General features: G+C 49.4%; 2 protein-coding genes across 3 annotated transcripts; one reads left to right on the top strand and one right to left on the bottom strand.

The window, feature by feature from the left end:
* The first annotated feature begins 6,856 nt into the window (after positions 1-6,856).
* OTUB2 (OTU deubiquitinase, ubiquitin aldehyde binding 2) lies at positions 6,857-30,032 on the top strand. Its single transcript, XM_087855935.1, has 6 exons — positions 6,857-6,936; positions 17,753-17,873; positions 19,508-19,626; positions 23,725-23,809; positions 24,403-24,597; positions 25,623-30,032. Exons 1-6 carry the CDS (start codon positions 6,857-6,859, stop codon positions 25,827-25,829), a joined length of 807 nt encoding a protein of 268 aa, XP_087712061.1. The 3' UTR covers positions 25,830-30,032.
* A 147-nt stretch (positions 30,033-30,179) lies between these two features.
* DDX24 (DEAD-box helicase 24) lies at positions 30,180-50,633 on the bottom strand. Of its 2 annotated transcripts, XM_045815769.2 has the most exons (10): positions 50,532-50,633; positions 48,638-49,354; positions 41,074-41,586; positions 39,852-40,005; positions 39,065-39,580; positions 36,639-36,714; positions 34,143-34,331; positions 32,209-32,338; positions 30,444-30,729; positions 30,180-30,325 (listed from the first exon to the last, which is right to left on the bottom strand). In XM_045815769.2, exons 2-9 carry the CDS (start codon positions 49,347-49,349, stop codon positions 30,455-30,457), a joined length of 2,565 nt encoding a protein of 854 aa, XP_045671725.2. In that variant the 5' UTR covers positions 49,350-49,354; positions 50,532-50,633; the 3' UTR covers positions 30,180-30,325; positions 30,444-30,454. The 2 variants fall into 2 exon arrangements, with proteins under 2 accessions (XP_045671725.2, XP_045671724.2); XM_045815768.2 differs by having other exon boundaries at positions 30,180-30,729.
* Positions 50,634-69,756: the final 19,123 nt, after the last annotated feature.

Genomic DNA, 69,756 nt, shown 5'->3' on the forward strand with positions numbered 1-69,756 from the left:
GGGCCCACCACCTCCCCGGGGGAGCCCTCATAAACCAGCCAGGAGCTCAGGAGCTCTCCAGGGGAACTCTGCAGGCAAGAGAGCCCTCTCCCCACTCTCCACAGCATCACAAGTCACCCTGAGATGCTACCAAGGAAGGAGGGGGAAGGGGACCTTGGGGCAGCCAGCACCCCACCCAGGCCAGGGATGGCACCCATCTCTAGGGAGCCAGCAGAACCTCGCTCTTGTTCAAGCTTCTCGGGCCTTACGGCTCTAAACACATGGAATCGGGATGGATGGGTTGGAAAGGAATAGAAAAATGGGATGGGCCCCGTATGTGTGTGTGTACTTAAATTAAATATTTACATTTCTGTCCATTACTAATGTATTCACAAATGGCTGGGGAGATTATCTGCAGGATGGGTTTGGGAAGATTTGACTAAAAATAAGATCTCGCACTATCTAGAAAATTGGCTGATGGAGGTCGGGGGCTCTCAAATCATCTTTTTTTTCCTTCACATAAGAATAGCACATCATTTAAAAAGGTTTCAAAAAGGTGATCTAAGACCTTTATACGATTCGAATGTTACTATCAAGTCGTGCACAGGATACAGTAGGGCCGAGGGGGAGTGCCCAAATTCCTGTCATGGTTGGATTTCACCTTTTTCCTGTGATCTCATGTAAGAAATTATTCTGGGCAAAATGCGGCCACCTAGAAGATGAACAAATTTTAATTCTCCTTCAGCAAGTGGTGAGAAGGTGAGAATCACCAGTCGGAAAGCCAGTCTGAGAGGAACATGAGCTCAAAGTCCCTCTGGGAGGGACAGGGTTTTTCTAAGACAACCGAAACGGATACTTCAACTCAGAGAGGTGCAGTGACTCGCTCCAGGTCACACAGCACACAGGTGGCAGAACCCAAGTCTGGCTGACCTCAGAGCTAGGGCACTTTTCCTGATTAAAGTTTCTAGAACTTTCCCCCAAATGCCTCTAATGGCAGAGGAGCATGCACCCAGACTTTTTGGGAGCCTGGTGCTCAGGCTTGAGGGGAACTGAATATCTTTGCATGTTTGTGTTTCATCGGAAAATTTTATACGAGCTAATTCGCATTATGTTTCATAATATGTTATTCTTGTACCAAAAAAAAATCATGTTTTCTCCCTGCAAAATATCTTTGAGGACAGCAGATGACCCTGAAGCTGCTCCGCGTCTTTGCTGCACTGCAAGTTCTGCCTGGCGGAGCTTGGGGGGGATGGGCCCGGGCGGAGGAACCAGCACTTACCCCACACAACCTCCGTTATCTGTAAACACTCGCTCTCCCGGAGCCTAGAGAGCTTCCAGGGATCACAGAGCCCTGAACTTTTCCATTTCTCACGACCCGGGAGATGGGATTCACGGGATTCACTCGGGCGCTGATGCCCGTCTCTGGCCCGATGACCGCAGCAGCACCTACTATGTGCCCCTGGCTCCATGTGCTGTGCTCACCTAGTCCCTGCCCTCTGGGACCTCACCCGAGGCAGGCGCATAGCAGTAGTCATGCCCTGCGATGACAAAGTGCTGAGAAAGAGACTAGCGCTGGGGGCAGGGAAGAGAAGGACACCTCATCCAACATAACCTTTAGACTTCAGCTCAAAACTCACCTCCTCTGAGAAGCCTTCCCTCCCCTCCAGACGAGGCCAGGGCCCTCAGTTACCTGCTCCCACCACACCCAGTCCTCTTTCTTCCCAGCACTTGCCAGAGTTTGCAATTAGACATTATCTTGTGTGACTAAAGCAGTAGTGAGGACGGTGGGGTGGAACCCGCACTGTGCCTCCAGGGGGAGCCTGAGGAAGTGACGGCGGGGGTGGGGGTCACCCCCACTGGTACCCAGAGACACAAGTATCATTAATCCCGTTTCACAGAGGAGCAGACTATGGCTGAGAGCAAAAGCAGCTGTATTAGTCATCCGAGGCTGCGTAACAAATCACCCCAAAACTTCACTGGAAATAATGAACACGTATTACCTCCTTACTATTCCTGGGGTCAGGCATCGGGGCAGGGCTGGGCAGGCATCTGGCTCTGGGTGTCTCCACGGGGCTTCAGTCCAGCGGTCGGCCGGGCCTGTGGTTTCAGCGGAGGCCTCACCAGAGAGCCAGCTTCCAGACTCACACACTTGGCTGTTGGCCGAGGAAGTTCCTCACAAGCTCTGGGACCGGGGGCCTCTGTGCTCCGATGGCTGGTGGCTCTTGGGTCTCTCCACAGGAGAGCTCACCAGGTGGTAAATGACAGAGAGTGGGGTGCAAACAAGACAGAAGCCACGGTCTTTGGGTAACCTCTGCTCAGAGGTGACAGTTGGTCACATCTTCATCACAAGCCTGTGGTCACTAAGTCCAGCCCACACTCGAGGGGAGAGGGTCACACAGGGTGTGAACACAGGAGGCAGGTTGCTGGGGGCCGTTAGAGGCTGCCTCTCACAGAGGTCAGGGTCCTGCCGCCGGTCTCATAACTAGGACACACTCAGGAGCTGGGCTCTCTGCCCCACCTCAGGATGGTGACGCGCGGGCTGGGACCGGCAGCTGCCACCAAGTCCAGGACCCCCCTCCCTGCACGGGCCTCAGCTTCCCGTAAACGACCCCCCTGCTTTCTCCTCCCGTGGAAGCCAGCCCCGGAGGCTCCTGGGGTCCCACACTTGCTCTCCGAGCTGAAGACATGTTAGGTCTCAAACCCCAGGTCTGGGGGCGCGCACAGCTGGGCAGTGGGCTGGACAACTGGCCCATCTAGCACTCTCCTGGGGCTGTGGGTCCTGTTTCATCTGAGAAGTGACCAGACACGTGGGGTAACCTAGCCTTATAAAATTACTTCCCTTCCAGATTGCCTTGTCTCACACTGGGAAAGCCTGTGCGGCCGTCATGGGACAGGCCCCCTGGAGCCCTCCCTGAGGGTACGAGAAAGACCGTCCGTTTTTCCCACAGTAAAGTTAACTCGCGCTGTGTGTCCTCTCTCCCTGGGCTGGTGGAAAATCAAATCTCAAACGTTTGGGGGGGCGCTCCCTCCCCATCCTCCGCCAATCCTTTTGGGGTTCTGGGCAACAGGTCGAGAAGGGAGGCTGAGTGAGGGCAGCGGTTTTCATCCGTTTTGTGCACAAATGTGCGTCGTCCGTGCGGGTCACGCCTCTGCCTGTCAGACACGCAGGAAATCTTTGCTGAGTGTTGAATGAATGGTCTTTGGTCCTGTTGCTGAGCCCCTTGACCTAATACTCACAGTGCCTTGAAGGGAGGGACAGAGGGACCTTCGCCAGCTAGGTCGGGATCCTGTGTTCCCTTGGGCCAGACCAGCAGGTGACGCGAGAGTGAGGAGTGCCCCTGCTCTGGGACACCTGCTTCCACCCCTTCCCCCATTCCAGCATGTTCTCCCTATTCAGCCTGGCCTGCCTCCCCATTCTCAAATCTCCCAACTTCCATTGTTTTTTCTGGACATATAAAAGCTCTTCCTCCACCCTGCCCTCCGGGGGCGGGGGGGGGGGGTTGCGGGGAGCCAGGGCAGCCCACCCCTCCAGGGCTGGCCCGCAGCTCTCAGGGGCCGGCGTGGGGGAAGGGAGGGGGGCTCACTCCCGCTCTGATCCTTCCAGATTTTCCGCAGCAGGGAAACAGCACACAGGTTTGTATCTCAACCAGCTTTCCAGCTCAGAGTTACAGCTCTGCCTGAGGGGCTGGAGGGCAGCCAGGAGGAGGGCGTCCACGCCTGCACAGAGATGAAGCACTTTACCGCCCAGGGTCCTGGTCCTCCGTGGACTGTTCTCACCTTGCCCCCTTCAGGCTTAGCCACACAAAGATAAACAAGACTCAGGTCCCTGTAGCGACCATGCAAAGCCCACATATATTGGGCACTTACTGGATACCAAGCACAGCGTCAAGATCTTTTCAGGGCCATCTCATTTAGTCTTCACAAGTGACCTTTGAGATACGTAAACTGACCCCACTTTACAGACAAGGAAACTGAGGCACAGGGAGGTGTGGCTCGCCCAAGAGCTGTTACATGAGAATCACGACACGAATATCCTCGATGCCACTGCCCATGCCCACAGCTGTAATTATGTTGTCCCACTGCCCCGGCCAAGTCACGGCCACAACGGATCCGCACCATAGAAGGACAGGGACAGTGTGGAGGAAATTCAGAGGAATTCATGCCCAGCCCAGCAGTCTGAGAGGGCGTCACATGGAGCCTGGGAAACAGGCCTCTGGGAGGAGCAATGGCTGAGAGGTGGGGAAGCACGGGTAAGGTTCTGGGCACTTGAAGCCATCCTCTTAAGTTCATTCCTTGAGGAACCGGGGAAGTGAGGGAGCGAGGGGATGAGAAAGGTGTGCTGGGGCCATGCTGTATGTAGTCATGTGGGGGGCCAGCCTGGGAAAGGTCAAACTGTGAGTCATGGGGGCCACAGAGCCCAGCCCCAAACCCTGCTCTCCAAAGCTGTGGCCTGGTGGTAGCCTCTCTCCTGACCCCTCCACCCGGACAGCGGGCCACCAGGTCAAAGCAGTGCAGGGAGAGGAGAGCCCATTCCAAACAGATTCTGTTTATTTGCACCCAGCCCTGGGGCAGGCCCTGTGAAAATGTTCACGTTTTCAACTCAGACCCAGCCTGAAAACCAGCTGGACTCTTCTCTTCCAAACAGCTTTGGGAGCTCAGGAAGAAGCCTGATTAGTTAGGACCAAAGAGATTACAGTTTTTCCTACTCATTCCAGCTACAGTTAACGAAAGAGTCCATTACACATATACTGAGATTCTGGGCAAGATTTTTTTGTTTAAAAGGCTCACTTACTAAGTGAGCACGGGGACCTTTTTTTTTTTAATTGCTCAGATTGTCCAACTCTCTCCATAAGGGAGGAATCAGAGGCCCAGAGAGGGCCCGGAAGTCATCTGAGGCCACCCAGCAGCGAGTGGCAGAGTCTAGAGCCTGTCCGGGGCGCAGTGTCCCTTGTGAACTCCAGCCCCGTGCTCCTTTCAAACACGGATGCCAGCTTGGTTTGGAGCTGCCATGGGCCTGGGGAGAGGGGAGGAAAGTGGGCCAAGGGTTCAGGGCTTAGTATAGCTCAGCACAAGGGCTTCTGGAAGCCTCAGCTCACTCAGGGTCCTCCTCCTTGAGGCCCTAAATGCCTCAGATATGAGCTTGATCAGGGCTAAGCCTGAGACAGGGCCCTAGACCCTGCCCCACAGGCCCTTCCCTCCCTTCCTCAGCAAAGACTCCTCACCTGCTCCGCATGGACGCACACCTGGCTCAGGCACTCCTCCTGAGTGAAGCCTAGCGCAGCTTGGAGCGAGCACTGGACGAGGAGTCAAAAGCCTGGGGATCCAGCGTGGCCCGGCCACTTTGTAGCCGAGCAGCACTGGGCGGCTTCTCTTACCTCTCTGAGTCCCTTGGCTATCAAAACCAAAGAGCAGAACTCTCCAAAAGCAGATAGGGGCGTGGTAGTCACATTCCCACGATCACATGCATGGTTCCTCAGCAGAATGAATTCAAAACCAGCTCCAGAGTCAGGCTGCATGGGACTGAATCCCCCCGAGTGCTGGGCGAATTTGGGCAAGTACCTTAGTGTCCCTGTGCCTCAGTTTCCTCATCTGTAAAACAGGGATAATAGGGATGATAATAATAGGACCTATCCCCGTAAATTAGTTGTGAGAACATTAAGTAGGATAATATAGGTTGAGAGTTGAGAACAGTGCCCAGTACACAGTGAATGCTTAGTAAAAATCAGTCTTTGTTGTTCTTGCTCCTTGAACCATGATTAAACCCCAAATTCCCCACCTAGTAAATGATACGCAGTTGGAAGACACAGATGTTTGTCTGTCCAAGAGTCAAGCCTGGTGCCTGGGGCAGGACAGTGAGCGTGGGAATGGGCAATTGCTTAATACATGTAACTGGAAGTATGAACACCTGTAAAATGGGCACACGCGATGCCCTGGAGCCCCCTTCCCCAGAAACCCTCCCTCCCCCACCCAAATCATCTCCTCCAGGGGTGGAGGGCTGGTGAATGAATCTTTGAATGATACATATTCCTGTGTTTGATGTTCAGTAATAATGAGCTTGTATGCAGGCTGAGTCACCAAACCTGATTCACGTCTGTGCCGTTCATACAAAGCCATACAATTCCAGAGGCACAGCATCAACGATCCTGGAAATTCATTCATTCAACAACCATTAATTGGGTGCCTGGTAACCTCCTGATTCATGAGTCGGAAGTGGGTAAAACATTATTTAGAAGCTGCACAAGGGCAGGCAGATAACTTAATGTTATTGGGCACGTGTTCCTTAAGCACCTGTCCTCTGATCTTGAACAAACTATACTTACGTGGCCTTGTTTAGGAATTAATGAGAGCCAACTAATCTTTCAGAAGACCTCAATTTGCACTTTTGGTCAAAAGCCCATCAGCCTTTACAAATGAAGACCTGTCTTTCTGGGTTGGGCTAACTACTTTGCTAGTTAAGAGCTTTCTGTGTCTTTAAAAGTGGGCGGCACCCTGTCAAATGAACCCTAAAGCATAGGCTGAAGGCGCGTGAAGTCCCACCCACTTTCTGTGACGTCCTGTGCCCCGGCTTCTGATTGCCCGCCTCAGACGTCAATCGCGGGGCGTGTGTCTTGCTGGGACACAGTGGAGGTCTAGCCTGTGGTTTGCGGAGCGGTCGGGTGTATTCTCCGCTCGCCCCCACGCCCTCGAGGCCCCCGCCGCCCGACCCAACGGCGGAGCCAGCCAGTGGCTTCCGCGACGCCCTCCCGCACCGGATCGCTCCTCGCTGGGGCGGGACCTGGCCCGACGGCTCCGGTCACTATGGTCAGTGGTCGTGGGGGGAAGCGGGGGAGGAGGAGCTGGAAGGGGAGCGCGGTAGGCGGGCTCCCTGCCGGGGCGCATGTGCGCTCGTGGGACGGGGGACGAGCGTCAGGCTCAGTCCCCAGAGCGGGTCCCGCGGCGTTCGGACCCCTGGGAAGAGTGAGTCGGGACGGATGCTGGGGGCCCCCGCCCTTCCCGGGAAGGCCCTGCAAGGCCCCGCCATCCCCCGTGGACGCCCAGCGAAGGGGACCCAGCCCGGCCTCTAGGACTCCCGTCCCTGGCGCTCTAGTCCCTGGTGTCTAGTCCGAGGGTGCAGACCCGACGGCGCAAGGTAAGCGCCCTCGAGGGGAATGGGAACTGGAAGGCTCCAGGGCTAAGGGTCGGCCTCTTTGTTAAGTAGTCCCCCACTGGGCAGCTCACGGCGCCACCCACCCAGGGGCTTGGCCATCGGAGACGGCTCCCTCCAAGCCCCACAAGTGACCTGGGAGGTGCAGGAGTGGCCCGGTCGCGGGACCTCCTCACCATCCCGAAGATAAACAGATGGCATGTGCCTTAGGACGCACGTGGAGAGGCTGCCTCAAGTTGTGAGGGACGTGAATTAGGGGTCCAGGCAAAGCGAAGACTAGAGGGAACCCTGATTCAGAGTACTGCTGGAGCAGAAATGGCCCCAGAGACCCTCTGAACCAGGCCACACCAGGAAGGTGGGGAAACTGAGGCCCAGGTAAGGAAGGGGCTGGGACTGACTGTGGTAGACCTGGGACTTGAACCCAAGCCTCTGGACTCCCCAGTCCAGTGCTCCTTGTGTTGCATCAGTCCACCTTCCAGGTTGTGGGGGGAGGGGTCAGGCACTCTGCAAGGGACTGGGTGTGAGGACGGCCTAAAACCCTTTAATTCTGAGCCCCCTGCTCCAGGGAGCTGGTAGAGTGTAAGAGCTGGTGGCCCCCATGGCGGCTTGGGGTCACACAGCTCTGAGTTCAGATGCCGCCTCCACCCCTTGGAAAGCCAAGAGGCTTTGGTTGGTCTCCCCCCACCCCCACTCTCCGCACCCCAGCACTATTTTGCGCATCTGTACAACGGGCGCTGTGAGAACCAGGTGAGGTGATGCACGTGGGGCTCTCGACCCAGGTAACTAGCCGCGGCTGGTCCTGTGACAACAGAGTGGCTGTTGTCACAGGTGTCTGGTTCTTCTTGGCCTCCTCCCTCCCATGTCCGCGCAGGGAGATGGTCAGCCCTTCAGGACGCTCTGGGCTGGGGCACGGGCCAGCGCCTCGTCACGGACTGGCACATGCAGCAGGTCCTCCAAGTCGGGGGCGTCCTGGACAAAGCAGCCGGCTGCTGGGGGCATCTAGAAGCATCAGCTTCCTGCTTCGCCCCAGTGCCCGAGCATTTCCCTGGCTCTGCTGCTCCAGGAGGAAGGGGGCCCCGGTGTTTCTGCATCCGTCACCCACTAGGGAGTGGCTGGGGCTGGGGTCATAATGGGTTTCAAAGGCCACCCCAGAGCTGGAGGCTGGCATGCCTTCTAGAAGGCCACCATTGGGCAGCTGAGGACAGGGCAGGGACGGTGGGGGGCGAGGACCTGAACTTTTGGTCTCTGTGCTGCACAGCCAGGCCTCCGACCCCAGCTTCCCACGGCCCTGGACTCTGAAGACCGGAAGGTAGAGGGCAGATGGGGTCAGAGGCACCAAGGCCTCACCGTGGCGGGAAGGCTTGGGGGCCTGGAGAGGGGTGAAGTGGCTAACCCACCGAACCGGACGTCTGTCTGGGAATCACGGCCTGGGGGAGGGCTGTGCGGTGTCTGTCCTTGTGTACTCGGCATCCATTGTGCACCTACTGTAGTGACTGTTGTTTCTGCGTGGTGTGACTGGTGCTGTTGGTGCTGCTGGGGGGGCGGGGAGGGGGTGGAATGTCCTTGGGAAATCCAGCATCTTCTTTCCTCTCCCATTTCAAAGTCACGGGCTAAGCTGGAGGAAGGGTCCCATGTAGAAGACACAGAGCCCCTTAGGAAGGCAGGGGCCGGGATGAGGTGCAGGCCTGGGGCGGCCACTGACTGGGGCCATAGGTAACAAGTGCTCACTCAAAAGGCATTTACCATTTGGTGAGTCAATGAGTGTGAGAGGTGAACAGTAAAACCACAGGGCCCTTCTGCGCTTTGTTTTTATTTGTCAAACAAGCCCCTAGGAGGCAGGCACCCTAGTCAGGCCCCATGATGGGCAGTGATGAGAAAGACCAGGGGTGTGACCTCTCTTAGGAGCTCGCTGCCTGTTGGTCAAGACAGAGCTGGACACAAGCCATTCCTGAGCTACTGATCACGGCCTGGGAGGCCTGACCACGGGCTTTGCGAGCACAGCGGAGAGCTGGTACGCTCTGAGGGTGCAAGGAGTGTCAGGAAGGCCTCACAAGGGAGTCTTTTGAATGGGGTTTTGAAGCATATATAGGAGTATTCAGGAAGGATTTGAGGAATGGTACATTCCAGGCAGGATGGGACGGCGCTTAAAGGCCTGGAAACATGGGTAAGGTTGCGATATTCTGGGAAAGGTCTGTGTGGATGCATGGCGCTCTGAGGAGGGAGGAGAGAAAAGGAGGGAGGGTCAGGATGTGCTGAGAAGGGCTTCACATGCTGTGCTGTGGGCTTTCAGTTTTATTCTGCCGCTGGGGAAGGGGTGAGAACCATAACCTACTTCGGACAAGTAAGAGGTGGCTGACGTGGATGATCTCTCTGGCAGTGCGGTGGACGCAGGGTTGGAGGTGGCCAGGTGGGTGAGACCGGCTCACGCATCTGTTTGCCCACCCACTCAGTACGCATTTTTGGAGCATTACTGTGTGCCAGGCACTGGGGATCTTGACAGGCACGCAAAGTCCCTGCCTTCATGTTGTTGACATTCTAGTGCCGGGACAGACAGATTGCAAGGAAATGAGTGAACCTACATGGCAGCCAATGTGCTGAAGAAATGAAGCAAGTCAAGGTGGGGGGTGGGGGAGGGGCGACCTTACACAGGGCGCTCAGGGAGGTCCCCTCTGAGGAGGTGATGCTGCCTGAGTCTTAAGAAGAGGAGCATCAGGCAGCAGGAATAGCATGTGCAAAGGTCCTGAGGTAGAAATGGGCATGTATTGTTGGAGGAACAAAAAGAGGGCCATTGAGGCTGGAGCTCTGGGAGCATAAGGTAAGCAAGGCCAGCTGTTGTAGGACCCGGCAGGTTGTCCTCAAAAGGCTGAGTCTTTTCCTAAGTGAGGGGAGCCCTGGGAGGGAACTGAGGAAAGCTGTGCCCTCTTCTGGCTTCCATGTGAAGCAGCCTGCCCCAGCTGCTGTGGAGGATGGTGGTTGGGGGGTGGGGGGGCAGGAGCGGAAGCCGATGCTGTTGCAGCCTCCCTGAGGGCAGATGGTGGCGACTCTGGCCTGACCCAGGAGCGGAGCTGATGGGGAAGAGAGGAGTGCAAGAGGGGTCCTGGGTTTGGCGTGAGCTCTGGCTGGATGGAGGGGCCTTTTGGGGAGCTGGAAACCCCTGGAGGGGAAGCAGGTGTGTAGCAAGAGACCAGTTGGGGCACAGTAACTGGGGGTTGCTGGTCAGACATCCTGGTGGCTGCTGGCTGTTTGAAGCCAGAGCTTCAGGGAGAGGTCAGGGCCAGAGATGAAAATCGGAGGGTCCTTTACATGTTGTGTGAGTCCAGGCGTCAAAGGAGAGGTGGCTGGGGTCTGAGTTCAGGGTCTCTGCAAGGCTAGTCAATAACTGTGACCCAGGAGGGGTGGGAGCCCAGAGGCAGGGGCTTCCCTGTTTCCTTAGTGGAACAGCACAGAAGAGGCATGGGGGGGGCAGGCTGAGTAATAGCCCCCGAGGATGTCCACACCTAATCCCCAGAACCTGTGAATCAGGTCCCTCACATGGCAACAAGGGCCTCACAGGTGGGGTGACGTGAAGGGTATTGAGATGGGAGAGGGCCCTAGATCACCCAGGTGGGCCCAATGATGGAATCACAAAAGTCCTTATAATAGGGGCGGGCGGGCAGAGGCAGAAGGGTTAAAGTGAGGAGTTGCGACAGTGGAAGGAGGGCGATCATGGAAAGTGAAAAAGGTAAGGAAATGGGTTTTCCCCTGGAGCCCCCAGAAATGCAAGATAGCAAATCTGAGTTGATTTTAAGTCACGGAGTTTGTGCTAACCTGTTATAGCAGCAATAGGAGACCGGTTCAGGGCACTGGGTCATCCCTGTATCTTTTGCCTCCAAACATTGTAATCACTCATCAATTCCAAAATGGATCATTCTATATATTCCTGTATTATACATGCTGTCCTAATGTTGACAGTTCAAAGGGTGTTTCCCTCCAGCTCCAGCGGCAGCCCACTGTGGGTACCCCAGCCCCAGGCAGACAAGACCAGGGGTGGGGCCCCGGGGAGGCTTGGGAAGGGACAGGGACCTTCGGAGAGGAGAGGGGAGGTTGGCCGGGTTCTGAGGCCTGTCCGGGTGACCCCTGGAAGCCCTGGCCTCTGCTGTGAAGGAGCCGGTAGCTTGAGGTCAGGCCACGCGGTGAGTCGTGGCTTCTGCGGTACTGGGCCTGGTTAACGAGGCTGACTCAGCCTGTGGTCAGCCATGCCCGTGGAGCAGCCTCAGAGGGCGGTCGGGCTGGCCGCGGGCTGGCATTGCCCACTGGGGCCCAGGGTGGGCCTGTGAGAGGCCCACCAGCCCCTCAGAGCCAGAGTTCGGGGATGTGCATAGATGCAGGAAAGGGTACGTTGATGGGGGGCTCTGTAGGCAGAAGTGTGAGCCCAAGGCCTGACTATTGAGGAGCCGGCAGGAAGTGACAAGGGGGCACGTGTGAAGGCCAAGTGGGTTCTGTTCCTGGAGGATGAGAAGGTGCAGAAAGGCACCCAGGTCTGTGAATACTTTTATTTTTTTTTTGAAGTCTGCTCCAAGCCCAGCGCGGAGCCCAATGTGGGGCTTGAACTCATGACCCTAAGATCAAGACCTGAGTTGAGATCAAGAGTCAGATGCTTAATCAGCTGAGTCCCCCAGGTGCCCCTGTTGAATACTTTTTGATGGGCTGGGTGAGCAGGGTCCAAGTCCCTACCAAAGATTGCCTCACTGTGTGACCTCAGGCAGATAGCTTGGCCTCTCTGTGCCTCCGTGTCCATTTGTAAAACAGATATTTCAAGGCTTAAATGAGATAGTCCACAGCCCCTGCCGTGGCGAATGCACAGCAACAGTGGTTTCTTCATTCAGCAAGTGATCCCTGAGCACCTGCTGGGCACCAGCTACTGTTCCAAGGACTTGGGGTACACCATGAACAAAAGGGACCAAGGACCCTGATCTTCTGGAGCTTTATGGTCCTACTATTTTGCTTCTCATGAAAGCCCAGGGAGACTGAATTCAGACATCGAGCTGTACCTATTCCAGGAGGAGCCTACTGAGAACTCCTGGGAGGGCAGGGGTCCTGCTTGGGGTCACAGGTCATCTCATGAGACTGGCCTTTAGGGCCGGTTGGACTGAGCTGCCGGAGCCTGCTCCTTTTGGCTCTGCCTCTCCCCATCCTGCAGATCCTCGAACAATGCTGGGCACATGGGGTTCCCTTGGGCAGGGATACAGAGCTGTGGGATAGGAACTCCCCCATGACCCTGGCGAGGGGGGCCACTCCCTGTCCCCGCTTGGAGGCATCTTCACCAGAAGATTTCAGGGCTTTGAACCAAAGTGGTTGGATGTGCAGATTGGGCTACAGGTGGCTGGTGAGCCTGGCTTTTTGCTGGTCTGAGGCTGGTGGAGCAATGCTCGGGGCTACCTGGCCAGGTTTCTGGTCTGTAGAGAGGCTTTGGAGAGCAGACCAGAGGAAAATGGGGAACCTGACTCTCCCCGCATTTGGAGGGGGTGTGCCTCGGGCTGGGATCAGCTTTGCCACAGTAGCTGCTTGGTTTTCCACCCGGGCTCTGAGGCTGCGGGAGGAAACCAGGCCAGGGAGACCGAGGCCAGGCTCCCAGCGAGGACTCAAACCCGGTCTGAATGCCGAGCCCAACTGCGAGTGCATGGGGCTGGGTCCTAGGTTTGCCAGGGAAGAGCCAGTGAGGGAAGACCTGTCCTTTTCTCACTCTGAAATACAGGCCTCAACTTAACCTGCTAAATGCTGCTTCCAAGCGGAGTTGCCAGCTGCCTGACTTAATTAGCATGTATTTGCCAACAAGCAATTAAAGGCTAAAATCCTTTCAGGTGTCCTGACTAGGCCTATGCTTTCAACATAACATCCTGGAAATTTTCAGCCAGGATTAGAATATAATAAAATAACACCAATTAGAGTCAGCTAATGTCCAACCCAGAGAGCACTGTACCAGATACATGGGCCAGTACATTGAGGCTACGCCCAGGTTCTCCCTGGCATTTGAGACTCTAGTTTTTCCCCAGAGCTGTGACCAGGGCCATGTTGCTGGGGAGGGGGAAGGGGACAGGGACCTCCTGGAGCTGACTTGGGCCATTCTGGAAAGCCCTGTGCCCCCGCTGTTCCAATAAATACACCTGCAACCACTAGGGGGCGCTGGAGCTAACCCGAGGCTCCATCACCGGCGGTAAAGCACCAGGGAACCATTTGTCCGGAGGGGTAAATATTGAAATAGTATCGACTGAAGCAAAATAAAAAGGTCACGAGATCTGTAGAATAATCTGTATGCACATTTAAAACACACGCACACATAAAACAACTCTGTAGTTTTAAGACCAATTCATTCCACTTAAATGAGGTCCCCGGGATAGGCAGATTCAGAGACAGAAAGTCAGATGGGGGGCGCCTGGGTGGCACAGCGGTTAAGCGTCTGCCTTTGGCTCAGGGCGTGATCCCGGCGTTATGGGATCGAGCCCCACATCAGGCTCTTCTGCTATGAGCCTGCTTCTTCCTCTCCCACTCCCCCTGCTTGTGTTCCCTCTCTCGCTGGCTGTCTCTATCTCTGTCGAATAAATAAATAAAACCTTAAAAAAAAGAAAAAAAAAGTCAGATGGTGGTTGCAGGGGCTGGGGGGTGGGGAGTTAATGTTTAATGGGTAGAGTGTCGGGGATGGAAAGTGGTGATAGTTGCACAACCATGTGTGTACTTAATACCACAGAACTGTACACTTAAAAGTGGTTACGGGGGTATATTTGCTACATACTTTCCCTCAATAAAAAGGTACTTATTGAAACACGTGCCACAGGGACTACCTATGGGGGGGGGGGCATGGCAACAGGGACAAAGGGGAAGCCAGTGTTGACATGGGGCTCTGGAACCCCGAGTGTAAGGAGCTCCGCCCTCAGTGGCCAAGAGGAGCCCTGAACTGCTATTTAATATTTTTCCTTTAAATTTAGTAGCCTAAGGAAATTTGCCCCACAGGCCAGTTTATATTAAGGCAAGTGGAAAACCTAGATGGGCTTCCCTGGTCCAAGGTGTGTGTCCCTTTCCCTGATCTACGCTAATAGTCCCATTTTGACTGTTGGCGCTTCTCTACCATCTTAAGTACGTATCCTTACATAGTTCCGATGAATTCCTTAAACTCCTTTCCATGCCTCCCTATCTTCTCAGAAATGACTGAATACAACTACCTACACGTTCTCTGCTTGGGGCAGACAGAAGCAGCCCCGTTGTTTGCTTGGGGCAGACAGAAGCAGCGTTCAATACCGGGGGTACTGCTTCCATGATTTAGAATAGATCAAAACATGTTAATTTTTTTTTTTTAAGATTTTATTTATTTGACAGAGATAGAGACAGCCAGTGAGAGAGGGAACACAAGCAGGGGGAGTGGGAGAGGAAGAAGCAGGCTCCTAGCGGAGGAGCCTGATGTGGGGCTCGATCCCATAACGCCGGGATCACGTCCTGAGCCGAAGGCAGACGCTTAACTGCTGTGCCACCCAGGCGCTCCCAAAACATGTTAACTTTTCATAAAAATGTCAACCAAGTTAATAAAACTGGCTCGTTTTGTTTTGAAGTAAGCTCTGTGCCCCTTGTAGGGCTTGAACTCATGAGCTGGAGATCAAGAGTCAGCTCTACTGACTGAGCCAGCCGGGTGCCTCCAAAGCTGGCTTGTTTTACATTTAAAAAGTATTGCAAATGAAAATGGGACCCTGTGGGGCGGACGCCTGGCTGGCTCAAGTCCATAGAGCTGCGACTCTTGATCTCCGGGTCATGAGTTCAAGTCCCACGTTGGGCACAGAGCTTACTTCAAGAAAATGGAACCCTTTTAGGCTCCCTGCTCACTGGCCAAAAGACACTAGCACAGTGGGAAGGAGATAAAGGTAGTTGGAAGCCGCCTTTCTCCTTCGCAGGATTAGAAAGTTTGAAGGAAACTGAAAAGAGAATTACTTTCCCTCCAGATGTCCTGATGTCTTTTAACACCATGTCCAGACATCTCCTGTAAATCATCTCTTGTTCCCTCTGTGACAAGTGTCCTCGGACTGGGGGATGCTACTCTAGGCACTGAGCTGGGTAGAGAGCTAGACTGTCTGCCCGGCTGCGGCCACAGGGGCAGGAGGCTGGGACCTGGCCCGATGGTGCAGAGGCCCTAGTCTGCATTGCACACAGTGTTCCTTTAAGGACTAGCAGCCTTGTTCCCTCGAGAGCTAGACTCTGAGCTCTGTTTGCCTAGCAGTTTGGCTTGGTAGAATTTCCACGGGTTTGAGAGTCAGATCTGCATTAGATCACTTCCTGGCCCAAGGGACCTGACCTTGTCAGTAGAGTGGGTATAATAATTGTTGGTGGGAATAAATGAGATAATGGGGATATGTAAGCCTCTGTCCCAGAGCTTGGCACATAGTAGGTGCAAAATCATGGCCCCTGTTATTCTCTATATCTTGGACTTAGGATAGCAGCAGATCATCCAACCACCTCCCACACGTCGTTCACCCTCAGGGTCACAGGACGACTGTTGTAATGTAGATATCACATCTGCATGGAAGACAGGAAGGAGGAGGAAGGAACAGGACATGCCATCTCTGTTCGTTTTATCCCAAACCAAAGCCTTCCCCAAGCCCCCCAGAATACTTGTCATGGATCCAGTTGGCCAGCCCTGGTCACTTGGATGCCCACAGATACAAGGAAGGCTAGAAAAAAATCACTGAAGAGGAGGTTAAGGTTGTCATGACTTAGCCCGGACATTTTCTACCACATTGCCTGGAGTAAAACAGAGACCGTTAGTAGGGAAGAAATGGGTAGTGGCTGATGGAAAAACAGCCTACGGCATTGGCCCCAGAATGGTTATTTGACTCCTTGATGGTTCCCCTGCTCCCGTCTGAGCTGAAGTGAGGAAAGAGCCTGATGCTGACTTAATTTTGCAAAGAAGTGGGGGTGGAATGGAATGGAAGTTTCCAGAAATAAACCCCAGAATCTCCTCCCCCACCCACAAGCATTTGCATGCCCTGTTCCCTCTTTTAGAAAGCCTTTTCCTCCTGTTCTTCTTGGGACAACATATTTCATCCTTCTCCACTCAAGTTTTTCTCTGGGAAGTGGGTGTGACCCCCCCCCCCCAATCCAGGAGAGGGCATGTTAGGCCACCAGAAAGGGAGAAAAGGAATAAAGTGAGTCCAGGGGAGAGCCCAAGCCTGACTTGGATGGGGTGGGGCAAGCAGGAAGGCTTCATGGAGGCAGTGGCTTTTATTCATTTAACAAACTCTCATGCCCTGCTCTGTTCCAGGCCCCGTGATGGGCCCTGGGGCATCAGGTAAATGGAAGGACTCGGGTAGTGTGATATGCTGTCCTGTGCCAAGGGAGGCCTGCATGGCTTTTGGAGACCTTGATGGTGGGGGGCATCCAGGCCGCCAGGAATGCCTGGTCAAAGCACCTCTCCTCATCCTGGATGCTGGACATGGGAATTGGAACTAAAGCAGCTCACTGTCAGAAGTTTGAATCTGTCCAGTGTGGAGATGGGTGGCCCCAGAAGTCACTCACAGCTCATTGTATGATCCCGTGGCCCAGCTCTCTGCTTCCAGTGTGGAGCTCTGGTGAAATCTAATCAACAGAAATCCAGACTTTTTTCCAGGTGGAAAGGGGCTTGCAACCTCGAGAATCCTCTGTAAGCCCTCAGCCCTATGGGCTGTCAAGTCCATGAGGAGGCAGAGCGGCTGCCCAGGAAAGCCCATGTAGTCAGAGGCATAAAGTGAAAGTGGTCAGCTCTGACAACACCTCTGTCCAAAATGATGGCAATAAATGGATGGAAAACTGGATTTCCAATCACAAAAATCCCAAATAACACCAACTTCACAGCTGTGCGGTATTGTGTAACTGTCCCCTTGGGGTGTGTGCAGGCACCGGAGCCACTTCTCTTACACTAAACGCCATGTAGCTTTGATACCAGTTCCTCGTACGTTATCTTCATATGCTGGAATCAGAGCCGTTCTAGGGGTGGGTTGGAGGCAGGGGTGCACCTGCCACTTCTCTGGGCAGAGTCTGGGCAGGAACAGCATGAGGCAGAGAGGAGGCTGGCTGTTAGAACAGAGATGTCTCCTGCACTTTCCCTGGCCCCGAAGCCGCCTCCTGCCATTACCTGCTCCCTGTGGATTTCTTCTCAGCCCTCCAGAGCCCTGCCTCTGGACCAGGAAGCTTATCTCTGGGTTGGAATGGACTCAGACTCAGGCTGGCTGCAGTATGGACTTCCACCGGTAGGTGGTACATCTGCAAGATGTTCTAACCTCTATTTCCAGCTTGTCGCACAGCGCTCTTGGTGCAGGCTGGATGTTCAGTAATTGGTGACGAATAAAAGAATGAATGAGACAGGAAGGACAGAACAAGGGGACACGTCATACTCCAGCATGAAGGCTCACTAGGTTCAAGGGGTTATATACTCTAAAATGAATCCATTCGGAAGTTACAGGATGACACCCCTACGTGATGGGGCTGACCCTGACTCCTGTCCAGGGAACTGACATCGGAGAGAACTGGGAATGTGCCTTTTGTGGGAAGGTACCACTCCCTATGTCATGTAACTAGCTGTTCAGAGGCTTTCTACTTGGTGGAAGCCCATCAGTTGTTTTGAAATTGTCACAGCTTTGCTGCTCTTTCTGTCTTTCAGAGCGAAACCTCTTTTAACCTAATATCAGAAAAATGTGACATTCTATCAATTCTTCGGGATCATCCTGAAAACAGGATTTACCAGAGGAAAATCCAGGTGAGACAGAGGTTTGCGGGGGAGAGGATCTTAGAGCTAATGTGCTGGAGCTGGGACTGGAGTCAAAAGGTGCCACTTTGTTTTTTTGTTTGTTTGTTTTTGTTTTTAAAATATTTTATTTATTCGACAGAGATAGAGACAGCCAGCGAGAGAGGGAACACAAGCAGGGGGAGTGGGAGAGGAAGAAGCAGGCTCATAGCAGAAGAGCCTGATGTGGGGCTCGATCCCATAACGCCGGGATCACGCCCTGAGCCGAAGGCAGACGCTTAACCGCTGTGCCACCCAGGTGCCCCTAAAAGGTGCCACTTTGAAAGCAGAACAGCTTAGCATTGGTGCCAGGCTCCCAGGCAAATTAAAGGGCTCCTAGAATATTTTGATGTTGGGCATTTGCCTTAGTGAGAAATCTTTTAGTTAAGATATCTATATCTATATATAGAAAATTAAAAAAAATTTTTTAAAGCTTGATACTATCCTAAGTGCTTTATTCACCCACTGAGACCTCATTACAATGTTGCAAAGTCAGTACTTTTATTATCTACATTTTACAGCTGAGGAAACCAAGGCACAGATATTAAACGGCAGGCCCCCAGTCCTACAGCTAGTGAGTGGACAAGCTGGGATTTGGACCAGGTAGCCTGATCTCATAAGGTGCAACCCAGAACCACAGTGCTAGGGCATCTCTCAGAGGGGAAGGGCTACTCCGGCTGGGCTTTGCAAAAGGGGAGTTTGCCAGGATGCAGGGACAGCTCACAGAACCAGGGCAGCAGGAGGAGCCTGGGCTCTGTCCATCTCTGGGGCAGCATGCCTCTGCTTCTCTCTCTCATTGGCAGGACTGTCTCCTGCAGCCACAGGGAACACTTCCTGGGGGCAGGAGCAAGGGCTGGGCCGCAGGGACTCATGTACCCTGGAGCCCTCTCAGGAGATGGGGTTCCCAAGGAGCATGACCTTCCCTGCTGGCCTGCCCTAGATGGGCCCCATTAGCTCCAAGCCTTCTCATTGTGGTGGTGGTTGCGGTGGGACCAGGGACTCCCTGACGCCTTGAAGACCGTGCTTTGCTATCAAAACCCAACTGTAGCCCCATGAGGCAGCAAAAGGAGCCTCGAGGGCATTTCAGAGGGAAATTGGCAGCTCAGAGCAGAGCTGGAGGTGGGTGGGCTGGGGAGGACTGGCCAGACACTTAGTTATGTCTGAAGAGGCCTGCTCTACCGACTCTGCGGACACAGACATCCCTCAAGGCCTCTGCTCACCCGTGCCTCCCCTGTGCCACGCACACCACTTCTGTTCCTCTCAGTGCTATTCCTCCAGGAAGACTTCCTAGACTTTTGATGCCACTGCTCCGAGGCACCCCTGTGCTTCCCATCCTGTCATAGTTGTCTAATGGTCTGTCTTCCCTGGACTGTAGGCTGCCCAAGGGTGGGCCATGTCGTGCTCATCACTCGGCGCCTGCCGCAAGGACAGGCTCAGGATGTTTTTACATTTGTGTGATAGGATAGCTGGGAGACTGTGAAGGGGCAGCCAGTCTGAGAGGAGGCAGCAGGTGCTGCCTGGGGAAGGTGGACGCCCTGGTCCCCACAGGACATGACATGAGGGGTGATGGGGGTGCAGACATCCACATTTCCTTCTCTGCCCCACAGGAACTCAGCAAAAGGTTCACCGCGATCCGCAAGACCAAGGGGGATGGGAACTGCTTCTACCGGGCCTTGGGCTATTCCTACCTGGAATCCCTGCTGGGAAAGAGCAGGGAAGTCCTCAAGTGAGTGGGTGTTAAGGGACCGCTGGGTGGGCTCGGGGACCCTGGGTCTCCCTGAGGGGGTTTCCTAGGCGCAGGCCTGCCAAACGTGGAGAGTGAGCTGCCGTGGCAGGGATGGGGGCAGCCAGGCGGTCTGGGATGGAACCAGTGAGCTCATGGGTGCCGTCACTCTGGCTTGAGTTCACCTAGGTGGGGTGCATTTTTGCCTTTTTGAAGACTCACTCCAAGAAGAAAACGAAACTTTGACCGTTCTAAGTAGTTTCAGCCGCCCCTGTTCTTGAATGTGTGTGTAGCCTGGGTCTTGACCCGATGCTGAGGAACGTCTCTGTCCAGCAGCTGCTTCCTAGAGTGACCCTTTAGGCCTTTGGATCTAGGCTTATGTCAGGGCTTCTCTTGTGTCACCTTTCGCTCAAACTGCCTGGATCTTGTTGTGTGGTCCCGATTCAGTCGTCTAGCGCAGGCTTCTGTAGTTCTCCCCAACTCCCAGGAGACGCTGCCACTGCTGGGTCTCAGAACATACTCTGAGCAGCAAGGAGCTGAGACCTGCTTCTTGATCTTGGAGCTCTCACTTCCCTGGGAGGATCTGATGAAGCCCCCCCCCCCCACGCCCCGCCCACGCGCACAGGAGCAGAGTGGCCGTAGGGCACGGAGTACTCAGGCCCAATCCCTGGTGCTAGACCTACTTTGTGAGGGCAGCTTTCTCAGCGGCACTCCTGACCGTCCGGGCTGGGCTTTCTTGTTGTGGGGCTGTCTGGGCCTGGTGCTAGACCTACTTTGTGAGGGCAGCTTTCTCAGCGGCACTCCCGACCGTCCGGGCTGGGCTTTCTTGTTGTGGGGCTGTCTGGGCCTGGTGCTAGACCTACTTTGTGAGGGCAGCTCTCTCAGCGGCACTCCTGACCGTCCGGGCTGGGCTTTCTTGTTGTGGGGCTGTCTGGGCCTTACAGGGTGCTAGACCTACTTTGTGAGGGCAGCTCTCTCAGCGGCACTCCTGACCGTCCGGGCTGGGCTTTCTTGTTGTGGGGCTGTCTGGGCCTTACAGGGTGCTTAGCAGCATCCCTCGCATCCTTGCTAGATGCCAGGGGCACCTTCCTCCCCAAGTCACGACCATCAAAAATGTCTCCAGACTTCATCAGGTGCCTCTGCGGTCAGGGAACAAGTCAAACCTGGTTGAGAACGGCGAGGGTAGGGCCATCACCTCCTATTCAAAACACAGATTCCCTCAAAAGGAATAGAAATTAGGCCACCTGTTCCTTACTTGGAACACATCATTCCTGAATGAGAGACTGGCTGAGTCCCTTCTGATGGAGAGTCACCTATCTCAAGTCGCTCTCCTCCCCCATCTTCCCGCAGCTCTGCAGGGTCGAGACAGTGCAGTCCAGAGCAGGGCTTTCCCCCACCACCTGTGTCCCCCCGAGTTGTGCCATGCTGAGGTCTAGGGCCCTGAGGCCAGACCTCACTCTTGCTTACTTGCTGTGTGACTTTGGGGAAGGAACCCCAGCTCTCTGAGCCTCAGTTTCCACATCGATGGAAGGTAGGTAATTATGCCTACTCAGGTGCTGTTGTGAGGACTCGACAAGGTGACACTCGCAAAGCCCAGCCCGTGTGTGTGTCTGTACCAGCCCTGCTTGCTGTTTACCTTCACCCCTGCACTCCCTCCAGGGCACCCTTCCTCCCTTCAGTCATCACCTAGCAGGACACCACACACAGACCCTGTTGTAAGCCCTGGGGATGCAGCAGAGAACGGGAGACAAAACCCCCTGCCTGTGCAGCAGGATGCTAGAGGGAGAAGACAGCAAGGGATGTGTCCGATGGCAAGAAGTGTTGTAGGAAAAAACCAGGTGGGGAAGGTGGCCAAGTTGTCCAGGACCGGGGCAGGGGGTGGGGGGGCAGGGAGGGTGTTGCAGTTTTAAGTAGGGGTTGGAGGTAAAGGGGGTTGCCTCATGGGCCTCTATAAAGACCCTGAATTTCGGCCTGAATGAGATGGAGCCCCTGAGGGTTTGAGCAGAGCATCTCCTGGCCTGCTGGCCGCGATCCACATGACAGACTGGGAAGGCACAGCAGGGGACGTGCTCAGGGAAAGGAGAGGATAGTGGCGGCATGAGCAGGTGCAGGGGATGGGTTGGATTCTAGATTCCTGTAGAGGTGGTATCAACAGGACTCGCTCATGGCTGGGTGTGGTACGCAAGCCGAGAGGAGTCAAGGATGACTGCCAAGTTTGTTGCCACAGCGTTCTCAGGATGGAAAAGCCACTTGTTGCAAAGGGGGACTGGGGAAGATTGGGAGCTCCACTTTGGTGATGCTGAGTCCAAAATGTCCGTGAGCCTTCCAGCAGGGGTGTCCACTGGGCAGTGGGATGTACAAGGTTGTTGTTACCCCATTTTATAGTTGAGTACACCAAGCCTCGAGAAGGTTACAAGCCTTGCCCAAGGTCACGCTAAAGCTGGTGTGTAGCAGAGAGTCTCACCCAAGTTCCAGTGCCGTCCTCCTCCCCCTCCCCCCCCCCCCCGGCCCCTGACTCACCTTGTTGGTCGTAAGTCCTGGCCTGGTCTTGGCTGGGCCAGTGTGGCACTCATCAGTGCTCAGTACAGGGGGCCAGCAGTCATGGGTAAGGAATCAATGTGGGAATGCAGCTGAGGTTCAGGGAGGCCAGGGAGGGGAACGGGGGCCCAAAGCCCGAGAGCAACTGAACAGCAGAGCTGCCAACTGCCAGCACAGTGTGTTCCCCACACACGCCCTGGCCAGCGCAGACTTCCACCTCCTGGTTTAGTGGCTGGTGCTCCACGCACGCCACCCGTTTCCTCACTACCCCCTCCCCCACCAAGGCACCTGGGCCTCCCCATTGGGCTTTTAGTCCCTTGTGCAAACCCCCTTCCTGTCCCATTGGAAATCTAGCCTCCCTTCCCAGGGGACGGACTGCAGTTCAGCCAGTGCCAGCTGCCCTTCCCCCCCGGAGCCTCCCCACTTGATCCTTCTTGCTCGGGCTTTTACCCCCCCTCCACGGACCAGTCTAGTCGCTTGTTCTGTAGCTCATCTCTGCTGCTAAACGTGTCCTGGGGCTACGGGCTGGTGGGGCTCCTTGCCTTGTACCCCGGGACATGGTCTTGGAAGGGGGCTGTACTCTCAGGGGCCTGCAGTGGGAGCAGAGGGATGAGCCAGCACTGACACAGCAAGAGCCACTGGTTTAAAGGGTGGCCAGTGCTGATAAAGGTTTCACAGCTGTGGGGCAGGGAAGCCTGATTTGTGGTGGTAGACCATTCTGTGGTATAAATACTCCTTTTGTGACTGGTTTTCAAGCTACCATCATGGGGTCACTAAGCAGGGAAGAGATAAATACAGCCTACAGCCCAGTCATCTCTCCACCACCACACACAACAGATATAACCTCAAGAGCAGAGATAATTAGGAAACTGAGTTTTGAATATTTATCTTTGTGTTGTAGTATAGTTCAAGTAATGGCTGTGTTTAACACCTGGTTGGCAAAATTTGAAAATTGAACAGTTCATTAGCTTTTGTGAGTAGGTACAGGCCGTTGGTTGATGGACAGGGTGCTAACGAGTGAAATGCAAATGGGGAGTGGCCTTGGGGTAGGAGGGAGGCTGAGAAGGAAGAGGGGGTTGGGGAGCTAGGCCAGGGTCCTCCCTTAGACGTTTGTGCTGAGGAGCTGTGTCCTAAGGGAGAAGGCTGTGCTAGGTCACTCCGGAGGTCCCCGTGGAGAAGGAATGGGAGCACGGGAAGGTTGGGCATGGCCCTGGCCAGAGATGGTGATCATTCAGCCAGAACCATGGCGACAGGAAGGAGGGACAGAATTCAGAAACCTTTGAAGGGTAGAATCAACAGGTGTGGGAGTGGGTGGTGACTACCTCAATCTCTAAATCTGTGAAATGGGTTTAACACTCCCTTCCTGGGATTGTATACACTGGGGAGGACAGAAATCAGTGTGTAATCCACAGGGAAGTGCACTGAAAGGGAGAAGGCAGTCACCTGTTAGTGACACACTCCTCCTCAGGTGTCAGGGGCAGTGGGTCAGAGTGGGAGGACACTGACGGTCATAGCAGTGCTCCATCAGCATTTCCCCGTGAGCCATCAGTCTATCCCCTTTAGGTTCAAAGAACGTGTCCTGCAGACCCCAAATGACCTTCTGGCTGCTGGTTTTGAGGAGCACAAGTTCCGAAACTTCTTTAATGCTGTAAGTTAACCTGGGCAGGACGGCTGAGGGTCCAGGTCCTTCCCTGCTGGCAGAGTGGACAGGAATAGGCACTGGCTGGAGAACCCTCACAGCCCATGGCTCTGTGGTTGTGTCCTTGCTCTTCCCAGCTGGGAAAGGACAGTTGCTTCCTGCGTGTGGCGACAGGGAGCCCAGGGCCCAGACCTGCCCTCCCACAGGGAAACAGTACCTCCTCTGGGGCAGTAGCTTTCAGGCTGAAAACATCCCCAGCCTCCTTCATCAGTTCCCTCTCCACCCTACTTCCCTGATCCCCTTAGTGAAGGGGGTGGGGTTAGAGGATTCAGTTCTGAATCTATAAATAAAAATCCCAGTAACCACAGTGATGGAAGGAAACCCAACTGCTGTTCCCTAGGCAGGACTCTGGGCTAAGGCATGCACTGCAGAGCATTTCTAACCCTCTACTTAGCTTTGGTCCCAGACTGACTTACTTTGGTAACTCAATTTAAGGATTTAAAAATGGAACCACATGGAGGGGGAGGGTCCTGTGGAAAGAGTCCCATGGGGGAGGGTAGGTCTTGCCTGTGCCTCCTGACTGACGGCCCGGCGGGGTGCAGTTTTACAGTGTGGTAGAGCTGGTAGAGAAGGACAGCTCGGTGTCCAGTCTGCTGAAGGTGTTCAACGACCAGAGCTCCTCGGACCAAATCGTGCAGTTTTTGCGCCTGCTCACCTCAGCCTTCATCAAGAACCGCGCGGAATTCTTCCGACACTTCATTGATGAGGAGATGGACATCAAGGACTTCTGTACTCATGTAGGTCCTCAGGGTCTCAAGCTTTGGGACTTAGCCCCCAGCCTGGGACCTGCTATGTAATACCCACCTCCTGGGATTATACACATTGGGGAGGACGGGTCGTCAGTGTGTGGGCCACGGGGAAGTACAGTGAAAGCGCCTCTGCCCTCGGGAGACTTGAGTACCATCATCCCTAGCCAGGGGACTTGATGTCACATCTGCATTTGTAATCTGAAGAAGATGATTAGCAAGCCAGAAACAGATCCTACGTGAGCAGCCTGAATGTGTGGCTCTGGGCAAGTACTTTCCCCATCCAGGCCTCAGATTTCCCACCTGAGAAATGAGGGCCTTGGACTGGACTGTTTACAGAATTGCAGAGTAGCAGCCCCAGGGTCACATTTGTCCTAAGATGTATTTTGTTTATGATGTATTTATTTGAAACGGAGTTGCCAACATTTAAACCCTGGGCGGCTTTCTTGACTCTCTGGATTCCTCTCAAAGATCCAGCTCCCAGGGCCTTATTCCTGCATGGCCACAATCAGCAGAAGTGGAGCAGGAGCCGCCCTGGTTATGTGGGACACACTTGCCAGACTGCCACCATCCCTGCCTCTCTAGGTTGCCTCTTCAGCATTCGGACTCACTCACTCGCCTAGCCCCCTGTGAAATCCCTTCATGATGGTCCTCGTCTGCTCTGAGATTCTTTGGTTCTGTGCATAAACAAGCCTGAGCGCAAAAATTTCTCCCCACCCCTCCCCAATTCTTGAAAGTAGTATTCTCTTCTCATATACCACTAGAGTCTGGAATCAAAAAGATATAGAGTCAAGCCTTGCAGTTCTAGTGGGTTTCTGCTGCTCTTCCCCATGGCTTCAGTTTCCTCCTCTAGAAACAGGGGATGGCAGTACCTACCTAATGAGCTTTTGTGAAAATTATTTCCCAGCATAGATGCTTTGACCCAGGGCCATGAAAGCCAGGGTTGGACTTCTCATCTGTCCTCTGCCAGGCCTCCTTCCTAAACTGGGTTTGTTTTTTCATTTTGGTCTTTGCAGGAAGTGGAGCCCATGGCCATGGAGTGTGACCACATCCAGATCACAGCCCTGTCTCAGGCACTGAACATCGCCCTGCAGGTGGAGTATGTGGACGAGATGGACACGGCCCTGAACCACCACGTGTTTCCCGAGGCTGCCACCCCTTCCGTTTACCTGCTCTATAAAACATCCCACTACAACATCCTTTATGCAGCCGATAAACGTTGATTAATTTTAGGCCATGCAGTGGAGCCTATCACCTAACGGGACTGCATTCTAAATGGAACATTCCGGCTTTTCAATTTTTTAAGCAACTTAAACTAGAGTTAGAAAATGTACAGCCTTTTGGGCAAAGTCACTGGGAATGAGGCCTACCCATTATGGACTATGGTAACTTAGTGATACTGTTAGTATTTATTTTCATGGAGGATGAATGCTTTCTAACTCAGGGCTACAAAGCCAGAACCCCTGGCTCTGCTCCGAGTTGCCTGAGACCCTGGGCAGGTCACCTCCCCTCTCTGGGCCTGTTTCTTCATCTGGAGAAGGTTCCTGACAGTGCTGACATTCTGTTGTATAAAAAACAGGGCCCTCTGGTTTCCTTTCTGTGCCTCTCTGTTGGGGAGGAAAAACTCAAGGTCAGCTGTCTTCAGTGACTTACCAGTTCTACAAAAAAGAATCCATTCCAATCAGCTGTTAGACTGGACTTTGGTGGATGGCTGACTGAAGTGTTGGCCACTTGGCCAATGAGAGGGCTTCAGTGTGGTTCCAAACATTCACCATGGGAGTGTTTTCTTACCCTAACTTAAGGAGGAAAAAGACTTTTATGCCAAAGTCTAAAAAGGGGCCTTCAGCATGAAGCTCAAGTTGTTGTGACCCCCTCTCTACCTCTCTCAGGGCCAGAACTGCTTGCCTCTGGGCAGGCCCTTCAGGATTCTGCTGCTAGCCCCACTTGAAAAGAGGCTCAAGGAACGCTGGGGTCTGGGACCAGGATGCTGTCTCACCATCCCCAACACAGCCTGGAAGTGGAATCTAGGTTATCGTCCAGGTGGAGACAGCAGTACACGCAGCCAGACTCCAGCTGGGCAGGGCAGACATGTTTTGCAAAGCTGTCTGTGGCTTCTTTCCCTTTTCCCCCTTCTGCTCTGTTTTGTGGGCTTGGAGGAAGTTAGGTGGGAAAGAACAGAGACAAGCCCAGGAAACTGGCAGTGGGGGCGATTCCTGTTGTGGAAACTGCCTAGAAGCCAAGAGCCCTGGCTGGCAGCCTCCTCGTTCATCCACCTGGACATGCCCCTTAATAACCTTGTCACTTTGCTGCCCCCAGGACCTTGAAGAGTCCCAGCTGATCTGGGGTACTGCTAGCAAGCTCTCTTCCTCTGTGGGAGGAAATGGAGACTGTAGAAATGGGGAACTGCCCATGGGTTACTTCTCTATAGCAGACTGATAAGGGCTTGTATACAATAGCAGATTTGTATCATTCTGCCTTTGTGAAGACAGATGTTAGGGTGCTTTAATGCCAGGCAGGGACCCAGGTTCCCCTACTGCCTTAGCTGGAGCTTAAACCCAAGGGCTCATGCTAAGTGATTATGTCACTTTTCCACAAGAATGTAAATCTGACCTTGATCTCTGAATTGGTGATGTCCCACCCTGCTCTGGGTAGGGTGCTAGGATCTGTGACAAACACTGGAAGAACGGGGGAAGTGTTATGTGACTTGGGACTATCAGAATCCCCATTTTCAAACTGAAGGGTATGAACACAGCACCAGGCTGAATGCCCGTGGCTGCTCCGAGGGGCTGCAGGATGGCCTGTGCCTCTAGCTGGGCTCTCACGTACAGCATAAGCAGCAGCTGCCACTTCCTGGCATTTGTTCACAAAAGCAGAGATTTCTCTTTGGCAGACTGGCTGGAGAAATTCCCTCCCAGGCTTCCTATGCTGTGACTTCCAGGTCTGAGAGCCCACCAGTGCTCTTATGGGACCCTCTTCTCAGGAGAGATCCTATCAGTTTAGAATCAGAATGCCACACAGGCAAATTTTCTCATGTTCTTATAATGTGCTTCCCCCTTTTTCACAAAACCCCTGGTCCAATCCAAGCCATAGCTCTCTGCCCTCACATCTGCCCTCAGATGGTGTGAGGGCAAGCACCAATGCTGAAAAGGGAGTGGCAGAATTCAGAACTTGTTCAAATCCAGTCATCTGTGGAGGTCACTTTGTCTATAGCAGCCAGTGATGCTGGCATTCACACTTCCTGGATCATTCTCCACCCACCTCACCAAGCCATCTCTGTCCAGACCAAAAGGGGCAGGAGAATTGCTATGAGAGTCTGTCTTTATAACTGCACGTTTATTATTTTCTTTCTAAAGGGAACTTTATAAATGGGAATGTTTTGCAACAAAAAGAACAAACTGTCCTTGCTTTTGACTGGGTTCCTATTTTAAGCACAAAGGGGTTTTGGAGCCAGAGCCGCCTGGGTTTGAATCCCCTCTTTTCACGTACTAGCTCTTGGCCAAGAACTTCACCTCCGAGCCCTAATTCCCACATCAGTGAAATGGAGACAATATCCACGCAGCACAGGGTCACTGGTTAAAGTGGAACAAGATTATGTGTGAGACCTGATACCCAGTGCTCTCTACCAGTGGGGAAGCAGCAGAACACTTGCTGCAATGTTGACAAATACCTCCTTGCCAGGGAAACTGGCTTCAAAAATGGGGAAGTGTCAGGAGCCATTTGACAAGTCTAAGAACCATTCTCACACTGCGCAAATGGGGGCAGGAGCTGCGGCCCAGTGAGCAGCTGCTTAGGGTTGGGGGTATGGGCAGGCCCTACAGCTTCTCTGGGCAGTCAGTAGAAACATTTTTCTAGCATTAAAACAGTTTCCATGACAACTTTTGTCCTGGTTTCTTAGTATCTGGTATCTGACATGCACTGAAGATCAACACTGTCCCGTAAGGCTTATGTGAGTGAATGAATTACCCCGGTTCTCATTTAGTGGAAGATCCAGATACTCAGGAAGTTCTGCCCTGGGGCTGGAGGTGCCAAAGAAACCAAGGACTCACCAAAGCTTTACTTCATCAAGTCAAAGAACAGAACTGCCTGGGATGCTAACTCTATTTTTTAAAAACCGACTCCCCTTAACACATTACCCTGCCAAAAAACGGAGCATCTGCTGTTAAGGGACAAGGGCAGCATGTCAACAGACATCAGTGGGTCTGTTTAGCCTGTGACCAGTAGCCTCAGGCCTCTCATGACTCAGGTGCTGCTAAGGTTCCTTAATGCTGCTCAAACCGCCACTGTATCATCCGGATAATGGTGAGTCCCCGGCCATCCTCCACCAGCTGTCACTCAAGAACTGATCTCACAGACTAGGTTTGTTTTCTACTGCATTCTCCTTCCTGGGTCACTGGTGACCCTGGGGAGACATTCCTTGACAACACTACTGTCCTTTTAAGACTAAACATGCCCTGCACCCACCAGCAATTATCCACGGTTTTAATCCCAGGTCTGCCACTTGGCTGCTCTGTGATCTGAGCAAGTCTAAACCACTCGGTGTCAGCCTTCTCAACTACAAAAAGGACTTGTATCTCAGAGGCTTGGTAGAAACCAAATGATAAAATAGATGAAAGTGCCCAAGAGTGCTCGGTACTTGATCAGCACTCAAGGATACCCGACTCTGAGCTCAGTCTAGTTGTCTTATTATAGTTACCCAGAGGGGCTGAGGCAACACTGCTGCCAACCTACCAACCTTGTCAACCATGAAGCCGAGGGGACATGTGTTTAGAAGCCCAGACCTAGCTGTGAAAAAATCAATGCTTCTCCAGCAACTGTGGCTACTCATCTAGACTAACCTAGAGAAAGCTGGGGGGAGGGGGGAACACACACACACCAAGAGGTCACTGGTTCCCTCAGCACGTATTTACACCATGCCCTGACCTCAGCCAAGGGCTACAAGGGGTAATAAGGCAGCCTGTGCTGTCAAGAAGCTCAGCAGAGGCAATACAGTGTGCCAAGTGCTACAGAGATGGTAAGCACGGCTACTATGGGAGCCCACCCAAAGACACTATGCCCTCCTGGGGGCGCAGGGACCTAGAGACCATGTAGCCATGCTCAAGGATGGGGAAAAAGGCAAGCAGGCGGAGGGAAAAGCTCGCATAAAGGCTCAGGACAAGAGAAAGGGCGCGTGGAACTGTGGGCAACAACCACTGCAGGACACAGAGGAGGGGAGGGGAGACAACGCTGAAGAAATTGGCTAGTGCCAGATCCCAAGTGCCTCACGATGCCAGACTCTGCATACTGTTACTGGCTTCCCCACAAATGGCTCTGATGTAAAGGAAAACTGTGTTCTCTTGGAACCCAAGGACGGCAACCTCTTCCCTCTCCATCTTGCAGTGTGGCTCAGATAAGAGAATGTGAATGGTAGAGAGCTAAAGAGCTATTAGGGTTCTGCTGTGGAGAAAAGCGGGAACACAAGCAAAGACCTACTGCTCCATCCACACTACCCAATGGGATGAGACGCACCCCACATGCCTCCTCCAACCAGAGAATTAGGACAGCTATATTCTGGCTAAAAACTCAGGATAACATGCTGGTTCTGACTACTTTTAATTCACAAAAACAAGCTGAACATACAAGAAGCCTATGAACACCGGAATACAGAAATATATAAGCTGCTGCATAGGATTCTTAACTCCAAACAACACAAATGTGCATGAGGTCTCTCCTGCGATGGGGGCTGCATGGAAAAGGGAGATTTTTGTAACTGGGGCTGATAGTCGAGTTAAAGGCAAAGTGAGAAGATTTTCCACATAACCAGAGAACACAGAACAATGTGCAGTTGCTAACAGACTGACCTGGAGGGCAGTTAATTTGCACTTGTACTTGGCTGCGGCTGTTCCTGCTGCTGCTCTTTGGGCGGCTTCTTCTTCTTCTTCTTCTTCTGTTTGGTGAGGCAGCTCAAAGCAGACTCACCATTTCTGGGGGTAGACATGAGCGTGGGCAGCTTGCCAGACTGAGTTGGATACTTCGTTTTCAGGTCCTCTTTGAACAACGGCTGGGAGAGTAAATGGCGCAGCTCCTTCTTCAGCACCTTCATCTGCTTTTGTCTCCTACGCTCTTCTTGGTGGTCAGTTTTTCTTCCTTAAGATGCAAAACAGACCATATTCAGACCATATTCACTATGATCTGTAGAAACTTTTTGTTTCCCTTGATGGATACTTGTGATGAAAAATGTTTGGAACTCTTGAGGAATCAAGGCTCAAAAGTTCTCTATAGAAGCTAATATTGGCTAACTTCTAACTTAGTTGGGGAGGGATACTCAGGGCCATTATGTCTTTCATTTCTCAAAAAAAAAGCCTCTAAATCAGGAATTAGCTCCATTTTACTCGTGGGCACTTGCAGAAGGTCACAGAACTAGCCAGAGATTAGAACCTCTAATCTGAGATTAGAATCCAAGGTTCCTGACCTGAAGATCAGTTTTCTTCCTACGACCCACCCACTTGCTACTTGCTAGCTGGGGTATGGTGACTCAACAGGTACAAAGCCCCCAGGAGACTGTGAATGCCATCTGGCAGGCCAGTTCTCTTATGCCTCCCCACCAGCACTGTGACTGCACCTGTGTGGGTGGGCACAGACAAAGGGCCCCACACCAGCCAGTTCTCAGGAAGCAAAGCTCAAGCCCCAGGCCTGAGCTATCAGGAGGAACAGCTCATTGTCACCAAGCCCACTGGTTTGGTTCCCAACTTCCATGCTGGGCAGATTGCTTGTCAGCCTCTGATTTTGTTGGCTCTGGCACTAAGATGCCAACACCTCAGCTGTGCTGCCCACTTGTGGGATGGAAACACCGGACCAACTCTGATGTCATCAGTTCTAGATTTGGTTCTACCACTTCTTAGACTCAAGAGCTTTCCTAGAGCAGGGACCACACAGATTCATCCCTGAATCCCGAGGCTCTTGCCCAGGTTCAGAGTAGGGACTCAGGAAAGGCCTGGTAATGGAGCTATTTCCCTGCACAAACAGCTTCTCTTCTATAAGCCTCTACTTTCCATATGTAAAAGGATGATAATTCCTGCTCTGTTTATGTCATGAGACCATGGAAGTCAGATGAGATGATGACTGGTGTAGTAGGAACAATAATGATCATAATAACTTAAAAAGTATCAAATCCTTTCTATTTGCCAAGCACTAATATAGACACTTTATATTCATCAATTCAAGCCATCTTTGCAACAACCCCATGAGATAGGAACGTTATGACCTGCATCTCATAAATGACGACAGCCTAGGTACAAAAGAGAGGTTAAGAAGCTCGACCTGGTCACATAGTCAGTTAAGGGAATGGACCAGCACTGGCCACTGGCCACAAATCCCACCCCTGATGTCACTACCTTTCCACACAAAGGAGGCACCCGAAGGATCCTGACAAATAAGACAGAGGGAACAAACGCCAAGGGTTGTAGGCTCGTCTGAGACTAAAGCCTGTTGAAAAGAAGTAAAAGGCATCTTGCTGATTTTAACAAGACCCACGGTAGTGGCGAAGTTCCAACAGGACAAAAGTTGAAGGAAATAACAAACAAAAAATGCTAAACGTATTCTTCAAGTCCCATGCAGCCTGCTCACCCTTATACATCTCTTCTTCCAGCTCAATCTCAAGGGCAGCGGCTGCCTGTTCAATCCAAGAGTTGTGCAGACAAGCCTGGAAGTTTCGATACTCCGCTTTCTCAATCTGTCGAGCTAAATGGATTCGTTCCTGGGAGAAAGGAATACAGTGTTCATCTGACAGCGTTCAGACCTCTAGGAAGCAAAGGCTCATATAGGTTGTGTCTTTAAAAAAAAAGCTCAAGATCAGCTCCCATCAAAATGAATTTGTTCTGGGGCGCCTGGGTGGCACAGCGGTTAAGCGTCTGCCATCGGCTCAGGGCGTGATCCCGGTGTTATGGGATCGAGCCCCACGTCAGGCTCCTCCGCTATGAGCCTGCTTCTTCCTCTCCCACTCCCCCTGCTTGTGTTCCCTCTCTCGCTGGCTGTCTCTATCTCTGTCGAATAAATAAATAAAATATTAAAAAAAAAAATAGAGGAGTGCCTGAGTGGCACAGCGGTTAAGCGTCCGCCTTCGGCTCATGGCGTGATTCCGGCATTATGGGATCGAGCCCCACACCAGGCTCCTCCGCTATGAGCCTGCTTCTTCCTCTCCCACTCCCCCTGCTTGTGTTCCCTCTCTCCCTGGCTGTCTCTGTCTGATACATAAATAAAATCTTAAAAAAAAAAAAAAAAAAAAAGAATTTGTTCTGGTTCCTGATAAAAGCAGAGGGCAATCATTACATGAGTACACAAATGAAATCACAAGAGCCAGCTTTCTAAACAACAAACCTGAAAAGCCCCACCTGCTAGAAGCCCACCTTGGTTGGATTGCCAATCTACAGGTGTCCAAAGGGAACTCTTTTCCCAGATGCCACAGACAGCTCCCATAGCTGAGCCGGAACTCTGACACACCCCAACAGCCCTGAGTTAGAGCCACACTGTGACTGATCGGAGGGACCACAAACTAACAGAACGGCCTTCCCTCTCTTCCATGTTGTTCTTGCCAAAAATATTTCAACTCTCCCGCTCAAGGGTGTTGGGGTCAGAACACAAGGAGAGGAAACATGGACAAAATGGAAGAGATCCTATAGTGTGGGAAAAAGGAGCCATGGGAAGTGAGGGTACCTCCCAACTCTCCTTGCTAACGGGAATTCTCTGTCCTCTCCATCCTTCCAAGCTCATCTCCCATCATATTTTCCCACATGGCTAACACTCCTTTCATTGGAGCCAACAATCCTTGAACTGTTCCACGCTTCTGCTCCCTCATTTCCTGGAATTCTGCCTCCTCTCCACCTCTGCATATGCAAGAGGCTTGGAGGAAACCTCATCTCCTACCAATATAAGCATAATGCCCACCAGTCCCACAGTGCTCCACCTGTACCTGAACTTCAGCATTAGCTCAGCCTCCCTCACAAGCCAGTGCACCTCAATGGGGGAAACCACACCTGGCTTTGGTACCTGACACACGGTGGCCCATAGTCAGCAGCACCTACTCCACTGAATGCTTGCTGAGTAAAATAAAACCCCAAAGGTAGAATTACTGGCATTTGCTTCAGGGACGTGACAAACCTTTAGTATCTGCCTCAGCAAGACAAGCTGACCTTACTTCCCTACAACCACTGGATGTCCAGGCAGCCACACTCATTGTCCTTGTCCAGTGGAGGGAGAAGGTGGTAGTGGAGGTTCCAGGGACAGGCAGTGAAGAAAGGGCTCAAGATAAAAATTCCTCATGTTTTTGACCACTCACCTTTCTCCCTTCTACCACATACAGTGCCCCACTTCTTTTCTTTTTTTGTTTTTGTCTTTCTCCCTCTTCCTTCCTCCCTTTTTTTTTTTTTAAATGAATCTTCCTATTCAGCTGTTGGCAGAACCATTAGTTTCCAAGGGTCCTACTGCCAGAGCCTCACAGCAAGGTGAAGGCACAACACGATCCCTTCCCTCATTAGTACGAGAGTTTTAATTTTTCTTTTTACCTTGACTGCATCCATGTACTTTGTCTGCACAGGAAAGAGTGGGATGTCCTCATCTTTCTTGAGGGTTTTGTAAATCTTCTTAAAGTTGATCACATCCTCAGGCCCAATCAGCATCAGGCTGAGGCCTTCATTGGTGGCACGAGCCGTTCGACCACTTCGGTGGACATAGATCTCCGAGGTACGAGGGACCTGCCAGAGGAACCAGGAAGTCAACGCGTTATCATCACCAACTGCGTTCTTCCCCTCAGGGCCAGCTTCCCTGAGCTGGGCAGCTAGAAACTTCTCCAGCACTGTGGACAGATCCAGCCCTTTTCCCTTAGTCCTAATTCTTTAGCCCATTCACTGGGCAGCATCTGCCCTCCCAAGCGCCCTGCCCTGGTTTCAGACCCTGATGACCACTCAACGGAACAACAACAGTCACTTATTTTGTCTCGAGTGTTCTCCACTCCCCTTGACCCAGCCCAAAGCTGCCACTGCAATCTTCCTGAGTCAAAGGAAGATTCCTGACCATAATTCCCACTCTAACTAAAGAAACTCCACTGATTCTTCATTAACCCTACATGAATGATTGAACATGGTAATTATAACCAACATTTACTTAGTGATTACCATGGGCCAGGCAATTCCAAGCACTTTGCATATATCATCCCACTTATTCCTCACAAACAGTAACATGAAGTGCTTTCATGATTATCTATATTATAGATAAGGAAACTGACACACAGAGATGTTAAACAATTCCCCCTAGATGGACGACTAAATAGTGGAGCCAAGATTCAAACTGAAGCAGTCCATCTGCAAAGCCCATGCTAACCCCTAGACTCTACTGCTTCTACTATAATATATACTGGATATATTATCCACCAGTGTGGCATGGGTGCTGACAATCCCTCCCTCCCCTGCACCCACAGCACACACCACTACTCAAGAACAGTCTTCTCCACTGAGCCCAAATTAACACTACCACTTCCAATGCAGCTCTAAGTACTTAACTGTTCATAAGGTGCTAGAAATGCGGTCTGTTGGCCATTTTTCACCTTCTTCTCCCAACATAAGCCCCCACTTGTAGCCAACTGCCCACTTCCACACTATCTCCTCCTTCCCTTTCACCTCTACATGCCCAGATCCTCCCCATCCTTAAATGCAAAGCATCTTTTAGAAATCCCTTCCCCACCTCCCAAACTAGAAGTTACTACTCTATCCCTTTATATTTTGCAACTTTCTAATATCTTCTGCCTTAAATTATGGCTGTGGTCATCTCATCTCCTTTAGTTGGTCTGCTACTTCTCAGGGGCTAGGACTGTATTTTATCTGGGTATCTCCTACAAAGACTGGTCCAGCCTCTTCCCCAAAAAGAGGAGGAAGAAAGATTTGCTACACTGAATTGGCACTCTGATTTTTTTAAAGATTTATTTATTTGAGAGAACAGAGAGAGACAGAGCACGCAGGGGGTGGGGCAGAGGGAGAGAATCCTCAAGCAGACTCCCCACTGAGCTCAGAGCCGAAACTGGGCTTGATCTCATGACCCAGGAGATCATGACCTGAGGTGAAACCAAGAGTTGGACACCCAACCGACTGAGGCACCCAGGTGCCCCTATAGCCTGAAAGATTTTTTAAAGCATGAGGGACTAGAAAGGAGAAATAACAATGCCAGAATAGCTGACACTTACTGAGTACTTAACACTGCACCAGGGGTTTCATCAGCAAGAGCTCATTTAATTCTCATGGTAACCCTACGGGTTAGGCAGCATCATCACTCCCAGTTTACAAACAATGACACTGAAACCAGGGATGTTAAGTAACATGCCCAAAGCTAACTACCTATGAAGCAGGCCACAAGCATCTGAACCCTACAAGGGTGGCTCTGGAGCCTAAACTCCTAACTACCACTCTATGCCAGGATTTACTCGGTGCACGCACTAATGTTAATGTCAGTATCAACAGCAGCTCACACTTAGTAAGTGCTCAGGATATGCCCTGTGTCTTTCTAAACTCTTCACACATAATAACTTATTTTACCTTAATAAGAACTTGAAGAAGTAGATACTGTGATAACTTTCATTTAACAAATAAAAACACTGAGGCAGAAAGAGACTAAACAGCTTGCTCAAGGTTACACACAGCTAGGATTTAAGCCCAGGCAGGTCCTAACCACCACACTCTTCTACTTCTCTATAGGAGGGTAACTAACCAATTTACATGCTACTATGCCCATTCCATGGAAGAAAATAAGACTCTAAACCTGCCAACATCAATTAGTTTGCCCAAATCAAAGAGAGAGGGGCTAAGTGATATCAGAAGTGCCAAGAGGTTTTCTGAGAATAAATCTCATGAGTGTTCCAAACGTGGCAGCAGATAGTCAGCCACTAGATGCCAGTGATACTCTGCTGCATGAGGCCTTGGGATTAACAATTCTTCTCCCTCTATTTCCTCCCTCCCCAAACCTTTGCTTAAAAAATTCCCCATTCAATCCAACAAATTCCCTAATGCTCCTACCTGGTAATGGATGACATGCTGGACTTTAGGAATATCCAGGCCCCGAGCTGCCACATCTGTTGCCAGGAGAACACAACTGTGGTAGAGAGACAAAGCTCATTAATAATAACTAATTGCTATCATTCATCAGATTCTTACCACCTGCTGAGTACGCTAGATGAAGCAACTGAGGCTCAGAGAGATTAACTTCCCAAAGCACAAACATGGCTATTCACTTGTGGAGCCGGGATCCAAAGCTGGGTCTCACTGACCACAATCAACAAGCCACACTCTGCAATAATAAAAGACCACCTCCAGGAAATTAAATGAGGCCATACATATTCTAGGTCAGTGACCTCATCTTCTATCACCCTCCCACTCACTTCCCTCCGTCACAGAGACATCCTCGCTTTCTTTCCAATTTGCCAAACATGCTCTGGCCTCCAAGTCTCTGCACTTGCTACACCGTAGGCCTTACAAAGTCTTCCTCAGACATTCAGGTTTCCTTGCTTTGTCCACACTTTGCTGTTAACCCCTCCCTCTCAGGGAAACCTCCCTGACCCCACTTTTGCACAACTCCCTGCACAACTTTACTCCTCAGCACTCAGCACCACCTGACAAACTACATAGTTGCTTTTCAATTTATGATCTCCCGTCACTGGAATGTAAACCCTGTAACAGCAAGGGCTTTGCATTACTCACTGTTCCATTAACCTAGAACAGTGCCTGGTTCACAGTAAGCACTCAATAATTTCATTGGGTAACGTTTCTTAATGTATGTGTAGTTCAAGGAAAAGTCAAAAGCACCTTATCTATGTCTTAAAAACTTAAGATTCTGGGCTCTTCAGAATCCCTGGCTCCCTGTAGTTCTGAGGTAGGGCTGGGGAATATGATGCAAATTAAAGTGTGTTAAACATTCAACCATTGCTCTTTTTCTATAAAGGGCGAGACCAAAAATTATTTTGGGCTTTGCAGGTGATAGCCTCCGTTGAAACTACTCAACTCTGCTATTACACTGCAAAAGTAGCCATAGACAATACATAAATGGGCCTTGCTGCCTTCCAATAAAACTACATGATTTAGCTCATGTGCCACAGTTTCCCAATCCCTGATCGAATTAAATGGAGAGGCCACTTTTAGGCACACAGACTTGAGGAATGGAATGTAGAAAGAAAGGGCCCACAGGTACCACCTGGCTGAGTATAGACAGGCCCATCGGGTGACCCACCTCAAAGTACCCATAGGCCCTAACTGACCAATAGGCTACTTACAACTAGGCAGCTACCAAAAAAAGGGAGAACTCCGTACATGGCCATACCTCCTCATCTTCCCCCTTTAAAAACAGCCCCATCCACTGCCTCATTGCAGACAGCCTCTCTGTTGTCCTGATTGCCCACTCCCGTGTGGTATATTCAATAAACTATCTCCTTTGTTCTGCCTCAGGTGAATTCTTTCAATGCCAGTGCCTTGGCTTTCACCTGATTGTTGCCCCACATTTGGGGGCCCCCATCCAATCAAGACACCCTACTTAGACACCACATAAACTGCTAACTTTTACCTAGCAACATTCCAAGGGAGGTAAACCAGACACTATTTCTAGAAACTAATCACTCCGTAATCTATCAAAACACCAGGCAAATGTCAATCTACACTTGACCTCAACTTCTCAGGCCCTTCTCCTGACAATATGCACACTGCTGCCAGAGCATCAGTCTGGCCCCAAAGGAGATGCACAGTGACAGCACGGCAGGACAAAGCATGAGCTCTGGGTCTGACCCGTTTGTCTGAGCCCAGCTCTGTCACTTCCAGGATGAGAAACCTTGGGCAAGCTGATCAGCTTTTCTAGATGTTACTTTTATCAATCTATAAAATGAGAATAATGACAATAAATGATAAATGGTAATGAACATTTACCAAGTACATACCATGGGCTAGGCATTGTTCTAAATGCTTTATATGTATTCCCTTAATCTTCCCAACAACCCTCTCAATTACCTTCTATTATTATACTATTATGCTAATTATGAGAAAACTGAAACACACTTGAAGTAATTTGGCCAGCTACAAGTGGTACAGCCAAGGTCTTAATCTCAAGCAGTCTGGATCCAGTCTGTGTTCTTAACCATGAATCTATTCTTCTTCTTCTCAAGGATGTTAGAATTGAATGTGATAATATATCTAAAATGTCAACATGATACTTACTCTAGTTCTCCACAACAATAGGTATTAATGTCACCATTACTCATTATTAAGAAAGTTTCTTTTGGGCATTATCAGCAACCACATGCATTAGATGAGCGTAAGCCTGCTTCATGATGTGCAAAAAAGGGCTACCTTCTACTGATATGGCCTCCATGTCAGAAGGTAGCTTCCCACCATCTCCCCACCATCCTGGCAACCTTGACCTAATGACTAGAACCTAGGCTCTGGGTACAGGCCTGACTTACTCTTCTAGACGGGCAAACTGCTCCAGGTTTCTGAGCCTCTGCTTCTGGTGCATGCAGGCATGTAGGGTCAGTGGCATGATATCCAGGACTTTGAGGAGCCCAGAGAGGCGTTTGATGCAGGAGATACTGTTGGCAAACACTAAGGTGCGGCCTGGATACTGCATCAGGAAGTAGTACAGATATAAGTCTTTCTCATCGGTCTCACAATGAATCTTGGTCTCTGTCAGTGACTCCACCGTGGCTTCATTTCTGGTCAGGTCGATGACCTTGGGCTTGCCCCTCATGCCAATCTTCTGCACGAGGAGGTCAAGTTTGGCAGTTTTGTCAATTTTCTTAACGTGCTTCTTGTGAAGGATTCGAGCAGGAGCCTGATGTACCAGGGTCAGTGTGGCAGAAAAAATAAGCGTCTGTCTCTTTGGGTTGTACTGGGAGTCACTGAGCATCTCCAGCAGCTGTGAGAGCTCAGCAAAGTGGCCTTTCTCAACCATCCGATCAGCCTCATCGACCACCAGGCACCTGCAGATCCAGAGAGACCCACATAACCTGAGGAGTCATTTATATAGCACACTCAACTACCATCTCTACCCTCAACACAGACATACACACACACACACATCACCACCAGGACTCGATCCCCCTCATGCATGGTTCTCTAAAGGCCAACGTCTGGCTGGTACCACACCATGGCACTTAGTGATAGGGAGAAGCTGGTGCATTCGCTACTATGCTACCTCAGGCCCACAACAGAAAAGGGAGTGAAAGGGAAGGGGGAGGTACTGTCACTTACCTGAGCTGCCTAAGGTTGCTCAAATGAGGGTGCTTTTCTTTAATTAGCTCCCACAGCCGGCCCGGAGTGGCAACCACAATCTCTGGCTGGCGGTTTAGCATCCTCTGCTGTTTCTGCGCAGACATTCCACCAACCAAAATAGCAGTTTTAATTCCTATGGTACACAAAATATAAAAGACCCTGTTAATCAGTCTGGCTGAATATTTTTTGCCATGACTGACACAGGCACCCCCAGATTAGCCCAGGCAATCAATCACCAGGACAGCTCCCCTATTTGGGGGGGGGGGGGTGAATAAAAGAGCGGGCCTGGCCTGACTCTTGGTGCCACTCCTAGAAGGAACATCAAGACTTCTATGATCTGGGCCTTGCCTATTTCCCCAACCTCATTTCTTTCTACTCCCTCCCCTTTATCAACAACAGAAGAGCTGGATTTGAACGCAGGCATGTTTACATCCAAAGTTCCAGGAAAACTGAGCAGTAGTGCACCACAATGCTGGGAATGAGGTCACTCTGCAGCTGTGACATACTCCCTAGAAAGCCCTGCCCATCCCCCTCAGTTAGAATTACTATGAACCTCCTCTAATGCCTACTGTGTGTTCTGATCTCTGGTGGAGGACTTCTCAAGGTATCCAATGTGGAAAGAAAACACAGGATCATGTAGGCAATGTGCTTAGTGAAGTGCCTGGCACATAGTAGGAGCTTGGTAAGTAACTGTTGCTTTTATTACAAAGTTAAAATTCTCACTGTGCAGCCCTTCCCGAAAGGAATTCCCTGAGAGAATAAGTTCTAGTGCCCTAAGGCAAAGGTTGGCAAACTTTTCCTTGAAGGGTCAATAATAAGCATTTTGGCCTTGTGAGCTAAATCTGTCACAAATACTAACTTCATTCTACCTTGGTAGTGCAAAAGCAGCCATAGACACTATGTAAACAAATGGGTGTGGCTGCACTTTATTCACAATAAGAGGTACTCTGCCAACCCCTGCCTTAAGCATCCACTATATCCGATAAATTGACTAATTTCCTATGCATCTAGAGTGGCATTAGCTATGCATCATCCTTGGGAGAATTCAGAAAGTGTCACTCAAACATTTTTCTGTAAGGCTTAATTCTCTGGCAGGTGAGAGATTTCCCCTAAAGGGCAGGAGCCACAGCTCGTTCACCTTTGCCACCCCAGCATCTAGGATCCTCTCAGGAAGTATTTCTTAAATGGAATTAAACCTTACCTGTAAACTTGGCCACAGCATCGATGTGCTGCTTTACCTGGACAGCGAGCTCCCTAGTGGGAGTCAGAACCAGCCCAAGCAGAGGGCGCTTTGGATGTGCTTTACAGATGGCGATTTTGCCACCCAACTTCTCCTTCAACTTTTCAGTTTCCTCTTCATCAAGCTTTTCCTCTTTGTCTTCATTCTGTTTGGGGATGGCCTTCTCCCTGATAAGAGAAGAAGGTCCTTCACCAGCATCATCATCACAGAAGGGCAGCACCTGGTCTGAGACAGCAGCTCCAGTCTTGACATTGCTAGGTGGTGCTCCCGTCTTCACTCCAGCTTCACTGGGCAGGACTTCGCCCTCAATTCCAATCTCATCAGGCAAAACACCAGACTCAGCTCCAGCCTCGGTTCTGGTCTCACCAGGTGATGCTCCTGTGTTACTTAGAGCTGGAGTAGGCTTCTTCTTCATCTGCCACTGCAGTACTGCATGGATCATCGGAATGGCAAAGGCAAGAGTTTTTCCACTTCCTTGAAAGTAAAACAAAAAACAAAAACAGTGTGATCAATAAATACACATACTTTTTGTCTGGGCTTCTTTCTTTTACACAGAATAAGGGACCCTGATAGCCAAGTGCTATCCTGAACAACCCAAAGCTCCTCAACTCATCATGGTTCCCCAAGAGCACTGCAACCAGAGGGCATCTGTAATTAAAAGCCTGAGAAAAAGTCTAGCAGACTAGCAGTGAGGCCTGCTAGTCTCCCAATGCTACACACAAGTCCAAGTGCTGAAAATCTAAACAGACAAGGTTTGTGTGTTTTGTCATTGTTGTGAAGAAACACGACCACATTAGGGTATGGGGGATGGAAATCTATATATAGTTTCCTAAGACCTTTGGCGGAGAAGATGGGAGTAGAAGACAATTTTCTTAGTTTTTGAGAAAACTTAAAATTAGCACACTTTTATCTATGCTTGGACATTTTCAAACTGATCTTTGAATATATATGAAGCTTAAATTCACATCTTCTGGGTCATTAATACAAACAGCTCAAGTTGAGCATTTAAAGTAGTTCCAAAGTTAAAATGCCCCCAGCAAAAGCAAATAAATGATCTCTGGAGGGAAAAACTTTTATCACAGGCCTCAAAGAATTCTCACAAGGGGCATGTGGGTGGCTCAGTCGGTTGAGCGTCTGACTCTTAGTTTTGGCTTGGGTCATGATCTCACAGTCGTGGGACTGAGCCCCAAGTCAGGCTCTGCACTCAGCACAGGGTCAGCTCAAGGGATTCTCTCTCCCTCTCCCTCTGCTTCTCCCCCAACTTGATGTCTCACTCTCTCTCAAATAAATAAATAATCTATTAAAAAGAATTTTCACAAATAATTTTCAAAGGAAAATTCAAAGGAAATTTCAAAGGAAATTTTTCAAAGGAAAATTTTTCAAAGGAAAATTTTCTCAGTAAAAAAATAACCCACAACAAGGCACGATAAGCAAGAATTATAAGGAAAAAAGAGAGCAAAACAGACCCTTAAAACTTTAGATAAAACAGCACTTTTCATCAGAAACCATCAAAGCTAGAAGACAGTATTACATCTTTATTTGAAGACCTGAAAAAAAAAAAAAAATCAGACAACCTAGAACTCTCTACTCAGCAAAAATTCCTTTCAAAACAAATGCAAAATAAAGACATTCAGGCACACAAAAGCTGAATAATTTATCGTTAGCAACCCTGAACTACAAGAAGTACTAAAGGGAGTCTTTCAAGCAGAAGATGCTACTGGATGAAATTCCAGATCTGTACAAAAGAAGAGTACCAGAAACAGTAATGGTAACTGGGTAAATATGAAAGATGTCTTTTTCTTATTGAAACATATGATTTAAGTGTAAACTTAAAATTATTAAACATAAAAATGTATTTTGGATTTCTAACACATACAAAGTGTAAAAAAAGTACAATGTAAAGGAGAAAGGGAAATATATAGTCTTGTAAGGTTCTTGTACTGTATATAAAATAGTATATTATTATTTGAAGACAAACTATGACTTACTAGGTATACTACGAACCAAAAGCAACCACTAGAAAAACGTTAACAGTTACAGCTAATAAGATCAATAAAGGATATAAAATGCCATCACAAAAAATAATCAGTCCAAAAGAAGCTAAAAGGAAAAAAGGGTACAGCAAACAGCAAAATAACAGATTACAACTTAACCAATATCACATTAAATGTAAATGACCTCAACAAATAAAAGACAGTCACAATGATTAAACAGCAAGACCCAACAGCTGCTCTCTACAAGAATGCCATTTTATTTTTTTTCTTATAAGCCTTGGTTTAATATAAAGCACATGATAAATGATACAGATGAAAAGCCAGATGAAGAGGTACATAAGGCAAGGTCTGGAAGGGTTCCAAGGGCTTTTGTCCCTGTGAATCTGGGGGTGCACCACCCTCCCAGCACAAGGATGGGTTCACCAACTTAGAAGCTCCAAGAAACCAGAATAAATACAATGACGTCAGTAGGCTGAAAGTATAAGTATGAGGGGCACCTGGCTGGCTCAGTTGATAGAGCATGTGTCTCTTGATCTCAGGGTTGTAAATCTGAGCCCCACATTGGGTGTAGAGATTACTTTAAAATAATCTTTAAAAAAATACAAGTATGCAAAACACACCATGCAAACATTAATCAAAACAAAGCTGGAAAAGGTACATTAATATCAGATTGAGAAGATTTTAGAAAAAAGGATACTTTGGGGATAAAGAAGGCTATTTCATAATGAAAGGATAAATTCATTTAGAGGGTACAACAGTTCTAAACATTTATACACCTAAATATAACAGAGCTTTAAAACACAGGGAACAAAAACTAATGAAACTTCAAAGAAACCTATCACTCAAGAAAAAATAAGTAACACAAATATTCCTAATACATTAAAGCAATTAAATCTATAGTTAAAACCCACCCTACAAAGTAAAGTGCAGACAAAGATGAAGACTACCAAATATTTAAGGAAGGAAAAAAATACCAATCCTATACAAACTCTTTCAGAAAACCGTAAAGAATACTTCAAGTCATTCCAAGGCCTGCATTACTGATTCCAAAACCAAAGACATTACTAGAGAACAAACCAATATCCCATGAACAGAAATTTAAAAATTATCAACAAAATTCTAGCAAATCAAATCCAATATATAAATGGAATAATAACACTGTGACCAAATTTGGTTTATCCCAGGAATGTAAGTTTAGTTTAGCATTTGAAAATCAGTGTAATTCACCACTGTCAACAGACTCAAATTGGAAAAACCACTTATCTTAATAAATGCAGAAAGAGCGTTTCAAAAAACCACCATTCCTGATAAAAATGTTCAGCAAACTAGGAACTGAAGAGAATTTTCTCAATCTGATAAAGGGCCACCTATGAAAAATCTAGACCTAACATCATACTTAATGATGAAAGAATGAATATTGTTCCCCAAAGATCAGGAACAAAACAACGATCCCACTCTACCACTTCAATTCAAAATTGTACTGGAGGTTTTATTGTCTTAAGACAAAAATAAACAAAAGGCATCTAAACTGGATAACTACAGAAAATCTGATGTAATCTTCAAGAAACTACCTGATGGGGGGTGCCTGGGTGGCTCAATCAGTTAAACATCTGACTCTCGATTTTGGTGTGGGTCATGATCTCAGGGTCGTGAGATCGAGACCTGTGTTGGGCTCTACGCTCAGCACAGAGTCTGCTTGGAATTCTCTCTCTTCCTCTCCCCCTCCTCCTGCTCACACTCTTTCTCTCTCTCTCTCTGTAAAATAAATGAATAAAATCTTAAAAAAAAAAAAAAAAAGAAAAACTACTTGATGGTACAAAGTTGCAGGCCACAGGCCAATACACAGTCATCATATCACTCTTTGTTAGCAACAATCTGAAATAGAAAAGTTTAAGTTGCCATTTACAATAGCATCAAAAATATTTAAGGACAAATCTAGTAACAGACGTGCATACACTAAAAACTACAAAACATCGCTAAAAAAAAATTAAAGACCTAAAAAACTGGAGATATACTACATTCATGGGAATATTCTATATTGTCCAGATGTCATTTGTCCTCAGTTTGCTTTATAATCAATGCAATCTCAATCCAAATACCAGCTGGCTTTTGGCAGGAACTGACAAGTTGATTTTAAAATTCAAATGGAAACGCAAAGGGCCTAGAATAGCCAAAATAACTTTTAAAAAGAACAAAGAGGACTTACACTACCTGATTTAAAACTTATTCTAAAGCTGCTATATCCAAGATAGTGAAGTTTTGATGTAAAAAGACAGACCAGATCAATGGATCTGGGTCTAGAAACAGACCCACACCTATATAGTCACTGATTTTCAAAAAACATATAAAGGCAATTCGGTGGAGAAAGGACAGGTTTTTTTTTTTTTTTAAAGATTTTATTTATTCATTTGACAGAGAGACAGCCAGCGAGAGAGGGAACACAAGCAGGGGGAGTGGGAGAGGAAGAAGCAGGCTCCCACCGGAGGAGTCCGATGCCAGGCTCAATCCCAGAACGCCGGGATCACGCCCTGAGCCAAAGGCAGACGCTTAACGACTGAGCCACCCAGGCACCGCAAAAGGACAGTTTTTCAACACACAGTGCTGGATATCCATGATGCAGGGGGGAAAAAAAGGAACTCTGATCCACACTTCTCTATAAACAAAAGTTAACACAATAAGGATCACAGAGCGAAACATAAAACCTAAAACTCATAACACTTCTAGAAGAAAACTCCAGAGAAAATCTTTGTGATCTCGGGTTAGGCAAAGGATTGTATATAATAAGCACATTCGTAAAAAGGAAAGCGATAATCTGAACTTCAAAATAACGAACTTCTGATCTTCTGAAAGACACTGTAAAGAGAATAAAAAGACAAGCCACAGACTGGGGAAAAAAATCATAAACCACGTATCTGATAAAGGGGGTATAGCCAGAATATATAATGAATTCAGCAACAGGAAAACAATAACCCAATTAAAAAATGGGGAAGAGAATTGAAAAGGCACCATCAAAGAATATACAAATAGGCACTTAAAAAGATGCTCAACAAGTCACTAGGAAGATACCAATTAAAGCCACAAGGAAACCATGATAAAATTTTAAAAGTCTAAAATAAAATTAAAGACTGAACATACCAAGTACTGGCAGGGACAGGGACCAATTCAAACACTAACTGGGTGGGTATGTGAAATGGTATAATCACTTTGGAAAAATCCTAAAAAGTTTCATTTACCTTAAGACCTAGCTATTCCACAGGTATTTACCAAACAGAAATTAAAGCATATACCCATACAAAGACTGACACAGCAATATTTACGATATATATTTTTAAAGATTTTATTTATTTATTCGGGAGGGAGAAAGGGCGGGGGGGAGGTTAGAGCCCGCAGATGCCCGCAGGAGAGAGCAAGAGGGTGTGTACACACGGGGGAGGGAGAAACAAAGGAAGAGAGAATACTGAGCAGGCTCTGCTGAGCGAAGAACCTGACATGGGGATAAATCTCAGGACCCTGAGATTATGACCTGAGCCAAAACCAAGAATTAGAGGCTTAACCGACTGAGCCACCAGATGCCCCTATTTACGATAGACAGTTTTATTTGTATAGTCAAAAACTATAAAGAACAAAAATATCCATCAACAGATGGATAAACAAACTGAGCTATATCCACACACTAGAATATTACTCATCAATAAAAAGGAATGAACTACTGCTACTTGCAATAACATGGCTGAATCTCACAGTATGCTGACTGAAAGTGCCGAACACCCCCCCCCCCCAAAAGTACAGTGTATGATTCCATTATATAAAACTCTGGAAAATACAGATTAATCATAGTGATCGAAAAAGCGTATCAGAGGTTGCCTTGGGGGTGAACAAGGAGCCAGGCCCAGGAGAGATTACAAAAAGGGCCCAAAAGCATCTTTTGGGGCTGATGGAAATGTGCATTATCTGTATGGGCAGCAGTTTGTCCACAGCCCCAAGTCTTTGACAATCTTGGACCTGCAGATTCACAGCACTCCACAGGGATAGCCCGACGGGAGCTGTGGTATGAATCCAAATGTCAGGCTCTAGCCACAGTGGCTCACACAACCTTGCCTCTGCTTCCAAAACCCACTCTAGGCCTCTGCAAAAACCAAAGCAATGTAGCAGAATGCTTACTAGCACACAGACCTACTCTAGAATCCAGGCACTACCACTTTTCAGCGTGGTCTCAGGGATACTGTCTCCTGTGAGGCTGTGTTTCCTCATCAGTAAGATGAGAATAATAATGCAACCTATCTTAGAGTGATTCTGAGAACTGAGTTTATCAATATGATGTATTTAACACAGCGCATGACACATTTTAAATACTAAGAAAATGTTCTAACTATTACTTTCATTCCCGAGGCTTCTTCACTCTTCCATCTATGTGATTCTTCCACACGACCTCACCCATACTTTCCTGACCACCCTTTCCAGAAACCCAAGGCACAAAGTGTCTAGATGAGCTAGTTCTATGCCATACAATGTAACAGTCACTACCCATGTATGGATGGCTATCCAGCTCTTAAAATGTGGTTACTCTAAATTGATGTGCTACAAGTTCAAAAAACATGTCAGATGTTGAAAACTTAGTATAAAAATTAGAATGTAAAATATCTCAATAATTTTACATTAATTACATACTGAATTTTTTAAATAATTGATTAAATACATCATTAAAATTAAATTTCATCTGCTCTTTTTACCTTTTTAAAATATGGCTCCTAGAAAATTTGAAATCCCTATGTGGCTCACATTATATATATATTTCTATTGGTTACTGCTGGTCCAGTTGGATTTTAGTACTAGGCAGTACAAGCTCCTCCCTCCAATCAGTAACTTAATCTACTGAGGTCAAGTCAACGTGTCATTGCTTGACAAAGTCTTAGATGGTCCAAGGAATGAGAGAACTTTATTTAAATAATACCTAGTCCCAACAGTCACCTCATGCCAACATCTACCTACAAAATCCACCTAATGGTTATCTACCACAAACTCAAATCCTTCCAATAATGATAAACTCACCAATTCCCAAAGCAGCTCTTTTTGGGCAACTCTTGAGAATTAGACACTTATTCCTTATACTAATGAAGATTTACCTCTCTAGAGGGTTGATCTTAGCCCTACTTTACCCCTCTGAGCCACTTAGGAAGGCTCAAGAATAGGAAAAAACTACCATTTGCAAATCACTTGCAGTGTACTGTGTAAATTTTACTGTGGCATTTACATTTAACCCACAAAGGGGGGGGGGAGTACTAGGTACTGGTGTTATCTCCATTTTATAACAGGACCTATAGGTGTCAGAGAGATAAAGCGACCTGTCCAGGATACCAATCAGAAAGTGGCAGACTTCAACCCAGAGCTGGCTGACTTCTAAACACCTTCATTCAACACTGCTTCTGTGGTTAGGTCCCCAAATTCCCCTCTCCCCAAGCCATCCAACCTGCTAGCAGCCACAAGGGCAACCCAAAAGCAATTTTACCCTGGCCAGCTAAGGATGCCCTTACCTGTCTCAGCAGCCCCAAGGATGTCCAGTTTGTCACGGATGGCAGGTGCCAAGGTCAGAGCTTGGATTGGTGTGGGTGCAGAGAAGCCTAGAGAGCTGAGTGCTCGGAGAACTGGCTTGGGTACAAACAGATCTTTCCAAGCCGTTACATCTGCCTTCTGGTCCTGCATTTCAGGCATCCATGTCTTTGCTTTTTTGGGCACCTTTGGAGTAGTACCCTGGGAAGGCTCCAATTTTTTTTTCCCTTTCTTTTTTTTCTTTTTTGGAACAGTCTGAGCTGAGCTTTCTGAAACCATCTCCTCTACCTGTGGATCAGGACAAACTGTGCCATCTCCCTGGGGCTCTGGCTCAGTATCTTCGACTTCAAACTCTTGCTGGGCACTGATTCCTTCAGTTTCCATGTCTTTGTTCTTCTTGAACTTCATCTTTTTCTTTGAGGAGCTGGACTCTCCTTCTTCCTTCCCTGAAACAGCTTGTGCCTTTCTCTTCTTGGGCTCCTCTTTTGAAAAGAGACTGGAGGAATTCTTGGCAGGGGAGACCAACTGGTAATCTGTCAGTTCCTCAAAGCAAACCAAGTCATCCATCTGCCCATCTGCAAATATATTTGGGTCAATCTCCACCTGCTTCCACTTTCCCACAACTTTGATTCCTTTTGTCTGAAATTTGCCATAGCTTGATGGCTTTGGCTTTGATTTTGTCTCCTTCAACTTCATGGTTGCTGAAAAGAAAAAGAGAGAAGTGTTCCATTAGATTGGCAACTGAAGAGCGTAGGGTTCTGAGGCAACAAATATTTTCTAAATAGCCTACAGAGTACCAGGCTCTGCAAAGAAGTGAGGACACAGGAGATAGAGAAGATCAAAGAGGAGAAGAAATATACCAACAGAGTAGGCAGCTTGACCTGGAACGGAGGGTACACAGGAGATGGAGGAGCACAGCCACATGAGCTAGACCTGGTTTGGATTCCAGACCCAGTACTTACAGCTTGTGTGCCACTGGACAGTGATGTTTAATCCTCCCTAAACCTCAGTGCTCTCATCTTTTAAATAAGGGAGAGGGGCCCAATAATATCTAAGTCACAAAATGTTTTATGCAAACAAATAAAATTATGTAAAGCATGGAGAATGAAGCCTGCCACACCCAAGTCATTTAGAAGACCGAATTAAGAATGTGCAGGGGTTGCGTGGGGGGGGGGGACTAGGAGGCCAGCTTTATTGTAGGGCTCAAGCCTTGCCCCAAGAAGGCAAATGCCTATGACACCATTTTGGCCTTTGCCCATCCAGCTTTTTCGTTACATTTTAAATGATTTAAAACACATTTCCACAGAGGCCGCTTGAGTACCACTCCACCTACAAAGACCAAGACATATATAACAGGTCCTGGAAAAAAGCACAAAGGTAAACCGTAGCTCGAATCCGGACCGGCTCCGGGTCTATGGCGGACGTCTCATCTCTGTGAACCTCAGTCTCCTCGCCTGTAAAATGGGGATGATGACGGTATCTGTCTCAGGGGGTCGTTACACCGACACAAAAAGGTGACGCACGTCAGAACCCGCTGAGCATGGCGCCTCGCCGGCTCGGCACGTCAGCTCGCAAGGAGGCTTCACCTACCGCCCCAGTTCCGCCACGACCGCAAACCACCTGGCTTCCACCGCGGCGGGAGTGGTCAGGCACGGGGTACGAGGGGCCCGGCCCCGCGCCTCGCCTCGCCTCGGGCACAACGCGCGCTCGACGCGGAGAGACCGACGGTGCCGGGCCTGGACGCCAACAACAGGGGTCCCCGGCACGGGGCCAGAGGCCGCCCTCTCTGGACCCGAGAACTCAGGCCAGTGTCCCGGACAGGCCCACGACGCGAGTCCCGGGGGCCTGCCCCGGCCCCGCTCGGGCTACGGGACTCACCGCGTGGAGACGCCGTCGCGGCTCCGTCACACGCCGGCCAACGGCCGCACACACCTCCACCGCGGTCTCTCAGCTGCAGCGTCGACCGCAGTTCCGGGGCGGGGCTTGCACACACGCACGCGCGAGCCCTGCTACAGGAAGTCCCGCCCCCACCTAGGCGCCGCCGCGTGATTCGCTGCCGCTGCGACGGATGACAGATTTCTGCAGGGCTGGTGCAAAGAGTGGTGAAAGGGAGCGTGGGTGAGGCTGCGCCGGTGGTACTCCCCCTCGCCGGGCTTAGGGAGCAGGTGGAGCAGGTGAGTCGGCGGTGCAGCATCCGGCTCAGTGCCAGCTGGCGCACCGGAACATGTTTTTTTCTGTTCTTGGTCTAGTTGTAGTGCAGTGGCTGTCCACGAATAAAGTACCTACTGTGTGCCTGGAGCCTTGCAAAAGTTTTAGCATCTAATTTACAATCCAACCAGCCTGTAGCAGAGGTGCTGTTTTCTCTGTTTTTTTCATGCCTTACCTATTGCTCACTGATGGTTAGGCTATGTCCGTCTGACTCCAAAGCTCATGCTTTAATTGCCAAGCTGAACTGGCTCTTTTGTTATATGCAGAGAGATCAGCTTCACAGTAGACAGTCACCTTTTCGATGTGGGCATCACCACACCATCTGGGAAATTTTTCCCATATGCTGTCTCTGGCTGGTGACCTTGACAAGTCCTAAAGGAATTCATAAAGTTTAGGTCAAGTGAGCCTCCCCACCCTGCCTCGGAGCCACCATGGGACAGAACTTATTTCTGGAGGAAACTTGCCAGTGTATCCCCAAGGGCCTGGGTACATAAAGCCTGTGCCTGAGTAGTGTCTAAAGAAGTCGGATGACTAGAGACTGAAGCTGTGCAGATGGCAGAGTGAGGAGGAAGGACAGCATGTCCCTACATGGCAGAACAAAGGTTCCTGTCCCCTCTGGGCTAGTTACACACCTTGGAGGATTGCAGCGTTGTCCTGACAGAACCTTGCCTAACAAGGCTGTTTGGTGGCAAAAAGGTCCTCAGCAGAAACCAGCTAGAAATAGGGCCCCTGAAGTGGGACTTGGGGTCAAAATGGGGCATGGTGGAGATTCTCAGTGGAGGTCTCTGAAAAACTGGCAAAAGCATCTGTATTAGTCAGGGTTCTCCAGAGAAACAGAGGCAACAGGATATGTATATACAGAGAGAGAAATTTGTCTTAAGAAATTGACTCGCAGTGATTGTGGAGGCTTGACATATCCAAACTTGGATGAGGTAGGCCAGCAGGCTGAAGACTCAGGGAGAAGTCCCAAGGCAGACAACTGGCAGAATCCCTTTTTGCTCAGAGGATCTCAGTCTTTGTTTTACTAAAGCCTTCGACTGGTTGGATGGAGCCCACCCACACTGTGGAATGTAATCTGCTTTACTCAGAGTCCACAGATTTAAATGTTGATCTCATCCCAAAAACACCTTCACAGAAACACTTAGAATAACGTTTGACCAAATTTCCAGGCACCGTGGACACATGAAGTTAACCATGATAGCATTCTAGGAGAGGAAAGAGTAGCTTTTGTTTGGACATCCTCCGTGTTGGAGGAGACAACTCTATTGGACAGCCAAGAAAGATTTGCAAACAGCACCAGCTAAGTTAAAAGAGCTTTTCACCCCTTTATCTCTTATGGCTTTGCTCAGTTGAAAGCAGCCATATGGAGAGGAAGCAGCCATACGGAGAGGAAGTAGACGAAAAAAGAGGCGATGAGCAGATTACCTCCCATCTACCCAGCTTTATGTTTCAGAGCCTGGATCAGACCTAAGCTGGGGAAAAGGGAGAAGTTAAAAATTTGGATGTGAGATGGAAATTTTGACATCAGATTAGATGGTGTTTTTGTTTATTCATTATTTTTTCAAAATATGAGGGGGTGTGTTCCCCCTGACGGTTATGGATGAGATTTTAAAATGGCATTCTTTCTGAGTCAGTTTTAGTGGAGGCACAAAGATGGAGAAGAAAACAGTAAGTGTACAGTTGCCTTGCTCTCCAAAGCAGGTTCCTTGGAGAGTGTTAGACCTAACAAAGAAATTGTCTCCAAATCAGTTTCTTGACACTTAGCTCAACAGCTAGTTCTAAGTATGAAAGGATGGAAATTGAAGAGGCTGAGAGAGAGGATTTCCTTGCAGAACATTGCTTACAACTTGTGGCTGAAGTTAAAGTATAATTTGGACTTATAATAATTTATTTCAACAAGCATCTCCTTCTTTGGATTCCCAGAGTGTTCTCTATGGAGTATAGCACTTTCAGCTCTGCATTAGATCGGGAAATTTACTTTCTTGTCTTAGTTCTCCTAGATTACAAGTTCCTCAAAGAATTTCCCTCAAATTCATCTTGGTATTCCCTAACATGCCTAGTCAGTGTCTGGCTGACATAGTGAGTCATAGATGTCTGTTGAATGAATGAATGAATGAATGAATGAATGAATGAATGAGAAAGCCGTTGATCTTAGCTTGAGGGTTGGTTCCCCCTGCACACTTTTGTAGTTGAACCCAGCACCGGAAGTGACAGCGAGTACTGACTTTGTCATATGCCATCTGTTCATAGTTCACAGCAGCTTTTTTTGTTACAAACCCCGAACCGGAAATAACCAAAATGTCCTATGATAGGTGGATGGTTAAACTGTGGAATGTGGTAATCATTTTGTAATATATACATATATTAAATCATTATGTTGTACACCTTAAATTTACAAAAAGTTGTATGCCAGTTATATCTCAGTAAAGCTGGGGGGAACACGTATGGCACATCTATTCAAAAATAGAAAGAAATGAGCTAATGGCACACACATCTTGGATAGACCTAAAGGGTATTGTTTTGAGTGAAGAAAGCCCTTGTCTACAGGGTATGTAACAGTTTTGAAAGGACAAAATTACAGGATGCAGAACAGATTAGTGGTTTCCAGAGATTAGGAAAGAGGGTGTGGTTAGAGGTGAGCATGTGGAGTATTTTACGCAGAGCTCTTAAATCCTTTGGAATTTCCCGGATGACCGGAATATCTTTTGTTCTAATGGGCTGATTCTTAGTGGGCCCCTGGTTGGGGGCTGGTCACCAGAAACCCCAAGCCATTCCTTGGGCAACTAATCTTTGATAAAGCAGGAAAAAATATCCAGTGGAAAAAAGACAGTCTCTTCAATAAATGGTGCTGGGAAAATTGGACAGCTACATGCAAAAGAATGAAACTTGACCACTCTCTCACACCATATACAAAAATAAACTCCAAATGGATGAAAGACCTCGATTAGAGACAGGAATCCATCAAAATCCTAGAGGAGAACACAGGCAGCAACCTCTTTGACATCGGTCACAGCAACTTTTTTCATGACACATCTCCAAAGGCAAGAGAAACAAAAGATAAAATGAACTTGTGGGACTTCATCAAGATAAAAAGCTTCTGCACAGCCAAGGAAACAGTCAAAAAAACTAAGAGGCAGCCCACGGAATGGGAGAATATATTTGCAAATGACACTACAGATAAAAAACTGGTATCCAAGATCTACAAAGAACTTCTCAAACTCAATACACGAGAAACAAACAAATCAAAAAATGGGCAGAAGATATGAACAGACACTTTTCCAATGAAGACATACAAATGGCTAACAGACACATGAAAAAATGTTCAAAATCATTAGCCATCAGGGAAATTCAAATCAAAACCACACTAAGATACTACCTTAAGCCAGTTAGAATGGCAAAAATAGACAAGGCAAGAAACAACAATTGTTGGAGAGGATGTGGAGAAAGGGGATCCCTCCTACATTGTTGGTGGGAATGCAAGTTGGTACAGCCACTCTGGAAAACAGTGTGGAGGTCCCTTAAAAAGTTAAAAATTGAGCTACCCTATGACCCAGCCGTTGCACTACTGGGTATTTACCCCAAAGATACAGACGTAGTGAAGAGAAGGGCCATATGCACCCCAATGTTCATAGCAGCATTGTCCACAATAGCCAAAGCGTGGAAGGAACCGAGATGCCCTTCAACGGATGACTGGATTAAGAAGTTGTGGTCCATATATACAATGGAATATTACTCAGCTATCAGAAAGAACAAATTCTCAACATTTGCTGCAACATGGACGGCACTGGAGGAGATAATGCTAAGTGAAATAAGTCAAGCAGAGAAAGACAGTTATCATATGATTTCTCTCATCTATGGAACATAAGAACTAGGAAGATCGGTAGGGGAAGAAAGAGATAAAGAAAGGGGGAGTAATCAGAAGGGGGAATGAAGCATGAGAGACTATGGACTATGAGAAACAAACTGAGGGCTTCAAAGGGAAAGGGGGTTGGGGGAATGGGATAGACTGGTGATGGGTAGTAAGGAGGGCACGTATTGCATCATGCACTGGGTGTTATACGCAACTTATGAATCATCGAACTTTACATCGGAAACCGGGGATGTACTGTATGGTGACTAACATAATATAATAAAAAAACATTAAAAAAAAAAGAAACCCCAAGCCGTGATTAGAAGCGTAGAACTTTAAGTCCCACCCTCCAGGGAGGGGAAAGGGACAGAAGACTAAGTTGATCATGCTTACGTAAGGAAACCTCCGTAAAGTCCCTGAAATGTGGGGTTCTCAGAACTACCGGGTTAGTAGACAAGAACACATCCATCCATGGGATGGAATGGTGGCACACCCAAACCATGAGGCGGAAAGAAGATCCTGTGCTCAGGCCCTCACCCTATATAACTTTTCATCCGACTGTTCATTTGTACCCTTTAAAAGACTTCGCAATTAATCAGTAATAGTAAGTCGAGCATTTTCCCACGTTCTGTGAGCCTTCTATACAGTTGTCCATCCCAAGGAGGGGGTCATAGGAACCCCCAATGTGTAGCCAAGATGGACAGAACTTGTGGGTAACCTGGGACCCATTTCTTAGGATTAGCATCTAAGGGAGACAGTGTTATGAGCCCGAGCCCTTAACCTCGAGGGTTAACTGCAGTTAGCATCAGAATTGAGTAAGACTGCAAGACATTGAACTGCTGTCCACAGAGAGAGGGAGCATTGTTTGGTGTGGAAAACCTCACACAGCTGGTGTCAGAAGTTGACTAGCCACAGCACGGAAACGGTTTCCAAATGCTCCACGTCACTCAGCATCAGGGAAAGACAAATCAATCACAATGAGATCCCACCTCACACAGGTCAGAAATGGCTAAAATGAACAAGTCAGGAAACGGCAGATCTTGGAGAGGATGCGGAGGAAGGGGAACTCTCCTACAGTGTTGGTGGGAGTGCAAGCTGGTGCAGCCACTCTGGAAAACAGTATGGAGGTTCCTCAAAAAGGCAAAAACAGAGCTACCCTATGACCCAGCAGTGGCACTGCTAGGTATTTACCCCAAAGGTACAAATGTAGTGATCCGAAGGGGCACATGCACCCCAGTGTTCATAGCAGCCATGTCCACAATAGCCAAACTATGGAAAGAGCCCAGATGTCCATCAGCAGATGAATGGATAAAGAAGATGTAGTGTGTGTGTACACACACACACGCACACGCACGCACACACTGGAATATTACTCAGTCATCAAAAAGAATGAAATCTTACCATCTGCAACAATGTGGGTGGAACTAGAAGGTATTGTGCTAAGCAAAATGAGTCAATCAGAGAAAGAGTGGCACCTTGGTTTTTGGTACAGCAGAGTCCCAGTTCTTAACAAGCTGCCTTATTCTGGCATACATGACATCGGAGGCGTTTGGTTCTAGAGCCGACAGGTGGACGGGGGCTTTCTGATACCCCAGTTTCTTGATCATGGTAGCCGTTGCTGTACCCTTGGTGGTCCAAGACTTCAGTGTCGTGCTGAGGAGGGTGTCCTTCCTGGGAATTCAACCTAGAACCTCCAGTCTTGGAACAATTTTGAAGACACCTAACTCCCTGTGTTAAAACGCATTCTGCTTCAGTTAGCTGGAGTGACTTCTGTTACCTGTGACCAAACCCTGACTAATGGACTCATAGTGCATGAAATACCCACACCCACCCACCCACACCTTGTTATCGCCTTTAAAAAATTATTTTACTATTAATGAGATTGAACATCTTTCCAAAGATTTATTGGCCATATGTAATTCTCTCCTTGGAAACTAGCCTAGAGTTTCTTTTTTAAAATAGTTTTTTTTTACAAAAATTGATTTATAAGAACTCTTGACAGTGGGGATACTAAACAGTGCAAAGACTGAGGGGTTTTTTTCCCACCTCAATAGGTCACTTGTCTCTTAACCTTGTTCATGGTGTTTTAATGCCACACGTGTTCTGATGGGACCATTCTTGTCCCCCTGTTCCACACATTGTCTTTCCAGCTACCTTCTAGTGGAACTCCAAGAAACCAATCTGTCTGTCTCTCCCGATGGGGAATGTCCTTGATGCCTTGAATTCTGCCGGGAAGGTAGAGCCATTACCAACTGATCCCATGGCTGCTCCGGCAACCTAGCTCTGCAAACCTCTCCCCTGCTAGTCCCAAGGACAGTGGTCATGCTGGATCGCAGTGAAATTGCAGCAGTTTTTGCTGAACTGTTTGGGTTGTTGTTCGAAAGCTAGATGAGACAGGGGGCTGGGGGCTGGACAGGGCCCTGGGTCTGGCCACCTCACTTTCTCGTCTTGCATAAGAGGCAAAACCCATTGCTCGGAGCATTCAAGGATGTCTCCACAGAGGCCTCTCCTGCCTCCTGATTCTGCTGCTGCTTCCATCCCTGCCCCTCCCTTCTTCCCCAACTTCACACTGAGATGCTCACTTTCCTCTCTCTCCTCCTTCTTTGTTCTTTCATTCAAAACACATTTACTGGGGCGCCTGGGTGGCACAGCGGTTAAGCGTCTGCCTTCGGCTCAGGGCGTGATCCCGGCGTTCCGGGATCGAGCCCCACGTCAGGCTCCTCCGCTATGAGCCTGCTTCTTCCTCTCCCACTCCCCCTGCTTGTGTTCCCTCTCTCGCTGGCTGTCTCTATCTCTGTCGAATAAATAAATAAAATCTTTTAAAAAAAAAAAACATTTACTGAGCTCCTGAGTACGGACCCAAGAGAAAAAGACAGAAGATCTGTACTTTCACGGGACTTATTCCGTTAGGGGCAAGAAACAGTAAATGTAATAATAGGCATGCTTTCTGAGTTGCCTATGTGTCACCAAACTAAGGCACATCAAGATTAATGAACTTGGGGATGCCCGGGTGGCTCAGTTGGTTAAGCGTCTGCCTTCGGCTCAGGTCATGATCCTAGGGTCCTGGGATCCTGGCTGCCTGCTCAGTGGGCAGCCTGCTTCTCCCTCTCTCTCTGCCACTCCCCCTGCTTGTGCTCCCTCTCATGCTATCTCTCTCTCTGTCAAATAAATAAATAAAATTTTAAAAAATAAATAAAATAAAACCCTTGCCTAGAACGTCCATGTCACAAGTACACTATGACAGTGCACACATGCGTGTATCTTTCCCCAGTGCCAACTTTATTCAATTACAGAAGAAAGTTAATGCAATTATAAAGTAGGTTCGGGATTCCAAACTCAATGACATTTCACTATGTCTCTACCTTGGCTGCTTCCATGGCACACAAAGAAAAGTATAAGGCACAACGAACAAGATAGAACAAGAGGTAAAAAGTTAATGAATGAGGGGCGCCTGGGTGGCTCAGGGGGTTGAGTGTCCAACTCTTGGTTTCGGCTTAGGTCATGACGTCAGGGTTATGGGATCCAACCCCACCTCAAGCCCCACGTCGGACTCCACGCTCAGCCAGGAGCCTGCTTGAGGATTCTTGCTCTCTCTCCCTCTGCCCCTCCTTGCACTTGCCGTCTCGTGCTCTTGTGCTATCTCTCTCAAATAAATAAATAAATCTTTAAAAAAAAAAAAAGAAAAGTTTACAAACCAAATGCGAAGTCAGTCCACGAACGCACGGTTGGGATGAGGCCTCTGTCCGGTCCCTGCTGCTTGGTCTATCCAAGTAGAGAGGCTCTCTGTTATGTTCAGAGCTCAATCAGGCAGAGCCTTTGACGGCAGTTGCCTTTGTGATGTGGCCAGACATGAAAGTATGGGCATCTGAAAGTCTGCCAGTTTGCTATAAAAATCCTCCCTTTTTTAAGGGATTTAATCAGTCCTGGACCTGGGCAGACCTCTGGCCCTGCTGGTTCTCTGTTCTGGGTGTGTCATCAGCCTGTGCTGGGTTTTGGTGACGTCTGGTCTTAGAGGCAACACCTTGGCTGCTTGCATCGCTGCGTGACATGAGTGACTCCATCTTGCTCTCTACATCCAGGCCCCTCCCCTCACCAGGTCAATGTCTATTTCTTGGCCAGCCCAAAAACCCTTGTAACAATTCTTGTTTCAGTTTCCAGTTTCAGTTTCCAGTTTCCAGTAAATGCAAAACCGATCTGATTGTGCTCCACTCAAAGAGGGAGTTGCTATAAATATCCAGAGTTAGATTTTCTGGAAAACACATCCAAGCTCAGACCTCCGGGTCCATTACACAGAAAATCTGCTTCTGGGTAAGACAGGGAGGTGTGGGCAGAGGCTGCTCTTTCCCGTGGCTTCCAACCTCTCGTGGGTGGTGGGCTCAGTGCATGCAAGGGAAGGCCATGTGAACCCACTTCCAGAACTATCTTTTGTTTCTTATCAGGTCTGTTGGGAGGGAAGGGACTCTAGCCTGCTCCTCCCCCTTGGCCCTTGGACTCTCAGACGATGAGCCTTGTTCAAGCCTGGGTGGAAGCGAGCTAGGCAGGGGGAAAGGACAAGTGTCAGGAGGAACCAAATCGGAATCATTCCAAGCCCAGGTTTTGGAAGCAGCGGGACTTGGGGCGAACCCCTGCCCCTCTGTGCCAGAGGTGTTCCCTCATCTATAAAACGGGGATAGTAATCTCTTTGTTCTCATTGTCTTAAGTGAGGATGATGTGGGATCCTTGAGCCCAACAGATCTAGAAAGAATTCTTGAGACGTTTTACGGTGCAAAAAGGTGTTTTTATTATAGCACGGGGACAGGACCCGTAGGCAGAAAGAGCTGCAGTGGGATTGTGGGGAGTGACTGATGATTATATACTTTTTAATTAGTGGGAGTTAGGGATAGTGTAAGTCTTTAAGGAATTTGGAAGCAAGGCTTTCAGGACCTTGAGGGGCTAGCTGCTGTTAAGATAGCGTTACTTTTAGTCCTTAATAAAACGTAAACATTAAGGCATTAAGGCAGCCATGAATTCCTTGAGGAAGGTCATGCTATACACATTTCAGGTATCTATCAGTGAGCTACAAGCTGTAAGGAGGTTTAATTTAAGCTACGTTTCTCTTGCCTTTGTTCTCCTCATCAAGGGGGTGGCATGAGAACAGGAACCCAGGGCAGCTTGACAACAGCATATGCCTTAAAACATAATTGGTTCTTATTTCCTAATTCTGGTGCCTTTTAAACTGCTCTCTGGAAATTTAAGAAAGTCCTAGAAATAGCTAAGCAGTTGGCCCTGGGGTTTCTGGGAGGAAGAAAGCAGCCTGCTTGGAGAAATAAAGGCCACTCCCCACCCTCCCTTAACCCTTTCCAGGGCCCTTCCCGGACCTGCTGCCCTGACAAGCTCAGAGTGGAGCCCCTGGAGTTTTTCAAAGCTGTGGGCATGACACCCGTTCTTCTGGTGTCCCTCTCCCCCCCATCAAAGCTCCATCTTGTTCAAAAAGAAACAAGCCCCCGTTGGAGTCGTTTGCACCCCACCGCAGCACACCAAGACTTCATCACAATGTCAACCTCTCCCAGGAAGGTGACCTTTTGAAAGTCCACCTGACATGTCCTGCTCAGCACTAGTGAGGTCATCTGCCATCTGCGTGATACAAACCTTGTTTTCCCCCGATGTCCTGGCCTGAAACAACCCTTCCTTTTCTTTTGCTGACGATGCCTTAGCTCACCTTTTCCTTCTTAAGAAAGCCTTCATGTTGGCTCAGCTTCTCAGAGCATCTCTGTACTTGCTCGATGGGCTGCTGCCCTGCAACCAGGGGTCAGGGCGCAGGGCACAAGAGCCCCAGCCTCAGCCACTCACTGCTGACAAAATCCAAAGGCGAGAGAGAGCGCAAGAATGAAACAAGAAAGGGATTTATTTCAGTGAGGCCAACACGGGGAAGACAGCGGACTAGCGTCCCAAAGGCTGTCTCCAAAGTGCTGAAAACATTTCCAGGTTTATATAAGGAAAATGTGGGACAAAGTCAGTGAGTCCTGCAGATGGGCCGTGAAGGTCATTGCCTTGGGGGTCAATCGCAGGGGGTCTTTATTGCTGGGGGGGGTGGTTTGGTTCCCACTGTGGGATGCTTTGCCCACCCAGGCTTCTGCCTGAGTTAAAAGATAAGCTGTAAGAGGAACCTAATCACTAGAAAGGAGAACTGAGGCCAAGATGGAGGTGGTGAAGTCCTTTCAGCCCGATACAGGCATGATTCACTGAATAAAGCCAATTAGATCTTCAAACTTAACTCGGGTTGAATTTTGTGAACAGCCCTCTCTGCAGATTGGACTCCGGGGGTGCTTGTCACTTGCTGCTCCGTGGAGTTCTTCCCAGTAGCCACCTTAGCCTCTTCCCTGACTTCTAAGATACCAGGATCCAAAGTAATGGCAGTGAGCCTGGCCAAAGCCACGGAGGTGCTGTGGGCAGGTGAGTGCTCTCAGAGGGGCTGGGGGGGGCGGGGGCGAGGAGGTGGCTGCAGAGGGACAGAGTCCATTTCTAGCTTTACCTCCTTGGTTTTCACCTACGTGTCCTGTGTCCTGTCCAACCAGACTTTCATAGTTTGTCCTCTTGGGTCTCAGAAAAGAACATTGGTTTTAACAAAATTCTTCCGTTTGGGCCCGTTTTCTTCATTAGTTTGTGTGAGCTCTCCGTCCAGTCTTAGCTCTTTATTCTCGCTGTTTATCTTCCCTTTTGCCTTCGTTATATAATAAGAGTTCAGCCGAGTACATTTTAAAGATCTACCTGGCTTTATTAGTAGTCAATTCATGATTTTGGCCAGCCTCCCAATTAGCGAGGAGAGGGGAGCTCCCAAGGGCTACAGAAAATTAAAGTTCTTAAAAGGTAGAGAGCAGAAAAAAAGAAATTATTAGCAGAGAAACCGTTGTTTTAGGCAAGGTCGCCCTCCTAGGGGAAATGGAAGGGGCCCCTCAGTAAATTTCCTAGTGCTCTCTGGGAAATCCCATGTGGACTGGTTAAGGGCTATATTCCTGGGGGACTGAAACTGCAGTCGGGTTAGGTATTAAGTCTCGGTTTACACTTGGAGCTTTAACCAAAGTGACGCCATTTTGGGCCTATGGTTTTCTTTTTAACACCCCCCCCCCGCAATAACTCCCCCCCTCACAGTCAGCCTTTCTGACATGCTTAATGTGTCTCTTCCTTCCTTCCTTCCTTCCTTCCTTCCTTCCTTCCTTCCTTCCTTCCTTCCTTCCTCCCTCCCTCCCTCCCTCCCTCCCTCCCTCCCTCTCTTTCTTTCCCTTTCTTTCTTTCTTTCTTTCTTTCTTTCTTTCTTTCTTTCTTTCTTTCTTTCTTTCTTTTTCTTCCTTCCTTCCTCCTTCCTTCCTTTCTTTCTTTCTTTCTTTCTTTCTTTCTTTCTTTCTTTCTTTCTTTTTCTTCCTTCCTTCCTCCTTCCTTTCTTTCTTTCTTTCTTTCTTTCTTTCTTTCTTTCTTTCTTTCTTTCTTTCTTTCTTTCTTTCTTTCTTTCTTTCTCTCAAGATTTTATTTATTTATTTGACAGAGACAGCCAGCGAGGGAGGGAACACAAGCAGGGGGAGTGGGAGAGGAAGAAGCAGGCTCCCAGCAGAGCAGGGAGCCCAAGCCCCAGGACTCTGGGATCACGCCCTGAGCCAAAGGCAGACTTTAGGACTGAGCCACCCAGTCGCCCCGTATCTGTGTTTCATATGCATTTTTGCAAAATGGGTGTCGGCTTTTTGTTTGCCTGTGTTTTAATTGACATACGGAATAGTATGCTGCTGACCTCATCGGTTTGCTTTCTCCACCCTTGAAAACTGTGTTTTTGAAATTGTCAGGGTCACTAGGTGAGTATCTAATACTTGTTCCAGTCGTTGCCAACACTGCCACTTACCTTTCGCTCTCCTGGCGTGGACAACCGGGACCCTCCCAACTTCCCCAGCACAAACAGCAGCGTTGTATGGAATGGGGAGGACGGGGCCTCTGACCCCTGCTGACCTCTGATCTCTGACCCTGCGCACTCACCCTCTCTTCTTCCTCAGGACTCACTCTGGCCCACAGCTGCCCTGAGCCAGGCCACGACTTCCCCGGGATCCCTGCTGGGGACACTGAAGGCCTCCAGCCTGCTGGGATCCCCTGTGGTGGTCTGGACTGTTTCCAAAGTCGGAGGTAACTGGCCCTGGGTAACAGACCCCCGCCCCCTTCTTGGGCTCCCACCCAGTACGTGGAAGTGTGACGGGGAAGTCAGGGCCTGTGCTCCGGGGCCTGTGCTCCAGCCAGCAGTCCTTTCTGTTTACCAGAAATACAAAGGACTCCTAGCTTATGATAAGCAATCCTTAAAATAATCAGGACAGCTTGATTTTACCCAGTGCTCTGCCATTCTAGGCACTATGCTTAGCATTTAACATGTATCAATTGCTTTAATTGCCATAACCCCAGAAGAAGGTAACCACCACTGTCCCCTATTTACAAATAAGGGAACATTGGCCAAGAGCCTTGGGCAGGGAGGTGGGGTTGCTTCCAAGCCTGGGACAGGAAGAACCAAATTGCAGAGAACCTGGTGTAGGGAGGAGGCCTCAGGGCAGGACAGGTTCTGAATAGCCTGGAAAGACCAGGCTACCCTGCCATGGATGACAACTGGGGGAGTCCTGCAGCAGGCTAGCGGGGGAACAGCACCCCTTTCCTGTGGGCCTTCTGTGCACATTGGCACCCAGAGAGGCCAAGCTGCTGGCCAGGCTGGCATCATCTTTTCTGCCAAAGGATAATGTCCAGCAGCAAATACCTTCTAACCGGGCTCTTGATTCTTGAGTCTCTGACTCCATCACTCTACCCAGGTTCTGTCCTGAGGGTTATGGAGAGACAAGGGTTTCCAACATGACACTGACCCAATCGCAGACCTACACCCCTGCACGCTCTGTCCTAGGTGCTGTCAGCAGCCTGACAAGATCCTGGTTTCCAACAAGAACCAAACTTAGGAGTGTAGTGCTATGGACGTTGGAAAAAGTTAAGCAACTCCTGCATGTCCGCCGGCGGTGTCTCGTTGGGTCACTGAAGCATGGTTGCTACCTAGCCATAGGAATACACCCCTTGGGGCATTAATCAATACTTGGTTCTTTTTCTTTCTTTTCTTTCCTTGATGCCTTGGAGAATCTGATAAAGGCAGTGAATCCTCTCCCCCCCAAATGCACACATTCCCAAAATAATGCCTCCAACTTCAAGGCCTTCATTACAACTTCTGAAGGCCCTCCTTGGAGCTGAAGGTAAATGCCCCTGCTTTCACTGGAGGTCCGGGTCTCCACAAGGGCACGTGGGTCTGCCCTGGATCTGGAAGATTGGACGGGTTGGCCTCAGTCCATGCCGAGGCCCAGCAGAACGCTCTGCAAGACCACCCACTGTTCTGGACTCTGTGCCCTGCCCTCCCTCGCCCCACTCCCAGTTCCCAGAGGGCCTGTTTCTCTGCCAACTTGCTTTTTCCCCTTTGGCCGTCAGGTTTGGTCTCTGGAGTAGGGTGCATTTCTAAGCACGGTGCCCAGGGAGCCTCACCCTCACATACTGTCCCGCCCTTGGGGTGTGGTGGGTCCTGTGGATACGCTGAGATACGGCTTCCATGATTATGTTCAGTTATATGACAGAGGGAGGTTATGCAGGTGTGTCTAAGTTCATCATATGAGCCCTTTGGAAGCAAAGAATGTTCTCTGCTCATCACAGAGGAGGAATCAGAGATTTGAAGCGGGAGGGGAATTTGAAGATTTCTTACCACGGGCTCCGAAGGAGACCCCCGTCTGGCTGAACACTCGATTTTGGTCTTGTAAAACGCTAAGCAGACAACTCGGGGAAGCCTGCCTGGACTTCTGCCCTGCACTGTAACGTAATAAGTGGGTGTTCGTCTCAGCTGCTGACTCTGTGGTCATTTGCTATGCAGGACTAGAAAATGAATACAGGCTTGATACCCCTTCTCCCTTAAGCAGCCTGTGGGGCGCTCGCTTGGGGGCTGAATGAACATTCTCTGGCAGCCCCAGGATTCCTGAAATTCCTGGCTTCAGTTGGTCTCCGACTCTGGGTCCTGCCTCTGTGGGATTCCAGGGGCCCCTGTTTGCCCACAAGAGCCCCCAGTGCCGGGGAAGCCAGGCACACTCCCTGGCAGCTATGTTCTGGTGCACGGGGGCTGGCGTGCTGCTGGGAAGAGCCTAGGGAGGCACATTCTCACTATGGGGATCAAGGATGGCTTCCTGTCAAGTATGGCGTCTTCATCAACACACTAGAGGCTGCCAGTAGTTGCCCAATGTCTACTCCTTCCTTCTGGCTCACATGAAGAGAGCCCTGAGTTTTGGCTAGGTGCATGCTCCCCAGGGAAGGACTGCATTTCCAGTATATCTTGCAGCTAGGTGTGCTCATGGGACTGGATTCTGGCCGGTGAAAGATGAATAGAATGAAGGCTGCCATTCTCTGGGCATGCAATTAAAGGGAGCCGGTGGGCCCCCCTTTGCCCCGGTCTCCTTCCCATGAGTTCTCCTGCAGGCAGGGGAATGACCGTCTTGGACCTGCAGGTGAGAGCAGCACGTTAAGGAAGGCAGAACAATGGGGCGCCTGGGGGGCTCAGTCGGTTAAGTGTCTGCCTTCGGCTCAGGTCATGATCCCAGAGTCCTGGGATTGAGTCCCATCGGGTTCCCTGCTCAGGAAGGCAGATCAAGACTGTGGGAGCCTGGGCCTCCAGAAGCAGAGCCACCCCTACGCCACCCTCCCACCCCTAGCCGACACTCATCTGACCAAGTAACAGAAAGAAACTTCTCTTGCTTAAGCCAAGAGGGTCTCTTTCACAGCAAGCTGACATATTCTAATGAACATGGTAGGAAATCTTCATGGCAAGCAATAGAGGAATCAGTCCAACAGAGGGTTGCAGAGGGTTACCTGTCCTTCTCCATACACCACTATAATAACAGTAGCGGAGTAAAGAAGCTTAGCACCAAGTGGGCAAAGAGAAAGAGATGACAGGAGCACAACTTTGGGAGCCAGAAATCACATGCACACATGGTTCTGCTGAGCAGTCCTAAGAAAGCTGAATCGTAAGTTGTCAGTGAAGAAGGGGAGAAAGAGGCAGCTCTCTCCTGGAGGGTGGCATTGGGGTGGACCAGCACAAGTTTGTGGGATGTCTGTTTAGGAATGAGGCAGATCCCCAGGGGTCCCCATGGCAGACAACTGCCACTTTATTTCTGGAAGGTTTGGGTCTCTGGAACAAGGGGCACCAGGGGCAGCTGAGAGCGGCAGCTTCATACTAGAAGTGAAGAGCCCCCTACAAATGTGGGGACCCTCAATCTTCATCGATAGGCGCCCAGAACGCTGGCAGCCGGGATACAACAGCCAGAACAAAGGGAGGACGATTCTTCTCGGGAACCTTACCTACCCAAGAAAAGAAATGTTCCCATTCTGATACATGGGGGGAGGGGTGCTCATTGAAAGGTTCAGCCAGGGGTACCCAGGTGGCTCAGTCAGTTAAGCAGTTGACTCTCGATTTTGGCTCAGGTCATGATCTCAGGGTTGTGAGTTCAAGGCTTAAGATTTGCTCTCTGCCTTTCCTCCACCGCTAAGAAAAAAAAAAAAAAGTCTCAGCCAGATCATAGTATGGTCCCCAAGTTGGCAAGAGCCACTCCCCCAGCAGAGCCTGACATTAGATATCTATGAAGGCTCAGACACAAAAGGGAAATGATGTCTCTGGCCCTCTCCCTCCTTTCACCCCCAGCCCAGAGACACTCGCCTGAATGCAGCGTGGCCACTGGTTTCCCCACCTGAGAGCAGAGGGACCCAAAGGGGACCACAGTGACTGGTCTGAGAGTGTGGAAAACAGAACAGAGAGGGGTCCTGAGGTGAGGGGAGTGTAGCTGGCCCAGGTGAGATCCTCTGCTCTATGAATTCTGTCAGCACCCAGTCTGGGCAAGAGAAGAAGGGGAACATTGCCACCGTCCTCCTGAGATCCCACAGCAACTTCTAGATGCTGCTAAGCACCCTGAATACCCACAGAGCAATGTGAAAAGTGCTGGAACAGGAGGGTCAAAGGAAGCAACATTAAAAGCAGATCTGCTATGGTCAAGATATTGCCCATGCCTCATCCCGCACCATCTGCAGACCATTCCAAGAAAGGCAGTGCCGCTGTCCTGCTTCACAGCTGTTGTTACAAGAACCTGTTGGGAGACATCTGGGGGCTCAGTCAGTTACGTGTCTGCCTCTGGCTCGGGTCATGATCCCAGAGTCCTCAGAGGGGCGTCGGCTTCTCCCTCTCCCTATGCCCCTCCTCCCCACTCATGCACTCACTCGCTCGCTAGCTCTCTCTCTCAAATAAAGAAAGTCTTAAAAAGAAAAAAAGAACCTGTTAAGAAATGATCCAGGGGCGCCTGGGTGGCTCAGTCGCGAAGCATCTGCCTTTGGCTCGGGTCATGATCCCAGGGTCCTGGGATCCAGCCCTGCATTGGGCTCCCTCCTGGGCAGGAAGCCTGCTTCTCCCTCTCCCACTCCCCCTGCTTGTGTTCCCTCTCTCACTGTGTGTCTCTCTGTCAAATGAATACATAAAATCTTTTAAAAAAATTGATCCAAAGTCCCTAACTCCTCCTGCTGTTGACAATGGGCATCTTCGCCCTGGCTGAGAATGGCCGACTTTGTGGGTTATTTCCAGATTTGGAGTCTTAGACTGGCTCCTTGCCCACCGGCTCCCTCCCAGCTGACTTCTTTTTTTTTTTTTTTTTTAAGATTTTATTTATTTATTTGACAGAGATAGAGACAGCCAGCGAGAGAAGGAACACAAACAGGGGGAGTGGGAGAGGAAGAAGCAGGCTCATAGCGGAGGAGCCTGATGTGGGGCTCGATCCCATAACGCCGGGATCACGCCCTGAGCCGAAGGCAGACGCTTAACCGCTGTGCCACCCAGGCGCCCCTCCCAGCTGACTTCTTGAACGGCTAGCTTGTATTCAGGGAGATAAAATTCTTTTCACAACGAATCAATTGACGTAGGGGGTGAGGAGGTGGAAGGGTTCAACAGTTTTAGCCACCTTCCGGCCAGCCCCAGCCAGACTGTCTCGAGTGTCTTGGGTAACAGGGATTTTTCTAGAGGAAAAGGTCATTGAGAGGGAACATTATTCAAACAGAAATTGTGCCAGGCTTTTTCCTGACAATTGCAAAGACTTAGGGATGGTCCACTGGTTTGAGTGAGTTACGCTAGAGTCCTTAACCAGCCCTCAAAGCTGAGCTGTGTTCTCTGCTGGCATGCCCACAGGTCTGGACCCGGCTGGGGTCTGGACCAGGGGGCGGCCCTGTGAGACAGACCCTAGAGCCTCTTGTCTGAGCCTCATTCTGAGAGGGGAGAAGGATAAGGCCTGAACACAGCCGAGTTTCAGAAACAATCTAATATGGCGCTGCGTTGTCCTGAGTTCAGCCCTGTGGGCTCCTGAGTGGGGCTGAGGAGAGGGCGGGAAGTTTCTTGGGCTGAGGCTGCAATGTGAGGACTAGAGTTCAAGGGGTTTGTTTGGTAGGTGACCCCAGGAGGCACCAACAGGGAACAAAGGATGAGGTGGGGAAAGATGCAGCCAAGAAGGGGTCCATTGAGGAGTGAGTTTTCCCGGTGGGCACCTGAGGCTTGATCCTCCAGAGATCTCTGGGAGTCTGGGGCAGGGCTGAGTCGTTCCACCTGAAGGGTGTTCATCCCCAGCTAAAATACATCATTGGCTGAGGTCTCTTCTGGGGGGTGGAGACCAACTTCCTGACACTTCTGGCCTGGCCTGTCGGCTAGGAGGGGGTCATGGGTGCTGGCAGTAGGGGCAGCAGGTGTTAGAGAGGCAGTGCCCAGGGTGGGGGATGGGCCAGACAAGGCTGCATTGGTCAGCTGCACAAGCCCACTGGCGACAAGGAAGTGAACAGTATTTATGTCAAGAAACAGGTGTGTACATGGGAGCTCAGTCTCACTGGGAGTTGAGCTGGGTTTGGATGTAAGGGTTGCTGTGGCTGCCACCAATGCTCCAACAGCTTCCACTAACTTTATCTTGTGCCTCCGGTGGAAGCTGGTTTCTCTGTATCTGCTCCACCCTTAGCTTTGGGCTTCCGTTTGGTAGGGAGGAAAAAAGTGGGGCTGTAGCTCCCCTCCCTATCTCCTCTCCGCAGGGAAGTTTTCAGGGTTTCCACCTGTCGCAGTGGAGCACCCAGCAGGCCTGCCGCTGCAGCTCTTTGGGGTTCAGGAAAAGTAATTCATTTTCATTTTATATTTTATATTCAGCATTAAAATCACTTTTTGTGGGTTGTCTGGATTTTTCTTATTGCAGTTTGGGAGTGATGCTGCCCTCTCCAGCTTTCTGCATCCACAGGGGCCTACAAAATGCAGAGGGTGCCCCTAGAGGTCTCCAGACAATCTACTGAGGTATCAGCAGAAGTTTTAGAATTTCTTTTTATTTTATTTTATTTATGTGTTGACAGAGAGAGAGAGCCAGCCAGCAAGAGAGGGAACACAAGGAGGGGGAGTGGGAGAGGAAGAAGCAGGCTCCCAGCGGACCAGGAAGCCCAATGCGATGCTGGATCCCAGGACCCCGGGATCACACCCTGAGCCGAAGGCAAACTCTTAAGGACTGACCCACCCAGCCGCCCCAGAAGTTTCAGAATTTCTATTTATGTGATACCTCATCCTTAAAAACAAAAACAAAACAAAACAACAGACAAAAAACAACTCCAGAGAATGAGACCTTTCTGGCAGGAAGTAAGCCCTCACCTTGGACTTGAGTGGAGACAGGGGACACCAGGAGCACTTATGGCCAAGGCAGGAACTGGAGGACTTTTCCAGACACAAGGGAGCGACCATCCCCGATTCAGTCTCCTTGACCAGAAGTGCCCAGAGCTCCACTGGGACATTCAGGATACTACGTTGTCCTGGTGGTTTGCTGACCAGCCTCCCCACCCACTGGACTTGAGGTCAGGCAGGGAGAGGCCTGTGTCTGACTCATCTCGGGATGTCTAGTGTCCATGCTTAAGGAAGAGCGAAATGCTCCGGGGTCAGTGGCTCAATATGTATCCTGGCTACCCTTCTCTCCGGCCACCCAACGG

Source organism: Ursus americanus, chromosome 26 (genome assembly GCF_024610735.1).
Source record: "Ursus americanus isolate L20-20 chromosome 26, mUrsAme1.1.p, whole genome shotgun sequence".
NCBI lineage: Eukaryota > Metazoa > Chordata > Mammalia > Carnivora > Ursidae > Ursus > Ursus americanus.

Bases quoted from the DNA above. Each gene is read 5' to 3' on its own strand.
- OTUB2 (XM_087855935.1), top strand. From the start codon at position 6,857: ATGTGCGCTCGTGGGACGGGGGACGAGCGTCAGGCTCAGTCCCCAGAG. The intron at 17,874-19,507 runs GTGAGACAGAGG...TCTGCCCCACAG, and splicing joins TTTACCAGAGGAAAATCCAG to GAACTCAGCAAAAGGTTCAC. The intron at 24,598-25,622 runs GTAGGTCCTCAG...TGGTCTTTGCAG, and splicing joins TCAAGGACTTCTGTACTCAT to GAAGTGGAGCCCATGGCCAT.
- DDX24 (XM_045815769.2), bottom strand. From the start codon at position 49,349: ATGAAGTTGAAGGAGACAAAATCAAAGCCAAAGCCATCAAGCTATGGC. The intron at 40,006-41,073 runs GTAAGGTTTAAT...TGTGTACCATAG, and splicing joins TGCTGTGGCCAAGTTTACAG to GAATTAAAACTGCTATTTTG. The intron at 36,715-39,064 runs GTAAGTCAGGCC...TCTCTACCACAG, and splicing joins CAGTTTGCCCGTCTAGAAGA to TTGTGTTCTCCTGGCAACAG.